Raw genomic sequence first — 72089 nt, forward strand, 5'->3', positions numbered from 1 at the left:
ACTCAGTACTATGTGAAATGAGTGGGGAATAGTGGAAGGATTTCTTTCCCTGAAGGAGAAAATAGTGCCAAGAAACATGGGGAGACAGAGAAGACAAAGAAAGAGGGAGACAGACAGAAAGAGACAGTAGGAGAGAGGGAATTAGAGAGAAGAGGGGAGGGAGAGAGAGAGAGAAAGAGAGAGAGAGAGACAGAGACAGAGAGACAGAGACAGAGACAGAGAGAGACAGAGACACAGAAAGAGAGGAAGGGAGAGAGGAAAAACAGAGACAGACAGAGACAAAGACACAGAGACAGAGAGAGAGAGAGAGATAGAGTCCTAGATAGGGAAAAAAATAGAAAGAAAAGGATATCTATCTATCTATCTATCTATCTATCTATCTATAGAGAGACAGAGAAAGAGGGAGAGAGGGAGAGAGGAAAGAAAGAAAGAACAGAGAGAAAGAGAGAGAGAGGGGGGGGAGAGGGAGAGAAAGACAGAGATAAAGAGGGACAGAGACAGTGTCCTAGATAGAGAAAAATAGAGACAGAGAAAAGAATATATGTCTCTCTCTAGAGAGAGAGAGAGAGAGAGGGAGGGAGAGAGAAGGAAAGAGAACAGAGAGAGGTGGGGGGGAGAGACAGAGATAGAGTTGAAGAAGGAAAGAAGGAAGAAAAAAAGGAAAGGAAAGAAGGAAATTTTTTTCTCTTTTCTTTCTCGCCCTATTTTATCCAGGAAAAGGAGTACTCTACTCACCTCAGAAATAAAAAAAGAAAGTATTTAGATGATTGAAAACTAAAGAAAAAGATCTGTTGTAAGTGAAAAGTACTTTCAACACAGTATATAATTTCATATTATTGTTTGTGGTTAAAAGAAAGAGGTTGGACTTGATGTTCATTAAGATCTTAATCTATCATCCTATGAAAATAAAATTGAGAGGCAGAAGACCTAAGTCAGAATAATGGCCCCATCACTTTCCATCCGTCATTAACCTTTCTGTACTTCGCCACATGGTTGAACAGTATTTGAGGGCTAATAGTATTTGAAGAACCTCCTTAAAAGTTGTAAGGATTAAACTAGCTAATCAATGTAAAATTGTCTTGTAAATTATAAAAAGTAACCTAGTAGGGAGAGAGCTGACTTTGGATTTAGGAAGGTCAAAGTTTAAGTCCAGTCTTTGAGTTGTGATAATTGTCATTCTGGAAATATATTGTTTGATGTTTTAATTACAAGTGACAAGACTCCAATATGGAGTCATTTAGGCTAAGAGATCCTAATGACTATAAACATATAAGCAATGGCAGACAGCTTGTACTTTTCCACTGTCCTGACTCTTTCTGATGCCATGTTGAATATATAAACAAATGTGGCTCCTAGATGACTGCAATAACTGTGTGCTGACACCCAGTTCTGGTATCTCCAGTTATAGATTGAGACCCTCACCCAATTTTTGGTCCAGTGTAGGAAACTCCCTCACCCAAGTATAGTGTTAATGAGTGATCCTTTCCTTCATATCTATCATCTACAGCCATCTTTAAGGTATAAAACTTTCTGGCTCAGAAATCCAGCCTTAGACATTATTAGCTAGCTGTGTGACCTTCTGTTTGCCTCAGTTCCCTCATCTTTAAAATGAAGTAATAATAGCACCTACTTTCCAGGATTGTTGTCAGGAGCAATTGAGATAATAATTGTAAAATTCATTACAAGTGCCTGGCTGTCAAATGTTAGCTATTATTATAAGTGACCATGGTCCTGTGTGACCAAATCTCTGTTTGTGTTGCCTTATGGGATGTGTACATTTGTTTTTGCCTGCTTGCTGCCTCTGTGCCAGTTTTCCAAGTTTTAGTTTTTTGTAAGTTTTCAAACCCAGATCTTTGCTCCATCTGGAATTGTGAGGCCAAATAGAGCAGCAACTTTTTAAGATTCTTAATTGCAGAGAGATGCTGCCCTACATTGGGAGAGGGAGTTTCCTCATCTGGGAGTTCTTTTTAAAAATTATTTATTTTTAATTTATGTAATAAAACAAGAATTTCTATAACATAGTAACTTTAAAAAAGATGATTGCACATGAAAGCAAATCTATTATTTATAAGTTGCTACTCCTATTAAATATAATAAAATTATCATATATATATTTTTTGCTTTCTTTCCCCTTCTCCCCAGAGATCTCCTCAGAGATCAAATAAGTATAAATATGAAAAATTATTCTCTACATACTTCAATTCTTTTTCTGGATGCAGATAGACATTTTTCTTCATATGCCTTTCATTGTTCATTTGGATTTTTATAATATTCAAAATGACTTAATCGTTCAAAGTCATTCTTAAACCAATATTGCTATTACTGTATACAATGTTCTAATGGCTCTGTTTATTTTGTTCTTCATTATTTTATGCAAGTTTTTTCATGTTTTTCTAAGATCAATGAACTCATCATTTCTTATAGAACAGTAGTATTCCATTACAATCATTTGCCACAACTTGTTCAACCATTCCCCAAGTGATGGGCTTCCCTGGAGATTTTTATTTGAGTAAAATCACTGGTCCTATCCTTATCCCTACATATAAATATTATGTTCTTACTTCTCTCACTGCTTAAGAGAGAATGCATGCCAAGTGATTTCCAGCAAGTCCTAAGAGATTGTTCAAGGTCTTTGGTTGTATTGAACTTTTGGGTATGTTGCATATTGTTCTGAAATAGCTAAGACATCAATTAGAATTTAAAAATCTTTACATTATATGGAAATCTTTTGGTAAAAATATTTACCTCCTTAAGAAATCACTCTCTTTCTACTTTCCAGGTGTAAATATTCCTCATCTTTGAAAAGAAAAAAAAAACTGTTTCCATTGTGCCATACACTGTATATATGTTAGCTGAAAGTTTCAAATAAAGGACTGGAAAAGGAAGACTACATATGTGTGTTGGAAACTGCTCTTTGTTAAAAGGTGCTGACCATTTTATGAAAAAACTTCTATTTATTCATTTATTTTAAGGCAATGGGAGGATGTATTAAATGATTTGTCTAGGGTCACTCAGCTAGTAAATATCTGAGATTGGATTTGAACTCAGGTTTTTCTGCTTTCAAGGCTGGTGCTCTATCCATTTTGATCCTTAGCTGCCCACTCAAAGGCTTCTATTTAAAAACAGTTGTTGGCAGAGCCAAGATAATGGAGAGTAGACAGGTTTTTGTCTGAGCTCTTCTTGGCTTCCCTCAGATCAAACCAGATCAAGCCTCTGAATGGGTTTTGGAGTGACAAACCCCACAAATATTTGGAGTGTAACAAATTTCCACCAGAAGATATTTTGGAAGAATTTCAGAAAATTTCAATGGTGGGGGGTGGGGAGGGGGGGGGGGGGGGTGGGGGAGTGGGGGGGGGAAGGGAGAGGAGTTTGCAGCCCAGTACAGGTGCAGTGCAGGAAAACCCAATGCTTATGCACACTGGGAGATTCTAGTAGGAGCCACTATACAGTACCCAAAATACAGCAGCATTTGCTACTCTGTTCTGGTTCAAAAGCCAGTACATCAACAGACTGTCTGTGAGACTTCCAATACAACTACAGAAGGCAAATAGTGAGCCCTTGAACCCAAGTATAACAAGTAGGTCTTAACCACATCTATCCAGTATGGGAAGGAAGCCAGCAGCACTGGCCTCAGGGCAGCATGAAGCCACCTGTAGAGGAAATTTGGGACAATCTCTTCCTTGTCCCAAGAGTAGAGCCCAATCTTTAAAAATGAGCAAAAAAGCAAAAAGAGCTCCATAGCTTTTATGGAGACAGAGAAGAACAGACCTCAAGCCCTGAGGAAACTAAAGTCAAAACATCTTCAGATGAAACCTCAAAGGGTGATATAAGTTGGTCTCCATCTCACAGAAGAATTCAAAAAAAGGATCTTAAAAGAATTAGAAGAAAAATGCAGAAAGGAAATGAAAGCCCTGGAAAAGGAAATACAGAAACTGTCTGAAGAAAATCACTCTTTAAAATATAGTTTTAGTGAAATGAAAAAAGAAATAATAGTTCTCTTTAATCTCTGAGCCTCACAAGTCCATAAGGAAGGTACTGCAAATCTTCTCCCATTTTATCTCCTTCCTGAGGAGACTAAAGATATAATGGTGCCTTTAGCTAGTAAATGTCAGTCAGTATCTAAACTCAGTTCTTCCTGACTTTAAGACCAAGTATTTGCTATATTACTTCTCAAGGAGTTTCTTTTGAACACTTTGGATTCATAGAATTAGTTGTTGTGGACCTTGGGGGGGGTGGGGCTACCTAATTTTAAAATGATGAAGAAGATGAAGAAACTGAGTTTTGTGGGTTAAATAACTTGTCACAATTATATAGCCCCTTTCAAATTCAGCTTTCTTTGCTTTATCATGTTGTCTGCCGACCTCCTTCAATTTGCATCAGAAAAAAGCAGCAAACAGGTAAAATTGTTGAAAAAACTTAGAAAAATAAAAGTAACCTGTTCAAGGCCACAGAGCAAGCTTGTGTTGCCATTTTCCTAATTTCTAATCCAGTTGTTTTTATAGGAAACATTCTGGCTCTCTACTTTCTGTCCAAACAGTCACCTAGTTCCCTTTATCCTTCCAAAAATACCCAACTTCAAAGAGCAGCAAGCAGTATCTCAAGGGACTTTGCTTTGTGGCCAAGTCCTTATTTGCCAAACCTTCCACACAGACCTGAGAGAATGGTTGACTGATTTTTTCTGGGTCTGGCAGGACGGAACTAGTTGTGATTTATTGTGGGATGACATCAGAAAAAAAAAAAAAAACAACTCATTGTCCTCCAGTTCCCAACTGTTTGTTGTGTAAGCCTGGGAACAACCAGACTTTGTCCTTGTAACATGACCCATAAGAGTGGCCAGTTAATATGGGTGTCCCTGAGAAATGAAGGTATTACATAGTTACCATATATTTAGCATAGGGAGGAGGACTTGGATTATTAAGAAGAAGGTTTAACAACAACATCCAATCACTGATACTTTGTTAATAGATCACAAATTCAGAAGAGAGGCCCAGGAAGGTTAAGAACTAGTGAATGGTCACACATCAAAGATGAAATTTGAATAGAAGGTCTCCAGCTCAGAACCAGGGCCCTTTTAGCTCTATCCTACTGCCTACATTTTCATTTATTTATTAAGTTGAATTCCTGTCAAATATGATACCTTTCTAACCAGGGAAGCTCTTTCTCTTTCTCTTAATACAGTTTCCGCTGTATCTGGGGCCATCTCCACTGATCCTGATCTATATCTGGCCACTGGACCCAGATTGTTCTGGGAGAGAAAGTGAGGTTGGTGACTTTACACAGCTCTGCTTCACTTAAATCCAATTTATTTTTATGCCTTGACATTAACTCCCTGATGTCATGGTCCCCTTTCAGAATAAAGGCTATAAACAACAACCACCACCATCACTACCACCCTAGCTTTAGTCACTGAATGGTCTTGCCTCAGCCAAACTGAGACCTGTTAAAGATCTTAGCTGAAACAGGCTGAGGTCTTCCACTGCATCCAGGACCATCTCCAGTCATCCTAATCTATGTCTTGCCATTGGCTGTGGAGGAGAAAATGAGACAAGTGACCTTGCACAATCTTCCCTCACCTAAATCCAACTCACTTATACTTTCTTCATGCCATAGTCCTCTTTGAGAATGAAAGGACAAATAATAGCAATTGTTTCTTGTAAGGAAGTATACTCTTAGCCAGTTGAAGCAGATAGAGTGGTGGCTCTGGAGTCAAGAAGACTCAATTTCTTAAATTCAAATCTTCCCTCAGACACTTTTGAGCTGTGTGACCCTGAGCAAGTCACTTTACCCTGTTCACCTCAGTTTCCTCATCCGTAAAATGAGCTGGAGAAGACAATGGCAAATCAGTCTAGTATATTTGCTAAGAAAACCCCAAATAAGGTCACAAAAAGTCAGACACAGCTGAAAATGACTAAAACAACTGGCTTTTCCATGGCCCAACTCCCCCACAAGATCTGTTATACCAGATAGACTTTTCAATTCAAATAACATGTATTGTATACTGATGATATGCAAGACAGTAATAATCTTGTGGGATGTATAAGTAGTATTAATCATTATTATACAGACTTGGAAACTGAGACTCAGAAAAGTTAAATGATTATTCAAGGCTAAATAACTAGAAGTATTAGAGTCAGAAGTCAGATCCAACTTTTAAGCCAGTGTACTTCCTTCCTTTCATTGTCTCACAGATCAGTCAATCACCATGTGCCAGGTACTGTGCTAAGTCCTGGGACTGCAAAGAAATCTTGAAAACAAAACAAAACAACCCAAAATAAAGCCTTTTCTCAAAAAGCTCTAAGGAATTAACTTCTGCTTTCCTCCTACTGTAATGAGATAGCAAAGAAAACAGAAATATCCTACCCTGCTTTAGTTTCTTTGTTAAATGGGGGGAAAATTCCTACCTTCTTCTGACTTCCTAAGGATTCACCTTACTTAGTTGGTAATGGAGTTATCCAGAGTCAGTGGAAAAGGCACCGAGTTTGGAATGAAATGCCCTAAATCTAACTCTGAACTCCACCTCTTATTGCCTCTATAGTTCTGGCTAAATCACTTCCTGTTTTTCTTGGACTCAGGTTTCCTTATGTGTATAATGGGGGAATTGAATAAAATGATTTCTAAGGTCAGTTCTAGCTTTAAATCTTATGAAACATGAAAGGATGTGACCTCCTTCCAAGAAAAAGATTCACTTAAATTATCATCACCATTATTAATTGTGGCAGTCTTTCTGCTGGTCTCTGTTGGGCCCTGCAGCTATGCTTCAGCTCCTGTACGGTAAAGTCCTCTCAAATTCTGTTTAGATGCAGCAGTGTTTGTTCCCCTGAGGCAAAAGACAATAAACTTGGATTTCACAGAAACCATCATGAGGCCAAGCAATTTGTAGCTCTATGGGGTATCAATTATATTTGAAGTTATCAACCTCCATGCTGCTCTAAGTGGTGTGTTATTACTGGTCAGCTAGCATTTTAAAAGTTTTTATGGTGAACCTGATGATAAGAACTCAAGCCTTCAGCTATCTAACCTCTTTAAGTAGACAGGCATGACCTATTTATGTATTTATTAATTTTTTATTATTGCTTTGTGCTTTTATGTCACGTTTGTTCTTCCCTGCTCCAGCCCTCCTGCCTCACATTAACTGTCTCATGGAATTAAGAAACACATTTAAAAACATAAAGCTGACAGATCTCATAGTGTAGACCACATCTATCATGCTCCATCACTGCTGTGAGGAGGAGAGGTGTATTTCATCTTCTATTCACCATGATTGAAATAAGTCCTTAGCCATTATAACTATCAATCAATCAACCATCAACAAGCACTTATTAAACTCCTACTAGGTTCCAGGTTTTAGGTAGGTTCTCAGGATATTAGTAAAAAGAATAAAATAATCCCTCTAAGTAGGGAGCTTACTTTCTAATGTGGTAGAGTGAGAGGTGTAGATAAAAAGTTCCTGTGTAAATATATCCATCTTAAATATAAAAGGAATAAATCCAAATATATACACAGTAGCTAAATATAAGATTGTACTAACAGTGGAGGGGATTCAGGAAAAAGTTGATGCAGAATATGGTGCTTGAAATTTGTATTAAAGGAAGAGTTGAGGAAGTGATTGAGTTAAGATATGGTTAAGGACATGTCCTATGTGAGGAACAGAGAGAAAGCCAATTTGGTTGAACTTCAGAATTCTAGAGAAGAAATGTCTCAGGAAACTGGAAAGAAAGTTTGAGGCAAGGCTGGGAAGGGCTTTAAAGGAGGAATTATATGTGACTAGAAACAATAGGAGGCCACTGAAGTTGATTTGAGTTAGGGCAGTGACACAGATCAATATTTAAAGAACTTCTTTTGGACAGCTGTGTAGCATTTACTGGAGTGGGGAGAGATTTGAGGCCAGGAGATCAATTAAAAGGCTGTTGTCAGAATCTAGTTGAGATCATCAGAGCCCAAACTACTTTCTGAGAAAGAGTAGAGAAAAATTGGACTCAAGAGAACTTATAAAGATAAAAATGGATTTGGTGACTGAGTGGATGTGTGTAATGTGTGGGAGGGATGAGAATCTGAGGATAATGAGGATAATCAAAATATGACTGTCTTTTGGTGTTGCTTCCATTTTTAATATTTTAATCATGTATGCTGTTCTGCTTACTACATTCTATATTAGCTGGTCAATCAATCAACAAGCATTTATTAAGTGCCTGCTATGTACCAGGCACTAGGCTAAACTCTTCAGTTCCTCCAGGTCTTTCCAGGCTCTTCTAAATTCCTCATTTAATTGTTTCTTATGGTACAATAATATTCTATACAATTTTCAGTCATTCCCTAAATAGTATTCTCAAAATTTTTTATGTTTTTGCTAGGACAAAAAAGTTTTGCTCTGAATAATTTTGGTATACATGACGTCTTTTTGCTTCCTGGTCATATATGCTCAGTAGTGGGATTTCTGGGTCAAAAGGGTACAATTTAATAATTTATTTTTGCAAAATTTTAAATTGTTTGTAGAATGGTTGGACCAATGCACAGCTCTTCTAGTTGTATATTGAGTATGTTTTCCACAAACCCTCTGACATTATTTCCATATTTTATTTTCGTTGTCACTTTGAGGGGCATGTCTTATTTAACAGCCTTGTGTAAACCACAATCACATATCCTCCTCCCATCATAGATACTGTGATATGGAGCCTTAATGTTTTTCCTACCAGGCTATTCCATCTTTATGACTAGACTGTCACTCCACTAAGGCCATATAATTTGTAGCATTTAAAAAACTTGAGAGACATAATTTCTGGATAGTCATTTTTCATTTCACTAGATCTATTCTCTAGGTAGTCATTTTATTAATAATGCTAGCATTTTAATAAAAGAAGTCAGTGGCATTCTGAAAGCCAAGACAAACCTGGCAGCAGTGGATTCATGGTTTATATGCCTTTGGAAAAGCAGGTATTCCAGGCAGTAGCAATCAACCCTAATTGGTTAATAAGTAATGAGAGAAAATGAATATTACAATGAGGGGCTAAACTTATCCTAATGATATTTGATTGTTATTTACTTCAGAATTATCACCCGCTTTCTAATCTAATCTAATCAAATTTAATCAATCTAATCAAAGAATTTATCTCTACTCCAACCTGAGTAGAACTGAACTTTCAAATAAATCCAGGAATTTACCCTGAATTAGACTCTTGTAAGGTTGGGTAGGATCAGAAAGTTCAAACTTTGGTGACTGAACTTTTAAACTATTAAACCTTTAAAATGAGGACTTACGAAAAAATGAGGGAACTCTGGCTCTCCCTGAATCATTGGTTATTAATAATCATTTGTCTCAAGTAGCAATGATAGGATGAACGAACTCCAGCAAAAATTCATGTTCCTGGCAGCAACCCAAATATCTGAGTGGGGCCCAGTGAAAAGCAAACTGATCTTGTGGAGTTATCTTGAACAGATAGAGCTATCCTGTAATGATGCCCATTGATACCTTATACAATCTAGAGATCAAGCTATAGATATCAACTCCAGAAGACATCTTATATAAACAGGAGGACCATGACCATCAGTTGATTTACTGGTGCACACAATTAGCATAATTAGCACACACCTTTCTCTGGGTCCTCTTCCATAAAAGATCCCATTCTCCCCCTTGTTAAATATGAGTTTATTAGGTACTTTTTACCACCTTATGGCATTATAATAAAACTATCCTTTGACCCGGAGATAATTTGAGTCTGAATCCATTCCAGATGATTCCTTAATTTTCTGGACCTCATCGATAGGATCTCAGAGTTGGAGAGGATCTCAGAAACCAACTAATTCCACCTAAGCTATCTGTGGCCCTCTGCAGTTGTCCCTAAGAGTGATCTAGTAGTTTCTTGAACATGTCTAAGGATGAGACCATTTACTTTTTTGGTAGTAAGTAAAAAACAAGCCACAAATAAGTTTGTTTCCACCAGTGAGGGAATGACTGAAAAATTATGGCATGTCTGTAAGAGAATATTATTGAACTTAACATAGGTATATAATAATACTTAATAAATGCTTGTTGACTGACTTTCTGATGTTGACACCTAACATTAAACCTAATCATATTTCTTTGTGGCTTTCACATATTGCTTCAATTTTTCTCCTTTGGGATGAAATGAAACAAAATCCCTTTTCCACTGGTTAGTCCTTCAAACATTTGAATAATTACAAAATAAGAGAGAGCATTTATATAATTCTTTAAGTTTTCTAAAGCACTTTACTTATGTTATCCCATTTAATCCTCAAAATACTTGCGAAGTAGGTGGTATTATTATCTTGATTTGACAGATGAAACTGAAGCTGACTTGCCTATGGTCATTTAGTCAGTAAATGTATATAGCAGGATTACCCTTGGCTAACCATTCTTAATTGCTTCTCATATGGCTTGGGTTCTAGGTATTTTATCTCTTATTTATCCTCTGGACCTGTCACAGTTTGTTAATGTCTTCCCTAAAATATTCCCAGAAGTGAACACAGTATTTCAGTTTTGGGCTGTCCAGGCTGAATACAAGGTGACCATTACCTTTCTTATTCTGAACACTTCATAATAATTTCCCACCATTTATGGTTGATAAACAAAGACTGACTAAAAATTAATTGTCCAGATGTCATTTAGATGTCCACCCAAAATTGAATAGGCTATAGTAGGAATCATTGTACACTGAATAACTACTTTTAGAAAATTTCAAATGATATGCTATAATAGAATGCTATGTGGTATATATGTCTCTGTCTCTGTCTCTGTCTCTGTCTCTGTCTCTGTGTCTCTCTCTGTGTCTCTCTCTCTGTCTCTCTCTCTCTCTCTCTTTCTCTCTCTCTCTCTCTCTCTCTCTCCCCTCCCTTTATGTGACTTTTCTTATAAAGCCTTATAGATCCTTCATAGGATTTGTATGTGGAAGGGAGCTCAGATGGCATTTAATTCAAGGTCCTAGTTTTATAGAATAAGGAAACTTGTCCCAAAGATTAAGTAACTTGTTCATTGTCACATAAGAAGAAAATTGCAAGTGAATTTTGGAAATTGGGGGTGGTCAGAAACTAACAGATTTGGGGAAAAATAAACTGCTTAGTTATACCCTTAGTGGAAAATACTAATCCATGCCCCTATTTATTATGAAAATAAAACATTTCAATCATTTCTTTATTTCATAAAAACTTATATATACTTCCAAATACCTAAAATAGTCCCATATCCCAAGTCCCATAAAATAAAATACAAAAAGATGTAAAAGTTAGAAGAAAAGGTGTACATACACATCATACACACACACACACACACACACACACGTATATACACATACACACACACACCTACATATTTGGTTTTTGAAGTCCAGAAATGAAATAACTCAACATGGTTCATCTTTTTTCCAGTAGGTTTCTAAATTCTCTGAACAATATAGCAGAATCACAAAATTTTAGAGTTGGAAAGGTATTCAGAAGTCATTATAAGCCCTTCATGAGCAAGCATTCCCTCTGTTTTATTCCTTTTTGGAAGGTGGCAAGAAGTTTATTTAAGATACAGTCCCATACCCTAATAGAGTAGGGAGAGGTGACACATGCATAGAGATTTATGGTCTCCAATATAACATGAAAAATATGTTAAAGGATGCAAAGCAAAGTGATATGTGAAGTCCCTTTAGGAAACTCTGATGAATTGGGGGACAGGTGTGGATTAAGGAAGGCTTTGTGGAAGACATATCATCTTGGTTAGATTTTTAAAAGGCAGCTAAATGACAGTGGTTAGGATTCTGGATATAGAGACAGTGAGATCTGAGCTGAAGTCCTCTTATTAGCAGAATGATTCTGGAAAGTCATTTACCCCCATCTCAGTTTTCTTATTTGTAAAATGGGGATTATAATAGCACCCGATTTTCATAGTTGATGTGAGGATCAAATGAAATATTTATAAAGCACTTAACATAGTGCCTGGACACATAATAGGTGCTTAATAAATACTTATATAGTTCCTTTTTCCCCCAACTAATTAATTATGTAAAATATACAAAAAAGATGAGAAACTGAGGCAAACAGGGCTGAGTGACTTGACCAGGGTCACACACAGTATTTGAGGACAGATTTAAATTCATGAAGATGAATCTTCTTGATTTCAAGCCCAGTGCTCTATTTGCTATGCCACTTATATGCATATGAGTTGGCAGTAGGGAGCCACTGAGAACTTTTGACACGGTCAAATCCTTGGATAAAGAAACTTAATCTGGCATTGATATAAAAGGTGAATTAAAAGAGGGGAGAAAAATAGAGGGAAGAAGACTTGTTTGGAAATCATTGCAATAGTCCCAGAGGAACTTACCAAGGTAGTAGCAATGATATAGGATTTGGAAAGTGTAATGTTACAAAAACACATAACGTGTTTGGATAAAGTTTCAAACCAGACTCTTCTACTTACTAGTTGTTGTCCTTTGTGCTTGTGTGAAATGCTATGGGGATAAAGTTGGTAACTGATGGAGTGTGTGAGGAAAGAGAATGGAAGAATCAAATCAACACAAAGATTCCAAATACGTGAAGTACAACGTATGAGACATGTTGGTATCCTGTAGATAGAGACATGAATCTGAAACTCAGAGTGGATGTGAGTGGAGTGCTGGGAACAGAGTTTATCAGCCATAGGAGTAATGATATCACCAATGGGAAAAGTATAGACAGAGAAGAGGGACCCAGAATAGAACCCCAATGTGGGTATAACTACATTAAGAGATTGGGGAAAGGATATAGCTCCCCGGAGAGGGTAGAATTACAGAGGTAGGTACCAGGAGAAGGTATCGTTGGATCATAGATTTATTTTTGAAAGTAGTCATTTGATCTTTTTCATTTTACCGATGCCCAGAGGAGTTGAAAGAAAGAAGAGTTAGTCACACAGGTAGTGTGGACTGGTCCCCTGCCAGTATCTCTCATGTCATAAATCAATTTTAAAGTTCTTAAGAGAGACCTTGAGAGTGTTCTTGTATGCTTTTTTTGATCACCTTGAGAGGGCTTGCCCTGTGTGAGTTCTCCATAAAATGTGCACTCATTAGAGATGGTGCTGTGCTCTAAAAGCAAAGCAGAATTGAATTAGCCCAGAAGAAATACAAGATATGCAAAATTAGAGAATCTACCCCAAGTGTTCATATGGATTATATGTGCCATAACTGTGGCAGAGCATTCTGAGCTTATCTTGGTCTGATCATACAGCTTGACACACTGTAACTTGACTCCAACATACCCATGCCATTTTGGTCCTATTCAAGAACGAAGGACAACAACCAATAAATGGCAGAGTCTGGTTTGAATTTCTATCCAAACATGTTTTGTGTTTTTGTAACATAACATTTTCCAGATCTAGCACCATTTTCACTCTGCCATGGCTGAAGCCAAGCAAAGAGAATTCAGGGGAAGAAGTAGGTATCAAATGTTTTAGAGAAGTCCCATAGAGAAAGGTAGTGTGATACAGTGGAAAGGGAATTGCTTTGGAGTCAGACGAGCTGGACTAAAGAACCATGAAAGTAGTTGGCCTTAAAAAGCAATTTCAATTTTGTATATGTGTGTGTGTGTGTGTGTATGTGTGTGTGTGTGTGTGTGTGAGTGTGTGTGTGTGAGAGAGAGAAAGAGAGAGAAGAGAGAGAGAGAGAGAGAGAGAGAGAGAGAGAGAGAGAGAGAGAGAGAGGAGAAGAGAGCCAGCGCTAGCGCCAGAGCCAGAGCCAGAGCCAGAGCCAGAAAGAGAGGGAGGGAGAGAGGGAGGGAAGAAGAAAGGGGTAGGGTGTTGACATTACACGTGGGAAAAAAAAGTTTAGGACATGAGGTCATGAACATCACATATTTCACAATTTTCCCAAGTATTGGCTAATTGACAAAAGTTAGAACTTTATGTGAAAAGACAGAGCTGCCATAATGGAATTTCAGGTTTCTACCAAAGAAAGAACATATTTGTGGAGTGGAGCATGGCAATCTCTGGAAAGATACACAGCTGGCAGTCATTTGACAAATGGTGAATACCACTTCTGGACAAAGAATCACCAGATTTACTAGTTTATTTCTTTGTTTGAAGGCAAAGCTTCCTAGATTATTAGGAGTCATTGCTAGACTCCCTCAGTTTCCATGGTATCCAGTTCGTCCAAGCTTACATGAATAAGAATATCACCTATTTGCACAAGAAAAACTTTAACACAGAGAGATGCTGAGCAGCATTAGGTTTACAGCAGAGGACAGAGATGCATATAAAAATGAGAAAACCGGAGGAAAATCACATAGTCCTTAGGAGACAGAAAAGATCTTTTTAATGTATGTTTTATAGTTAGAATTATCTACTTTCTTTCCCCCCAAAAAGACTTTGAGGCAACTGGAAAAGAATGATGGTTTATTAGGTTATGAAAGAAATCTGATCATTTGTAGCATATGTTAAACGAAAACAAAAATCTTTATTCAATATATAGCACAAGAGTTTTTGGCTTGTAATAAATTTGATTTTAGGATTCTTGTATCTTCTTTATGTATACAAATTACGCAAATTTTCCTAAAAAAATTATTTGGAAGGGGAAATGGCCAGTAGTCTGGTGTGTAGGAAAAGGATTGTTGAGATATTATCAACCATTGTATCTGGCCTTGAACTTAAAAAACAACCCCAAAACAAACATTGAAACCAAAAAATACACAATTCCACTTTCCTAATGCCCTGATTTATAAATAAGAAATTGGTGTCATATTCTCTGTTGTAAGTGAAAATGAATAGGGGATTATGTTAGGATTTTTTTTATTGTATCAATTTATCTAGTTTATTCTTATAATTCACGGGGTACAATATTAAAAAAATTTAATTGGAAATAAAAAAATTAATTTTTAAAATTATCATTCTCTGCCTTTTCTCTCTATCTCTCCAGACTGGTTGGCCAAACATTGTCTTTTCCTATGTTGCCCTTCACAAATCTGCCAGTTTGAAGGAAATGAGAGTTTTCCAGTAGCAGAAGGACTGATTTCAGCTCATTTACTTTCTTCCTCAATAAATTAAAAATGCTATCAAATGAAAACATTTTAAATAGTCTGGATAAATTTGGACCAGAAATTTGTCCCTCCTGGCCATTCCTTCAATGACTTTCAAAGCTACCGGGGAATCATTTGGCACCAAGTAAGGCTTGGATGCGAGTGAGGTTGGCCATCAAAGTGATAATTCAGGAACAACCTTAATTTACACTCTGGCCAAATGGCTACTGCTATCATCCATGCCTTTTTTTTTACCTGGCTTGCCTGGATAGAAGAAGAAAAAGCCTAATTTCCAGTTCCAGAGATCTATTTGGCTATTTTACATAGCTTAATTTTACCATCTAGTGGGATTGTCAGATCCCTAGCACTGTGTGTGGAGTGAATTTTCTGTCTCTGCTACAGTCAGACTTACATTGTAACAGTCATACATTGTGGCAATGTGGAACATTCATTCACATGGTCTTCACATCTTGGCTCAAGAGGAAAAGAAGGTAAATGGTGCCAGAGTACATGGTTCTTTAGGAGATCAGTTTGCAGCTGAAATAGACGAACAGGGACTGAATGATGTCAATGAATAAATTGCTATAGACTGTCTGGGCAGAGCTTTTGGGAGTGATTAGCCATGGGGTTGATGCTGGAAAAGAAAGACCAAACATTAGGATCACTGCTAGGCTAGTACATGGAAGAACTATTGAAAGGGAAATAAATCAATATATCACATTTGATAGATCACACAATTTGAGTTTATCGTAAAAACATTCTGTATAAAATAAAGCGCTATAGTAATATAAACTAATGTGATATTATAGCTATAAAATTATTTTATAGATGTTATATTTACTATATTACACAATATAGTATGTATAATATATAATGTATATATTATATAATATATAAATAATTATTTGGAGCTTTATATATAAACTATATATAATGATACAACAATATAACACTATAATAATGTAAGCTATCTGAAAATAGTTAACTATTTTAATACTAACAACAATAATAATCAAGCAGGATTGTCAGGATTTTAGAGGGGAGAAATTATTGTAGTGAACTCTGGCTTCAGAATGTTAATTCTGATATTAATTCTACTTGGTTTTTATTATTAATGTTAATAACAATAGATGACATTTCCATGTTGCTTTATGATACATAAAGTGCTCTTACAAAAAGCCTATGAGGTAAGTAATATATTGATATCTCTATTCTTCAGATAAAGAAACTGAGGACAAAAAAAGATAGATGATTTATTCATCATCACATAGCTATCTATGATTCCAAGTTCAAGGCTACTTCTACTACATATATCATGTGTCTTTGTTTTAATATTGGAAGGGCTTGATGGCACCATAGATTTCTGTTCCCTGGATCTGAAATTAGGAAGCTGAGTTCAAATTAAGCTTTAGAAAGTTACGAGCTATGTGACCCTGGGCCAGTTATTTAACCTCTGTCTGCCTTAGTTTCTTTATCTATAAAATAGGGATGTAATAGGACCTACCTTCCAGAACTGTGAGGATAAAATGAAGTAATAGTTAAAAGTGTAAAAAAATGAGTAATAATTAAAAGCAAACTTTAAATTCTATTATTATTTTAATATTATAAATCTTTAAAAGGTATCAATATTATTTTTAATAGTAGAATTTTAGTTAAATGCACTATGCACAAGAATGACAATATTAATATTATTCAATTGTATTTAAATGCATTAATTATTTTTCTTCTTTGTTTTGGTAATTTTATTTTATTTCTTTTTAATAGCTTTTTATTTTTCCAAATATATGCAAAGCTAATCTTTCAGTATTTCAATTTTTGCAAAACCTTTTGTCCCAAATTTTTCTCCCTCTCTCTTCCCTCTCCTAGACAGGAAGCATTCCAATACAGGTTAAACATATGCAATTCTTCTAAACATATTTCCATATTTATCATGCTGTGCAAGAAAAATCAGATTAAAAGGAAAAAAAAACTAGAAAGAAAAATACACAAGCAAACAACAACAACAAACCCCCCAAAATACTATGCTTTAAGTCACATTCAATCTCCATAGAACTTTTTTTGAATATAGATGGCTCTTTCTATCACAAGTCTATTGGAATTGTCTTGAAATCACCTCAGTGATGAAAAAAACCAAGTCCATCAGAGTTGATCATCATAATTTTGTTGTTGTTGTGTACAATGTTCTTTTGTATTCACTTTGCTTACCTTTATGTAAGTCTCTTTAGGCTTTTCTGAAATCAGTCCACTTATCATTTCATATAGAACAATGATAGCCCATTACATTAATATGCCGTAATTTATTCAGTCATTCTTCAACTGGTGGGCATCCTCTCAATTTCCAGTTCCTTGCCACTACAGAAAGGGCTGCTTCAAACATTTTTGTATACGTGGGTTCTTTTTCCTTTTTTATGATCTCTTTAGGATACACATCCAGTAGAGATATACAGCTTTATAGTCCTTTGAGCATAGTGGCAAATTGCTCTCCAGAATGATTGAATCAGTTCACAATTCTACTAACAATGTATTGGTGTCCCAATTTTCCCACATACCTTCCAAATTTTATCATTATCTTTTTCTGTCATCTTAGCCAATTTGAAAGGTGTGAAATGGTACCTCAGAGAACAACATAATTTTTAATCACAGCATCAATATTATTTGTAATGCTATTTTCCTTCCTTCCAACTTGTTTCAAAGGGCTCAACAGCAATGAATGTAGGTCTAGGACTAAAGCTTGTTTACTATCAAAAGGCAAGAATCTAATAATATTAAGGATATCACACTTGTAGATTTCTTAGGATCAAGGATCCATACACAAGTATTAGGCAATCCCAAATACAGTGAACTGAATTATAATTTGATTCTCTATGCCTGGAACTTTGGAGTAATCAAGGTTTAATATGGCCTACATCTATGGGATAGCTTGACTCAGGTCTTGTTATATTCAGAACCTTCATTTAGGAGAAACAAGATAATGACCACTCCACAATATTTGTGTATTTTAACAGTTTGGGAACAGTTAGGTGGCACTATGGTGCACAGAATGCTAGACCTTCAGTCAGGAAGATTCATGGCTCAGCTACTTACTAAGTGTGTGACTGACCCATGACAGGTCAATTAAGCTCTGTTTGCCTCAGTTTCCTTATCTGTAGAATGAGCTGGAGAAGAAAGTGGAAAACCACTTTTGTATCTTTGCCAAGAAAACACGAAGAGTCTTTCATGGCTGAACAGCAACAAAGGGAATTTGGGTTTATGGAATAAGGAGAAGGAGGTCTGAGGTTTACTCAGGAACATGCCTTCTTTTGAGAAGGAGCATGATATACTTCTCAGCAACATAATCATCCAAGACAAGTGCAAATGACTCACAAAAGAAAATGCTATCCTTAACTAGATAAAGAACTGATGGACTCTGAATGCAGATCAGAGCATATTTTTTCACTTACTTTATTCTTTCTTATGTTTTTTTCTTTTTGATCTGTTTCTTTTTCCACAACTGTGACTAATATGGAAATATGTTTTATATGATAGCACATATATAAACTATATAAAACTCCCTACCATTTTAGAAGAAGGGAGAAGAGAAAAGGAAAAAAAAAATAGAACCCCAAATATTGTAAAAATGAATACTAAAAATCTTGATACCTAATTGGGAAAAAATAAAATATTATTAAAAATGAGTTTGACATCATTGCTCTAGGTCAGGACTTCTTAAACTTTTTCTACTTGTGACCCCTTTTTGCCAGAGAAATTTTTATGTGACCCTAGTTTTATAGATGTGTAAAGTATGTATACAAATCAAATGCTTAATGATGTCATAATTTTGTGACCTCCACATTTAGTTATGAAATCCTGCATGAAGTCTCAGACCACAGTTTAAGAAGCTGGACTCTAGGAAACTCTCCAAAATTTCAGTCTGACCTGCATTGTGTGTGTGTAGGGCTGTTCCTTCATTTGGGAAATTTAAATGTCAGTGGAATCCTAAACTAGTCCCTATGTTTTAGCTTTTTTTTTTTTTTCCCTCTGGATGTATACTGCAATGCTGTCACATTCTGATATTTTGTCACTTCCACTCTTGTCATGCTAGAATACCTTATTCAGCATTTCCTCATGACAACTGTTTTCTGGGTATCTCTTGGAGCAGGTGGGTTTGAGCAAGAACCAAAGTTTCCAATCTTCTTTACATTGAAGGATTTTGTTGACTTGCAACTCAAGAGGTAGTGACTAGGAACAAAACTATTTTCTTTCTTAGCCCTTTATACTCATGGAATTTACAGAAAAATAAGCTATACTTAAGAGGAAGGAAAACAGCAAGTGCCAAACCTTGCCAGCCAGAAAAACAACACTAAGAGAAGGAGCTTGTGAAATGTAATTGCATGTGGTTAAAGCCCTCCGGGAGTATTCTGGGTTGCATGATCTCTAACCACTTCTAAATTTGTTGTTGAAAATAGATTTTCCCTTTAACATGTTTTATGACAAGCGGTTGGCAGAACTACCGACTATTCACTTTGTTTTTCATTGTTAACTTTCAATCTTGTGCTGCTGGTTACCAAAGAGGAGAGTATGTTATTGGATCAGATCTAATCAGTTTCCTGTTTTTAAGTGAACTTCTTAGTTAAATATTTAATTGAAAAAATGACCTGCATGTTGTATTTGTGACACCTTTATAAGTATATGTTCTGAAAGAGGAAGAGACAACTTCCTAAGACACAAGAGACCAGGAAGGCTGCTTTAGAGCCCAGCTGTTTGGATGTGACTTAGAAGGAAAAACTCATTTTCCAAGCTAGAAGGGGGCCGAGGTTGTAAAGTAGGAATAATTGATACTTCTTCCTGAGGCCCCATAGGGATTCCAATTAGCCCTCCCTGTTAGAAATGGAACAGATGAAGTGAGGCATAATGGAAAGTGCTGGGACTTGGGACTCCTGGGTTGTATTCTGGCTCTGTCATTGCTACTCTGAATAATGTGGTGGGTAGTTTGCTTGTCTTTTGTGAGCCTTACTTTTCTTTTTTGTAAATGAGGGTGTTGGACTAGATGCTTTTGAAGATTCCTTCTAGCTCTTGCATTAAAAAAAAAATTCCCTCCATCTGCCCATGCCAAGCCCTCCAAACCCTAAACTAATCTCTGAAAGCAAGGATAGACTATGATTTCATAGGCATAGAGAATTCCCAGATGAGGTAACTCCTCCCACTACTGGTTATCACCTTTATTACAATTTATATTCTAAGAGATTTACCTAGAATTTTGGACAGATTAAGTGACTTTCCTCTGAGCCATTTCAACCGGTATATGTCAGAAGTAAGACCTGAGTTTTTCTGGCTTTGAGGTCTTTTTCCAATTCATCACACCAAGACACTCCAAAATAACTCACCTTTTCTGAACAGTTTGAATGAAGAGAAGGTGGCTCCATTGTTGAAATAGAAGGTAAAGGCTCTGTGGAAAGATAAACAACAGGAGATGGGGAGAAGCTAAATCTATTTCATATTTTTCTCTTTCATGGAGAAAGAGTTCATCTAAGCTATATGTACATCAGATAGAAGAACTGGGTATACAAAATAGCTATTGTTTGATTACATCCATAGAAAATGTGAATTGGGGACTGTCTTCCATTGGCATTGTAATCTGAAACAATCCTTCGAATGGCCTCTTTAGGGAAGGCTTCCCTGATGGCCCAAATTCACTTTGAAATCTCCCTTGTTTAATTATTTTTGCCTTCTTTCTATAGTAGAGCACCATTAGTTCCTTATTACATACCTTGTAGCTTTCTATTGTGTTTATTTACTTATTTAGTTTGTTTGTGAGACACAGTGAAGAAGGCAAAGCCTTTTATTTATTATGGCAATGTGAAATGTTGAGGTTCACCAGATGTCAAACATCAATGATAATTGGTGATATATCACAAATTGCTTCCCAGTTATGTCTTTTTTCTCCAACTAGACCATAAAATCCTTGTACTGTGTACAATTCTTTTTTTGATCCATAGTGCCTAGGAAAGTGATAAAAAATATACTAGTGCTCAATAACCACTTATTAGTTCTCTTTGATTCCTCTATTCCATGTGGCCTCCCCCTTACCTCCTACTACCCCATGTACCATTCATCTTCAATTAGTTTGAAAAATCAAACAAGCCCCACAAAATATTTGAATCCATATTTCAACACAAAAATGTTTGTCTTTTATTAATCTCTATTCATAGGAAAAATTCAATAATCCTTATTTATAACTACTTGTGAAATAAAGATGTTAAATTTAATGAGGTGGTATAGCAAGAGAATAGTTAATTTGAAAAAAAGTAGAAATCTAAATAATAGATAGCTTAATGACTCAATAGTATGATTATTGATGTTCAGTTATGTCCAACTGTTCATGATCCCATTTGAGGTTTTCTTGGTAGAGATATTGGAGTATTTTCTTCTCTAGCTCATCTTACAGATTAAGAAATTGAGGCTTACAGGGTTAAGTGTCATACCCAGGGTCATACAGCTAGTAAATATCTGAGGCCAGATTTGAACTTGGGAAGATGAATCTTCTGGACTCTAGGCCCAACACTCTATCCACTGCCATATAACTGCCCCAACAATATTATATAACAGTTTGAAAAATATTTTTTCAAAATTACTAATGAAAGTAGCAGAATAGGGTTTAGGAGTAGGACATAATTTTTCTGGAGAACTACATCTTGGTCAGATGACAGTAGAAGTGTTTTGTTCAGTTCTAGGTAGCACATTTTGGGAAGGAGATTGATAAGATGGAAAATGTAAGGAGGACAGCCACGGTAGTGAATAGCCTCAAGTTGACCAAAAAACTAGGAATACTTAATAGGGAGAAAAGACTTGTGGGTTGTGGTTGGGAGGACAAGAAAAGAGCAGGGAGTAGGTTCTCTGGCTAGAAGTTTTAAAACAAAAATTGACTACTTAGAGGTTGAAAAAAGGAAAGATATTTTATAGAGGGAATTCTTGTTCAGGTATGAAGTAGACTAGATGGCCTCTGAGGTTCCTGCTGTCTTTGAGCTGCTATAACCTCTAAAATGGCAGCTAGAGCAGTTAGGTCATATAGGAGATAGAGTGTTGGCCCTCGAGTCAGGAAAATTCATCTTCCTGCATTGAAATCTGGCCTCAGACACTAACTAGCTATATGACTCTGGGCAAGTTATTTAGCCCTGTTTGCCTCAGTTTCCTCATCTGTAAAATGAGCTGGAGAAGGAAATAGCAAACCATTCTGGTATCTCTGCTCAAAAAACCCTAAATGACGCTATTAAGAGATAGACATAATTGAAAAACAACTGAACAACAATCTCTAAAAACCTTGCCAGCTCTAAACCCAACCTAACTGAAGAAAGATTTTTCTAAACATCGACATTCTACAGCACCAGGGAAAAGACAGTATTTGTGGAAGGATATCTGAGTTATCAGGGATTTCTGAGAATTTGAGCTGCTTATTTGGAAAAGAGAAGCCAGTGGGAACTGACTGCTTTGCTTCTAGTTAGTTACAGCCTGAGCTTCCATTTCTAACTGGGGGTGTGGAAGCTTTAATGATCTGAAATGAAAGGAGATATGTTATCTTACCCAATTTTGTCTGGCTACTGAACCACGGTTGCAACCATCCTTTGACTGGCAGGTCAGTTTCACTTGAGATTCTGCTCCCCTGAATCATTCTGTTGACAATTCACTACCCCATGAAAATATCCAGCCCTCCCCTCAAAGGATCTAATTCAACCAACTAGCAGGAGTGCTTGGCTGTCTTCATTGTCCCATTGCTACTAGCAAATGTTTATCTGGCACCCATAGTGACACTGTAGTCAAATACTTTCATGGGGAAAAAGATAGACTCAGAACATGTGTGGGAAAACTTCCCTGCCAAAGAGTGATTCTAAGGAAGAAACTCAATAGCTGCCAGGAGACAGTGAGGAAGGAGAGAGAGTTAAGATGCCATGGCAGACCCCTGTTAGCCTTCAGGCAGGGATTGGCTCAAGCACTTTTGCTTGAGAGAATGTTACCTTTATCACAATGACATTAATTCCCAAACAGTTAAGAAATTAATATTTTCTTCTTCCATTATTGCACCTACTGATTTTCTCTTAAGATGTTATACTGAAAAATTAGACAACATGGTACAAAGAAAAGAGCACTGGCTTTGAAGTCAAAAACCCTTGGTTCAAATCCTGCTTCTTATTAATTGTGTGATTTTTATCATTTCAGGTCTCTTTTCCCCATCTGTAAAATGAAGGGGGCAGACTAGATAGGACCCTTTCTGCTTTTAAACTATTGCATATATATATTATCTATAATACTTACAAATATATGTGTATATACACATCTATACATATACATATATGTGTATGTTTATGAAAAAATATATGTGAAAAATATAAATATATATGAAAATATCTATGAACTACACAGAAGGATTGAGTCCACATGATGTCTCTAAATATCACTGTATATTACTCAGATCACAGTTGATTCCTGGGGTGCAAAAAAATGGATTTCCAGTCCAGGTCTATTCTGAATTGCCATTGGCTCTTATTGAAGAAAATCACACTCTTTTCTCTCTACTTTACTTTTTTGAAAACTTTCTCTACTCTACTTCCCTCACAGAAACCAAACAAAAATCCCTACCAAAAACCTAAACTGAAAGTCTTTATCTTACCGTATTTCAACTTCATTGATGTCTGAGTTATGAGGGGATGTCCAATTTGCCTGGAAGCTGGTTCTATTGAAATTCTTCACTTGGTAGAAGACAGAGTCATTGCACAGGTGATCAGGATTTTCCCAATGGCCAATTGACTTGTTGTACTTGTCCACAGCTTGCAGGATCACAGAATATAAGTTCTCATTCTGAGAAAAAGTCACTAGTAAGAAATGATTAAAACATATGTAAGCTTTTTATCTTTAAAGGAAAGTCACAGGAATTATGAAGACCTGAATGAATACAACTATGTCTTGCATCTGGAAAGACCAGCTATAACAATCCCAGGCTTTGTGATTAGCTGCCAGATGTGTGGCAGAGGATGTGTAAGGTCAGAGGACAGCCTTTGAACAGCTAGCCATGTTACCATACCCAGTGCCGCTCAGACTCTCCTTGTGCCACTTCCACTTCTCCACTAGCACAAAATCACCCAGCTTAGAAGCCAGGGTGGGATTTTGTCTAGTTCTACAGGTCTGGATGTATCCAAGGAAGGTGCTTGGGAATTATTTATGGATTTGATTTGGGGTGGAGGATATAAAGAAAATTTTGCAACTTATCTTTCTGACTCCTCTTTCCTTTCCTCCTAATTCTCTCTCCAATATAGGCAAAACATTGCTGAGTTGTTTAGTAAATTGACAGAGTGCCAGACTTAGGGTTAGAAAAATGGGCTTGAATCCTCAGGCACTAACTAGCTATATGACCTTGGTCAGGGTATTTAATTACATTCAGACACCTGCTTTATAGGATTTCTGTGAGGATCATCTCAATTGGGATAATATGTTTAAATTGTTCTGTAAACTTCATTAATGTTAGCTTTTATTAGTGATGATTTTTGTTGTTTAGCATTTCAGTGGTATTTGATTGGTCATAATGCCATTTGGGATTTTCTTGGCAAAGATACTATAGTGGTTTGCCATTTCTTTCTTCAACTCATTTTACAGATGAGGAAAAAGAATGGTTATGGTTGAAGAACCAGAAGCTGGTCAGGATAATTGACTTGTTCCTTGTCACACTGCTAATAAATGTCAGAAGCTGGATTTGAATTGAGGACTTCTGGCTTAAAAACCTGCACGTGATCCTATAAAATGCCATGCTGTCTCTTGCTGCCTGTGCTACCTTGAGGAAGGCACAGCTACTCTGACCTCAGTTCCATTCATCTGTAAAATGAAGGAATCACTTTCCTCATCTATTTAAAAAATGAAGCTACACTCAATCTTCTAATTCTCTTGTGGATCTAAGTCTATGAATCTTGGATCATAAGCTGAAATCTATTCCTTTGAGAAGAACTAGTTAGTTGGATGCTCTGTACATAACTGGTGCTTAATAAATGTTTGTCCTATAGGTAAACTACACAAAAAGAGCACTTGGGACTTAAGTATGAACTCCCAACCTCAAGCTTTTACTTCTCAGGGACCTTCTCAATCTTCTGATAATCCTTCACATTTCCCCCCACATAAAGGAGAGAAAATATTCATATTTAAATTCTAGTATTTTCTTAGAGAAAAAGTGGTAGCTTTTCTAGTCAAGTTTGGTTCTGATGCTTCCTCATAGCACAGTGGTGATCCTGGATTTCCAAAGATTGTGAGAACTTTCCAAACTGGGGCTGTTGCTACCAGGCTGGAAAGTCTTCCATTACAGGCTTGGTGAGAGTCAGTTTTGGTAAGGTGGAGAGTTTCCTCACCAGAATAGGATTATGATGATGATGATGATGATAATGATCATTATCAACGTTATTAAACTGCGCAGGTAGTGCAATGGATAGATTGCTGCCCTTGAGTTAGGAGAACCTTAGTTCAACTATGTCTTCAGATACTTGTTAATTGTATGACCTTGCATAAGTTACTTCACCTTGTTTTCCTCAGTTTTCTCATCTGTCAAATGAGCTGAAGAAGGAAATGGCAAACCATTCAAGTATCTTTGCCAAGAAAGCCTCAAATGGAGTCATGGAAAATCCTACACAACTAAAATGTCTAAATAAAAACAATCTTGTAAAATTATTGGGACAATTAGATTTTATTTCAGAGAAAATACTTTCATGGATGAAGTCAGATCTTTTGAAATAGGAAGTAAGAGGCCTTCATTCTTATACTGAGCTGACTCATTGAGGAAAATCCCCTTATCTGTCCTGTATCTGGATATCACAGCTGCTCTGGCAATGGGATGAGTGTTGGACTCATCTCTGATTCCTGTGACTCATCCCCCTTGCCTGATTAGTCACTCGGGCCAATTCTTCTATTTGAATGTCTTTAATCATGACACTCTCTTCACATCTGTGTCTCTTGACACTCCTTTCTCACTCATTCCCCTCATTATTATCTTTGCTCATATTGACTCCTCCTTGCTCATCCAAATCTGACCCATCCTTTCTCTTCCATGAAGCCTTCTTTGACACTTTCAGCTCTTTCTCATCTATTCTTTTTCTGAATTCTCACAGTATTTTATAGGCTATGCAACAACAATAATAACTCACATTCATATGGTGCTTCAAGGTTTACATATATTATCTCATTTGATTCTTAGAACAACTTTATGAGGCAGATACAATTATTATCCTCATTTTACAATTGAGGAAACAGAGGCTCACAGATTTGCCTAAAGACATCCAGTTGGTGTCTGAAATAGGATTTGAACCCAGTTTTTCCCGAGTCTAGCATTCTATTATACTTCAATGCTTTGTGCAATGTGTTTTGGTTTTGAATTATACACAGTTTTATAACATTTACCCTTCTTTCAGTCATTTTCATTTTGCAACCTCCTTAAAGGTAGGGACAATGCTTTTTACTTCTGAAGTTTTCAGTGCTGAGTGCTAAGGTTAGCTGATAAAGCTGTGTACCCAGCAGAGTGTAGAAGCTTAAGATTCCGTAGGGAATCTAGCCAAGTCAAGTTCTCCCGGCCTGTACAATAGAGAAACTAAAGCCAACATCCAGATAAATTTAACTCTACCAATATTGACTTGTTCTAAAGAGAATATTATTGGTGGGGTGATTCCTTCTTGTAATGAATCATTTTTAAATAGTTTTTAATTTTTCCAAATACATGCAAAGATAGTTTTCAACATTCACCTTTGCACCTTGTGTTCCATTTCCCCCCCTTCTCTTCTCCCCTCACCCAAGACAGCAAGCAATCCAATATAGGCAACATGTGCAATTCTTCTAAACATATTTTCCATATCCTTCATGCTGTGCAAGACAAACCAGATCAAAAGGAGAAAAAAACCACAAGAACAAAAAACCAAGCAAACAAACAACAACAAAAAGATAAAAATACTATGTTGTGATCCATACTCAGTCTCTATAGTCCTCTCTTGGATACAAATGGCTCTCTCCATCACAATTCTATTGGAATTAACTTGAATCACCTCATTATTGAAAAGAGCCAAGTCCAGATGAATCCATCTTGTAACTATTAAAGCCCAGGTATCATGACTATGTACATACCGAACCAAGAGAAAACTTGAAAACAAAAGATTTTACCCCACTCCTCAAACATTATTATCATCTTTCTTTTATCCCTTTCCTTCCCAATTCTAATCTGTTCCAAATTTCTTGCTCCCTGCTCATCTCTTAGTCTAGTCAATAAGCGTCCATCTCACTCAAAGAGAGATTGACCAGCACTATCCAGGAGTGTCCATCATGTTCCAGCTCTGGGATCAGAGGTCTTTCTGGCTCAGCCATTCATTGATTGCAACAAAGATTCAAATACAGGGGGAAAAAATAAAGACTTCTGTATAAGCCCAGAACTCCTAGAGAGTTCTAGGTCAGTCTTCCTTTGAGTAAGATGAATTATGTATGTCCTATTTATGTATGTGTTCTCTGTCTACGAGGGGCAACAGTAGTCTTTGTCTAGTCTTGGAGCCAGGAGAGACTGGAGTTCAAAGTCCCAGATTTAGCATTTAAGAGCTTTGTGACCCCCTGAGTCAATCATACCTTTTCTCTGAGACTTAGGCCCCTTGTGTTTAAAATGGAAACAATGATACTTGTACTGGCTTCCTCAGAGGTTTGTCATGAGTAAAGCATCGTGTAAACTGTAAGATGATATAACTGTAGGAGGATACAAATGTGAGTTGTTGTTACTGTAAAAATACAGCTGTATATAATGCTATGATTTAAAATAATGTCTTACTCTGTTTTCCCTTTCCTCTTGAGGGAACATAGTGAATAGCTAGAATACCAGGACCTTGAATTGAAGTCTGAACTCTACTTCAAACACTGATTAGTGGTGTGATATTGGGCAAATCACTTAACCTCTGTCTTGGTTTCCTCATCTGTAAAATGGAGATAATAATAGAACGTCGTGAAGAAGAAATAAATCTTTTTAAAGTACTTTGCGAACCTTAAAGCTCTTTATAAATGTTAATTATCTATAGATTGTTCCAAACATCTTAGAGAGGCTTTAAGCTATTAGAACTTAAAACTTGGTCTTTCCCTCTGTCTCCATCTCTCTTTCTGTCTCTATTCAGACAAGAGTATGTGGCTATCTATAACTCCTCCAAAATTCTCTGTAATTGCCTTTACATTCTCACACAAGGAATCTTGACATTTTCTCTTATTACCCTTTTTCAACTCCTTATTTCCCCCAATTTCATTTCTTCTTCTTTTTCACTCCACTTTATGATCTTTCTTAGTTCCTACCATAGAAACGTTTTTTACCGAATACTTGTAATATTGATGCTGGTTTCTCTCATTCCAGCTTCTTTCCTATTTGATGAGTTAACAATGCTGCTTCAAAAGTTAACTTCTTCATTCTTTGTACAAGTAATATTAGTTTCCTAGATCCCAAACAGGCTAATAAGAGTGCTGGAGTGGGAAGAAGGGGAGAGCCTATAGAATGTCTAAATTGGTCTAAAATGGAAATTTTGGTGGGGCAATTTCTCTGAAACCCCAAAGAAAATGCACACAAGGTACATGCTAATATTGCTTGTATTTTCACCTTCTAAAAGATAATTCTTGAAGTCTGAATTGCTTTTAGGATTACATATTTAGAGATAGAAGGGACCTCAGAAGTTATCTAGTACAGTCCCCTCATCTCACACAGGAGGAAACTTTAGTTCAGCAAAATAAAATAAATTGCCCAATGTCACTATTAAACATTTGGTACTATTTTATTTAATTGGTATACTATTAAACTAGTGGTACAGCCAGGCCTTTTACTCCAAATAATGTTCTATATACTGCAGCCTGTGGATCACTAGTGCATAAGCCTTGATTTCCTCCTTTTTGGCTTATTGGAAAGAGGACTGTTCTCAGAAAACTTGTGTTTGAGGCACAGCTTCCTTGCCTTGGCTAAGGAATGTTGATGCCGCTTCCCAAAAGTGTTATCATGAGAAAGTACTTGGTAAACTGTTAAGTACCATATTGATGCAAGATATTGTTGTTTTACCTAGAACATAGATATTAGCTAGAAGGGCATACAGTGAATAGAACACCAGGCTTGGCTATTTTTCTCAGTTCCTCATTTGTAAAATGAGGACATGCTGGAAAAGGAAATGGCACACTATTCCAGTATATTTGCCAAGAAAACCCCATGGACAAAATGCAGGGGGTCACACAGACATGACTGAATGACAGAGCAACTACCACCTAGAGAGATACTATCTGTAGGGCTTAGAAGCTGAAAGACCCCCAAGAGAGCAGGCAATGACCACCCCTATTTGTAGTTTCTGCTAGTTCAAGAAATTACTTGGATAATACAAGAAGAGACCCCTAAAGCTTCATCTATACTGAAGATAGCAAGGGAATTTCTGTTACTCATTTTATTGAGGTTTAATGACTCCTGTGGTTGTGATCTGCCTGGGGAAAGTACAGAAGACAATGGAAAAAAAGTTATTATTATTATTATTGCATTTTAGAGATAAGAGACCTCAGAGATCACCTTCTTTATTTCAGAGATGAGAGAATTTAATTTCAGAGAAATAGAGTGATCTATGCCAGCTCCCACTGCTATTATGCCGGAGACAAGATTAGAATTCACTTCTGCTGACATCCTATCTAGGGCGTTTCCCATTATACTATGGTTGCCTTTTAGTGAAAGGGAGATTCTCCCTGACCTTTTCTTCTGTCTCCTAAACATAATTTCAATTACTGCACTAGTAGCACTTGTGACAAGAGTGAGATATAGAGCTCTGCATGTTTTGTCCCCACAAAACTATAAAATGCTAGCCATCTTTCTCTTCATGTCTCTCTGTATCTGTCTTTATCTCTGTCTGTCTGTCTGTCTGTCTTTCTCTCTGACTTTCTTTGTCTCTCTCTCTGACTCTGTCTCTCTCTTACTCCCTCTGACTTTGTCTGTCTCTCTCTGATTGTCTCTCTTACTCCCTCTGACTCTCTCTGTCTCTTTGAGACTCTCTCTGATTCTCTCTGTCTCTGTCTCTCTCTGTCTGTCAGTCTCTGTGACAAAGGCCACGGCTGAAGAGCCAATTGATCTTACTCACCTGTGTAAGTTTTATTGGTTTTGTAAATGTTGGAATCTGCCTTGACGGAGAGGTTGATGGTTGTGTTCGTCTTTTCAGGAAAGGTGCAGTCATCAGGGGCACTTACAACCAAGCCTGAAAAAAGTATCACCTGGAGGCCCAGCAGCTGCAATAGCAGCAGATGTTTCAGGACAGAGCTGAGGGCTGCCATTGTCTCTACTTGTGGGAGAGAAACACTTGCACCTACCTGCAAGCAGAGGGAACTGTCCCTTATGCATCACCCTCCTCCTGTTTATACACTCCTGGGCAGGATGACGTCAGGTAATTGCAATTTTTAAATTCCCACCCTTTTCCAAAAGGAGAAGCAATTTCCTTGTGAGTGCTGGTGTCTTAAAAATTTTTTTTTTTTAATGAATGCTGGCCCAGACTGAGAAGAAACTATAGTCTAATTTCTTTAGTATTTTACTTCTAAGCTCTGTTACAGTAAGTATTATTTGAAATGGAATCAGAGCAAGTGCCTACCTTTCAGCTCTACCTGGCTCCTTAGACATTTCCCCATGGCAGCTTCTTCAAACTGCTTCCAATCCTCTTCAGTTGCAATTGCCCACATCACTGTCGATCTCCCTCTAAACAGATAACTTCTTTAGGGAGAAGCATGAAGCTCTTTGCATACATTCCTTTGATTCTCCTCCTTTCCTGTTCATTTTTCCTCCATATTTCAGCCATTCATCTCCTTCTTTCCAAAAGGCAAGGTAAAGTTTAGAATTTTTTAATTTTTAATTTTAAATTTTATTTATTTATTTAATATTTCCCCAGTTACATTTAAGATAATTTTTTACATTTTAAAGAATTTTTTTGAGTTCCAGATTTTTCTCTTTATTATTCATACCACAGACCCCATTAAGAAACCTCATGTAAAGTTATGCAAAAGAAGTCATGTTGTGGAAGAAAGCATATATCTCCCACTCTAATAAAAACCCCTCAAGAATAATAAAGTTGAGAGAGAGAAAGACAGAGAGAGAGAGAGAGAGAGAGAGAAAGACAAAAAGAGAGAGACAAAAACACACACATATACACAGAGAGAGAGAGAGAGAGAGACAGAGAAGAGACAGAGAGAGACACAGAGATACAGGGTCAGATAGACAAGATATGGAGAGAAAGAGATAGCGAAACAGACAAAGAAAGGGAGGGAGAGAAGAAAGAAAGAGAGAAAGAGAAACATACAGAGAAATGCGCGTGCACACACACACAGAGACAGATAGAGAGACAAGAGAGCTAAGGAGAGAAAAAGACGCAGAGAAAGAGACAGAGCCAGAGAGATAGAGAGAAATTTCATTTGTCTATTTGGTCTCTGATGTCTTACTGTAGCTTCATGTTATAAGGAAGGTACTAAAAATTTGGAGAGGGATTTTATGTTTTTATTCTAATTCTTAATGATATATTCTTAGCAGGATAGTTGGGAGAAGGAAATATGTTTTCAACAAAATAGAAAAATGGTATTCTACTTGGAGCAGTTCAGGATAGTGGAATGGATTCTGGATTTGCAGTCAGAAAACTTGGATTCAAATCCTGGATGCTGAGATAGATTAGAATGTATGACTGTAAGTGAGTTACATTATCTCTCAATTCATTCATCAGTAACATGAAGTTGATAATACTTGTACTCCCTATCTACCTCATAGGTCTGAAGCAAGGAAAATGCTCTGTAAGGCTTTTATTATATTGTGATATAATTGTAAGTTATTATTTGTGAGTAGTATGAAAAATTAGTTTCTTCCTCTTTTTGAAATTCAGGACATTTGTTCATTTCCTTTCTTCTTTATTAGTATCTCTCTACCTTCTTTCCTATTTTCCTTCTTTCTTCCCATTTTTCCTCTTTTTCTTCTTTCTTTCTCTTTTTTCCTCTCTTCCCTTTCCTTTCTTCTCCATCCTTCCTTCTCCTCCCTCCTTCTCTCTCTTCTTTCATTCCTCCTCTCTCTTTTCTTCCTTCCTTTCTTCCTCCCTCCCTCCCTTCCTTCTTTCTTTCCTTCCTTCCTTCCTTCCTTCCATATACATCCTTACTTTGTTTATGGGGGGAAGAGAGAGGAAAAAGACACACACACACACACACACACACACACACAGAAACAGAGACAAGAGAGATAGAGACAAAGAAAGAAAATGAGAGAGGGAGAAGAGCAAATGAGAGAGACAAAGAGACTGCGACACAGAGACACAGAGAGACATATCCTTTCCTTTCATATCCATCATGTATAAACACCATGCTAGGCACTGGAAATGGCATATGAAAATTTAAGACCTAATTATAGTTTTCTTTACATTTTCTTTTGCCATATAGGAAGAGGATATATTTATATACCCAAGTAACTATAGTGCAAAATAAAATAACAGATGAATAGGAAAGGTATAAGCAAAATACTTTGTGAGGTAGGTATGTGTGTTTTATTTTTCTAAATACATATGAAGGTAGTTTTCAACATTCATTTTTGTTAAACTTTGTGTTCTAAAATTTTTTCCCCTGCTACATTTCCCCTCCCCAAGATAGCAAGCAATCTGATATAGCTTAAATATATGCAATCCTTTTAAACATATGTCCATATTTGTCATGTTGTATGAGAAAAAATAGACCAAAAGGGGAAAAAAAACACAAGAAAGAAAAAAAATAAGCCAAAGTACTTTTTCAATCCACATTTGGTCTCCATGTTTTCCTATATGGATGCAATTGGTATTTCCATCCCAAGTCTATGGGAATTGAGAAGGGAAGAATGTTGATGAAGTCACAAAGATAGTGAAATAAATTGAAGAGTCTTGAATGCTGGGATAAGCATTTTGAACTTGGAAATTGTTGAATAGTATTGAGCAGATAAAGTTACATCATCAGATTTATGCATAAGGAAGGTTAGTTCATTTAAATATGAAGGCATTAGAGATGGGGAGAGTTTAGGAGGTAGGATGGTCTAGTATGGGGATATTACAATAGTTTATGTATGTCATAATCAAGCCTTGAACTAAGGTGGTTTTAGAGGTAACAAGAGGAATGCCTAGAGAATATAATGGTTCTACACAGATGCAAAATAGCAGAGATAGAGTCAATAGGGTCAGATAAGTTAATAGTCAATAGAAGGTGAAAAAGACTAAGAGTCAAATATTAAGATTTCAAATGTGGGAGAGTCACTGAATGTTCATCCCTTTGGATGGTGACAGAATCAAGTCAGAATAAGAAGCAGGTTCAGGTGGAAAGACACTTAGCTTGACTCTGGATAAGCCTGACTTCCTGATGAATAATCCAAATAGAGATGGATCATAGGTAGTTGGAGATGCTTGTCTGGAGCTTGGAAGATACATTAAGGCTATATTGTAGATTTGGGAATCATCTACACAGAGATAATTTTTGAAGCCATGAGTGTGAATGGAGAGAGTCTGAAGTCACAAAAAAGGCCAATATTTTTGGAAGGGGATGTATTCAGAAATAGTGTGTAGTAAATCATATTAAATGCTATAGTATTGCTAGCAATAATTCATCTTTATATAGTGCTTTAGAGAATGAAAGAAGGAAACAAATATTTATCACTTCCCTTTTTTGTCATTTTAGCCAATCTGATAGGTGTGAGGTGGTATCTCAGACTTGTTTTAATTTGCATTTCTTTAACTAAAAGTGATTGAGAGCACTTCTTCATTTGCTTATAGATAGTTTTATTTTTTTTTATCTGAAAACTGCCTGTTCATGTCATTTGACCATTTATCAATTGGAGAATGGCTTGTATTCTTATAAATCTGACTCTGTTCTCTATATATTTGAGTAATGAAGCCTTTATCAGACACATTGCTGTTAAGATTGTTTCCTAGCTTTCTGCTTTCATGCTAATCTTGGTTACACTGGTTTCCTTTCTATAAAAACCTTTTAATTTAATAAAATATGCTTTATTTAAAATAAATAAATGAATAAATTAAAAAAAATGTATGAAAGAAGCAGTGGAGGACTTGCGAGACTCCAGTAGGAAGCAAATATTGGGGAATGATTGTTTCTTTCCTCAGTCACAACTTCCTGTCATGTCATAATTACTCTTTCTTGAAGATATGGAGTGGGAGCTAGTGCAGAATCTATAGAGGACAGGGTACATTTCAGCCCAGCAAAGACCCTTTGAGTCAGAGATTACTTTGTTGAGTTGCAAGAAGAAAGGTGCCTCCTCAGTGCCTCACTAGCATTAAGATTTTTATACAGAGTCCCTATTCACATAGATGCTTTCTAAGTTATGGAATGATGCCTTTATACTTTGGGCAGTGGGTGCTATATCAAAAGTGCCTCTACCTGGATATTTTAGCTGATTGACCTACTGAGTTGATGTCAAGGTTGGGAGCTGCATCCCTGTGTGGACCAGTTAACTTTTCTATATTCCATAGCCATACATGATGGAACTTGGGAGGAGGGAAGAAAGAGATCATTGATTCCTATCTGAAGGGAACCTCAGAGGTTAATCTAATTCATTTCTCTTGTTTTACATGTGAGGAAACTGTGGCCCAGGAAGATGACCTTTTATAAGGTCATATAGGTAGTGTTAGAAGCAAGGTATAAACTCAGATATGTTAGATCCAGAATCAGTGATCTTTCTGCTGTAGTGAGAAGATGGAGAAATAACATGGCAAAGAGAAGTAGTGGCATTAGAGAAGCATCTAAATAATAAACAATATGAGATTTTAAAATTTTGAAGCAATGGGTGAAAGGTCCAAAATACAATGTTAAATTCACCTTCCTAACAAATAGATCCATTCAGGAGGGTAAGTTGCTCATCCAGATAGTAAGTTCTGTCATTAAAGGTTCATTTTTCTATTCTTTGAATGTTATACTTTGATCATTCAGCATGGAATAGAATCATAGGAAAGCCATTGAAGCACATCATCATTATCATCATCATTGTCCCATCATGATCACCATGGTCATTGTCATTATTATGGTTAATATTTATATGATTCTGTAAAGTAATTTATATATTTTATCTCACAGAATGTTAGAGCTGATGAGACTTGGAAGTCTTATTTACAAAAGAGGAAATGGACTTAGAGGGTTCTAGTGACACAATCAGTGGCAGAGCCAAAACTGGAGTCTAGGTTTTTTGACTCAATTTCCAGTGTTCCTTCTACTTCATCATAATGCTTCCTTTTAACCAATCAACCCAACCAACTTTTATAATCCCCTTCATTCAATCATTATCATATACCTTCTACAGGGAAAAGGGCTGTCTTTGATGCTATGGGAGATTGAAAGATATAGCTCTCAAACCACATGGAACTTATAATCTACTGACTATTTACAAAAATGAGTATCTTCCTTCTTCACAGTAGTCACTTAGAGATTCTGTATATTTACTTCAATACTGCTGAAAACATTTTTGAGACCTTTTTTTGGAATGGTTTTCAGAGTCTCTTCTGTTGGTCAGGAATGCAACTAATCATACCATTCTCCATATGAGAAAATACAATACTACTTCAGCACATCTACGTTACAGTGTGATTTATAGGAATGCAATACTCTGGGAATCTGAAACTTTGTTTAAGCAAAGTCTGGATATCCTTCTGTTGGAGAAATTATGGGAAAGTGGGAAATTAAATGAGGTGTCTTCAAAGATCCCTTTTAATTAAAAAAAATTCTTATGACTAGTAAGCTCCTGGATAGTTAACTTTTTTTCAAGAGTGAGAGACTGCAATTTAGAGGAAAAAGCTGGGAATGTGTAGTCTGGAGAAAAGATTTAAGGTTGGCTTCAAGCATTTGGAAGGACTATAATATGGCAGAAAGATTTGATTTATTCTGTTTAGTTCCACAACAGGATTAGAAGCTAAGGTTGGAAATTTCAACTCCCTATGTTGTAGAAAAAAAGTTTATGCAGCTGGAGGTCACAGCACGTGCATGCATGCATTTCTGCACACACACACACACACACACACACACATGCACACGCACACACACACAAAACGTAACAAAAAGCAGTATGATGTCAGGAAGAGGATGAAAAGCTCTAGAGGCAGGATACTTAAGTCCTGAGGCCCAGCCTGATCCTTTCTCTCTGGGTAACCCTGGACAAGGTGTTGTTTCTTTCTGAGCTTTAGGGACCTTGGGAGCTTGTTCTAGCAGGGGAGCGCAGCTACTCGTATACCCTTGACCGAAGAACGGTACGCCTCTATCGGGGAAGGTCGTCCTCTTTGACCGAGCGCGCAGCTTCGGGAGGGACGCACATGGAGCGGTGAGGGAGGAAGGGGACACCCGCCTAGCCAGCCAGATCAGCCGAATCAACCCTGGCGATCAATGGGGTGACAGATGTCACAGCCAGATCGCCCTCACATCCTTCTTTCTGAGCTTTAGTTTCTTAATCTGTAAAATGAGGATCTTAATACTTAGCACACATCTCAGGATTATTGTGATAAAAGCACTTGATAAACCTTAAAGAAAGTGTACAAATCAGTGTGAACCATTATTCTTTGTCTTCTTTGGAGAATCTAGCAATTATCTAGGGAAAAATATTACTTCCTTATGTTCAACTGGAGAATTTATTAATGAAGATGTCCTGGGCCAAGATAGTCAACAGGGGAAGAAATAATAGGAATACTAGTAATACTTTGGTTATTGTTTCATTACTCGGAAAATTCCAGTTTGGCCACACATAAAGGCAGTGACAGAGATTCTTGGCCACAGAAGGAGGTATCCTCCAAACCAATTTACCTTGAGAATATATGCATGAGAAATTGTGCAGTAGTGGCTGGAGAACTGATCTTGGATTTAGGAAGACGTGTTCCAGATCTGCTTTTGATGGACAAATCCCAATCTCTCAAGGTCTAAGACATCTATTCCATGCTATAAGCTGCAGAAAAGTACTTCTCTGTGGTCTTAAAAGAAGTAATATAAGGAATTCCTTATTTTAGTGAAACCATAAGTATAGTCTTGTTCCATGTATCTTGAAAATATTCTTCATTATAACATGGCTCTTAAAAACTAGATTCATTCCTGGTGATGTCCTTAGCTTACATAGGCAATTGGCACTCACTGTTAATTTAATCTCTCAAGTGCTATTGGTTTCTGTCATTAATTATGACTAACAGGGCTTAGAGACACTATTATGCAGTGAGTGCTGGAAGCTTTTACCCTTTCCCCTTTTTTTCCTGTGTGAGTGATTGAGAATCCACCATAATGAATGAGACTGATAACCAAGCAGGAAGGCTGGAGGAGGAAAAAGAAAGAAAGACCCGGAGTGAAGTGATGGCAACAGAGGAGGTTTTTGCCTTTATCTTTCAGGAACCTGTGCAAAGAATGTTCAAAACTTGTAGTTACCTTTTTCTGAGAACCTGGTGGGTGGTTTTGCTATGAAGCTCTAGGAGAATAACCAGGAAATTAGAGAGGAAGAAAATTCTGTCACACAGGTAATAAGATCTAGGTTCAACTTATTCATCAATAAGTATTTACTAAGCACCTACTATGTGACAGGTCTTAGGTTAGGTTCTGTTGTTTATTAAAAGATTAGATGAATCACTTAGCCATATTAGGCACTGAATTAATTGTTAAACTGAGTTGAAATTAAATCTGAGTTTTTTTGATCTATAAAATGGAGGATAAAAATACTCTACCTTATAGTGTTGCTTGGGAGAATCAAATAGATGATGAATATAAAACTCTTTGGAAAAAAAAAGTTATATCTCTATATAGCAGTGTAAATACCAATTTGTAAGTCTTTATATAAATACACAATACATGTATACACACATAAATGGGTATATGTGTATATATATGCATATATATGCTTATATGTATATATTATTATATATATATGCTTATATGTATATGTTATTTTTACCCTGGAAAGGAAAGATATGTTTGTGAATTTTTATTAATCATAAACAAATGAAAATGTGAAGAACAAATGAACTTTCCTTTATGAAAAAAGATAAGATTTGGCTTTTTGATCTAGACCTGTGATTTCGTCAGTAGAGTACCTAAATAATAAATTTCTTTAAGTCAGTACAAATTGGAAATCAGTCTTCCATTTTTAACTTTAGAGGATTGCCAGGGGTACTGAAGATAAATGTATTGCACAGGGTCTCACAGCCAGGATATGTTAAAGCTGGCTTGAATCCAAGGCACCCTGACTCTAAGACCAGATAGCCATCTACTGTGACATGCTGCTTCTCATTCTTTGTTTATGATATCCTAAATAAGTTGAGCTGTTAGAGAGACTTGTGTGTGTGTGTGTGTGTGTGTGTGTGTGTGTGTGTGTGTGTGTGTAAATGATGACTGTTCAGACTGGGGGGAAGGTCCTTATTTAGGTTCTAAATAAGTTGAGCTGTTAGAGAGACTTGTATGTGTGTGTGTGTGTGTGTGTGTAAATGATGACTGTTCAGACTGGAGGGAAGGTCCTTATTTAGGTTCTAAATAAGTTGAGCTGTTAGAGAGACTTGTGTGTGTGTGTGTGTGTGTGTGTGTGTGTGTGTGTGTGTGTAAATGATGACTGTTCAGACTGGAGGGAAGGTCCTTATTTAGGTCATATGCTTCCTCTATGACTTTGAGAACTTCAGTAGAGAAATTTTGTTCTAACTCCCTGGAATATAATCTATGGGACTTATCTATATGGGTAGAAACAAAATGGAGGTTTAGACATAGCATAATCAAGATCATGAGTTATGATTCTTAGAATTTGCAGCTAGAAGGAACCTTGGAAAACATCTTCATTTTGAAAACTAAGAAACAGGCTCAGAGTTGAAATTGAGCCTAAGTCACATGGGTTTTAGGTGCTATTCACCTCAAATGTAGACTAGGTCTCCCTCTCTTTGCTCCTTAAATATTGGCTATTTTTTATTACTACTACAGGTCCTTTTCAATCTTGCCTGTGTGTATTTACTTTTCCCTTAACCTTTTGTATTTTTAAATAGAGCAAAATAATTAAATTTGACAAAAGGATTTATTAGAGGTACATCCTTTAGTCTTGGGAGGAGGTAATTTTATCAGCAAATGCTCTGAAGTTTTTAACTTTTTTCCTGAATTCTTCAAATATGGTCCCAGATCCTTCAATGTCTTATCTTTCACTTTTCCAGGATGAAGTCACCACTTTCTTCTAATCAGATAAAAGGCCCAAACAGATTTGTTATGTGATGTGGTTATTATTCATTGGTTGTAGATTTAGAACTAGAAATAAATTCAGAGATGAGCTAGTCTAATTCCTTCATTTTCTTTTTTTTTAGATGAGGAGACTAAGGCTACACATGGTCAGACAGGTAGTAAGGAGCAGAGCCAACATTTGAATCCAGGTCCCTTGGTTCCACATACAGAGCTCTTTCCACAATTCTGTGTTGACTGTCTCCCCATCTATGTCCCTATTGTGCTACATAGGGAGAGATGCAAATGCCATCTTTGCTCCCTCAGTTGCAGGATCCCTGAAAGTGACACCATGTTTCCTGCATGTTTTGAGGTAAGATCCATTCAAAACAATTGGTCACTAGATCTTGATAAGGCTCTTTTCATCAATCCAATTAAAGGACTCCTATTTTAAAGGGGAAGATGTTTAATTATATAAGATACAAAATTAAATAACAAGGAGCCTCTACCCCTGCCATGCACAAGGATACATTATTTCACAAATTCCCACAACAATATACTTCCCTACTTACCAATGATGAGCTTGCTCCTTGTTCTTCTTTCCTCTCCCACAGTGCAAAAAGAGGACCCAGGTGGCTTACAGGTAGTTGCACTGGCTCCCAAAGAGCCTTTGGTCTCCTCAAAACAGTGAGGGGGTAGTTGCTTGGTAGGAGAAGTTGCTTCAGTACTTGAAGTATGCTAGAAATCTCATCACCAACATACCAAGCTTTGATTACAGCAATACGGTATCTGCATGAGAAGGATGGGGAAGGTTTTATGTTGCTGATTTTACCACAGATGCACTGCATTTACATGGTCTAGTCCAAGAATCTCTTAACCTTGCTTGGAAATATTTTTGGCAGCCTGGTTAAGCCTATGGACCCTTTCTCAAAATAATTCTTCTAAATGTATAAAATAAAATAGAGTTACATAAGAAACCAGTTATATTGAAACACAGTTATCAAACTTAAAAAAACCCTAACAAAATCACAGATCCCAAGGGTCAAGAATTTCTGGTCTACATAAGCTCAATTAGTCTTGTCACCATGATGCTTGTTTTTTTGGTCCAGATCTGGGATTTCATCAGGACAGAATATTCTGGATAAGGAAAGTCCTTTAACCAATGTACTTTGACAACTTGTAGGCAATTTATAATTTTAGATTTCCTAAGAGTACTGAGAAGGTACCTGCCTTGCCAAGGGTCATATAGCTAATATGTTTTCATGTATATGTGTTTTTAAGTGTCTACTATGTGCCAGGTTTTGTGGTAAGCACTGGGGATATAAGGAAAGGCAAATAGCTAGGAGAAAGTTTCTCAGAGAGGAACACTAATCCAATATATTTCTTTCTTGTAACTTGCTGTTTCTGTCACTTGCACTAGTCCTAAAGAGCATTAGATGTGGAGGCCATGATCTTCTCTTCCTGATTCTTCTTTGTATAGAATCTCCCACATTCAGAGAAATGTCCCTGTGCTATGTTCTTCATGTACAATCCTCTGGAAGGTGATGTCTCTGAATTCTCTCCCAGTGAGTGTAGTCCTTTGTCCCAAAGTCTTGTGAAGGGCATAATTCAGAGTTTGGATCTATTCCTATGAAGTGAATAAATATGTATCAGGCAATGTGGGAAGTGTCTTTTAAATATTACTTTATTTGATTCTTATAACAACAGCCCTGTAAGATAGGTAGCTATCATTATTATCCCAATTTGACAGTTGAGGAAACTGAGGTAAATAGAAGTTAAGTGGCTTACCCAGGGTCACATAGCTAGTAAGTGATGGGGACTAGATTTGAGTTCATGTGTTCCTGACTTTTATCCCAGTGTTCTATCCAAGACTATTTTCTTTTCCTCTAGCAAAACATGATCTAGGAGTGTGTGATTCACACTCCTAGATAAGCAGATTCAAAGAATCCTGAAATCTCAGAGTTGGATGGGACCTTGGAGATCATCATATCCAATCTATACTCAGTTAGCAATCTACTCTTCTATCTGCAATAGTCTCACTTCCTGGAAAAGGGATCTCATTCTTTCCAAAATCAGCACATTCTATTTTTGAATAGTATTAATTTTAGGATGTTTTTCCTTGCGCCCTTTTATAACTTTTACCTTTTGTCCCTAGTTCTGTTCTATGGAGACAGGGAAAAAAACTCCAGAAAGGAATGTCCCAAGTTTAATGAGTTGGTATGCACAGCTTCTTTTATTGAGTATACCTGGAGAATTTAAGTTCATTTTATCCTCAAGGTGAACATTTATTGAATAGCTAAGAATAGCTAATACTGTCAATCCTCTACTTTTGTGAGAGTAACTTTTCTAGAAAAGTGTAAAAGTCAAAAATTTGAATATTGATATATTAAACATTATGGACATTCATAACCACCCAAAACTAAAGTTTTGCCAGATATTATTGAAAATAGAGTTTTCTGAATGCAATTATTTTTTAATAAAACATTAATTCTGATAATATCCACTTTTCCAACACAATAACGATAAACTAACCCATAAGAGACAACATAGGAGGAAATGAGAATGGACAGGGTCAACTCTGTTTGCTTCAATTTCCTCATCTGTACAAAATAGGGATAATAATAGCACCTATCTCCCATGGTTGTTGTGAAGATCAAATAAGTTAATAATTATAAATTACTTTAATACAGTGCCTGGCACTTAGTAGGTCCAAAATATTTTTATTATTGTTGTTATTGAATTCCACAAAAAATCTTTTTCGTTTGGGCTACTATCTGGTCATGTATCCATCTTCTTGTATGCGTGTATCTTTATTTTGTGCATGAGTGTAGAACTTTGCATTTGTAATTTGCATGATTAGATTTAGCACATTGTTTTATTCTATTGAGATAATGTGAATTCTCATTCTATACTTAAATGAAGTCACTCCCACATAAAATATAATTATAATACCAAATTGGACTACTTGGTGACAAATGATGATGCTAGGCTTTGATTCCACTTTCTCACGTTTAAAATGGATGCTCTTATTTATTTTAGCCTCAGAATACTGTTGTGATCATAAAAGAAGAAGCTAATTTAAGATGGGTTAGGAAATCAAAAAGAAATACTTTCAATTCTTTTTACAAAAGTAAATGGATTACAGAAGCAAATGGATTGGAGGCATAGTAGCTTGCAGTCTATTACTGGACTCAAATAATATTAGTTTGATCATACTTTGGCCTTGTCAGACCACATATAGAGTATTCTGTTTAATTCTGGGTCACCACATTTTAAGGATATTATTCACCACCGGAACATCCAGATGAAAGGTGATGGAAGACCATGAAGTTCAGCTGAAAGAAGTGAGGACATTTTGTTTGGAAAGAGAAAACAGAAGGGGGAAACTTTAGGGGTCTCCAAGTATTTGACAAGGTATCAGAAGATACAACTGTAAGTAATACCTAATTAGATATTGCAGGAGGACTAGCTTTGGCTTGATAAAAGGAAAATTTTCTTGACAATTAGAACTATTAAAAATGGAATGAGTTTTTTCTAGAGGGTGTGAGTACTTTTTCTTTGGAATTCTTATGGCAGAACCTAGATGATCACTTATAGGATTTATATTTAGGTGTGGGTTCAGTTAGTTGAATTCTGAGGTTCCTCAGAATTTCCTTTCAGCTACATACTCAATCTTCTTTTTGGGGAGAGGCAGTTAGGTGACTTGCCCAGGGTCACATAGCTAGTGTCTGAGGCTGGGTTTAAATTCAGGTCCTCCTGACTTCAGAGTTGATACTCTATCCTTTGCACTACCTAATTATCCCAACAAAATATTTAATCAATCACCAAGTTATTATTTTAATAATCAATAACCAATAATTATTAATAATCATTAATAATAAAGTCACAATTAATAAATGACAAATTTGGGACCAGAAGCAATATCATTTGACTTCAAATCCCTTATTCTTCTTACTGTACTGCTTTACCTTCCCTCCCTTTCTCCTTTTTTTTTTTTTTTTCTTTTTTGCTGAGGCAGTTGGGGTTAAGTGACTTGCCCAGGGTCACACAGCCAGGAAGTGTTAAGTGTCTGAAACTAGATTTGAACTCAGGTCCTCTTAACTTCAGGGCTGGTGCTATATCCACTGCACCACCTAGCTATTCCTCTCCCATTTTTTGAAGTGATTTTTGTCTGGATCTGAGATTTCAAATCCATTAATGAGATTTCCCTACCTTTGTTTTCTGTTTGTTCAGGTTTTTTTTTTTTTTTTTTTGTTTGTTTGTTTGTTCCAATCATGGCCCCATTTAGAGTTTTCTTTGCAAAAATACTGGAGTAGCTTGCCATTTCCTTCTCCAGCTCATTTAATAAATGAGGAAACTGAGGCAAAGAGATAAATTTTTCTGACTTCACTCTATCCACTGAGCCATCTAGCTGTCCTGTCCTTACCTTTAAGGTTCTTATATTTATGTAAGACTCTCCTATTAACCTGTGGATAGCAGCAGAGGGTGAAGCACATACAATGCCCAGTCCTATCCTTGTGTACAATAGAAAAATAGCCTATTTTTTGGATTTGTAAAGGTTATTCCAAGCTTAGCCAGTTCAGGCTCCCCCACAGAGCTTCAAAAATTGTTTGGTTCAACTTCTTGACCGTAAGTGGAACTTTCCTTTGTCTATCATGGGACTATTTCCATAAAGAAGAATGCAGGTTAGGGAAAAGGAAGGAGAAATTATTGACTTAGTCCTGCCCTGGGTCCCTATTATTATCATCAGAAGATAATTGGATGCTATACATCCAGAGACCTTGTATTAGGACTTTGCTTGGCCTGGGAATTAATAGAGAAGATCAGGGAAGCTGATCTTTTCCCTTTCTTAGTTGTACCCTCCCTTTCTTTCCCTTTGTTTTATAAACATGGGGCATTATTTTTAGATGCCTTTTGCCAGCACCAGCCAAAACCTTTTGTCCTTGTGGGATCATTCAGAAGGAAAAAATGTCCTTCCTTTTTCAGAACCCTACTTTAAGGTATATAGGACATATGATTGGGGATTGGGGATTTTTGATGTTTCCTACCCAAAGTGGGAATAACCCCTAAGATTCTCTTGTTTTGTGTACTCTAGCAAGCTTCTGAGCAGGGTAACACTGGAAAGCCCATTAGTGGTCATCTAGTTTACTCCCCTCTAACTCCTCATCTTCTATAAAAAAGGGAAATGAAGCTTGAGAATTGAGGAGACTTATTCAAGGTTGCTAATTGTTGTTAAGTCATTTTTTGGTCATGTATGACTCTTCCTGATCCCTTTTAGGGTTTTCTTGAAAAAGATACTGGAGTGGTTTTGCCATTTCCTCCTCCAGTTCATTTTACAGATGAGGAAAAAACTGAGGCAAACAGAGTGAAGTGATTTGTTCAGAGTCATACAGCTAGGAAGTGTCTGAGATCGGATTTGAATTCAGGAAGAGGAATCTTAATCCATTGCACCACCTGGATAATCTAATGACAATAATAACTAGCACTTAAATAGTGAGTTTTAAGGTCTGCAAACACTCTACATATGTTACCTCATTTGAGCTTTATGGTGATACCCCCATTTTGCTGATGAGGAAACTGAGGTTGAGAGAGGTTGGTTAATGTTTGTCTTACTCTCTCTTCCAGTCACTGAAGTCAAGTGGCAAGCCAAAAGACAAGATGGCACGCAGTGGCCCAGGATGCAGTGGATGATGTTGGTGACTTCAGTGTCTGAATACACTTTAAGCATCCCAGAGTTCCTGCTTCAGTTACCTTCATGATGGTTGACACAAATTGTTCTCATTCTGCTGGGGGAAGTCTTCATGTGCTTGAGTTATCCCCCTGATGTTTTTCAGGCTGTCAGTCACCCTCCCCTTGATTTAACCCATCTGAAAAGACAATTTTACCTGGATGTGGCTGCTGCACATGCTACAGCTTCTTGGAGCCATAGGTGAGACACCAAAGATGGATGAGCAGCCCTGAAAAAGGGCTCAGCAGCCCTCACACCATGGGGCTAGCCCTCTCTGCATCCCTATATAACCCAAGGGTTATAAAACCAAATTATGTCCAGAGACAGACTCGAACCTGAGTTTTTCTGATTTGTTATCTGTTATACCATAGTACCTCTCTTCTGTATTGCTGGTGGTATTTAGGTTATGAGGATCATAGGATCATTTGGATTTGAAGCCAAAAGGAACCTTCAAAGCTATTTTCCAGATGAGCAACCAAAGCTGAGAGATTAAATTACATACCTGAGATCACAGATAACAAGTTTAGGATTCATGGTCTCTTCTCCAAATCTTTCTTTTCATAGTTCTTTCTCTGGTACTATGTTCTTTACCATTTTAACCAACCTTGTCAATGTGGATTGTGGCATTTAGACTAATGAAAAGGGAAGAGAGAAGGCAGGAGAGTCACTTTTAAAGTCAGACATTTTATAGAAGTCAATATTTATTTTTCCTTTGATCATTTGAACAGAAAAATGTTCTTTAAAACCCTCATGTCTTAATCTCTACCAGGAACTTCCCCCAAGGCTTGTGCTGGAACAGGGTGATATATTTGCTTATTCAGGGAGAACAAACTGTGTAAATGCAAAATCTTGATCATGGTCCTGGGCAGGATGGGGTGGTGGTAATAATTGGTGTCCATTGCACTAGAATATTGACTATCGATAGAAGTCTTTATTATGCCAAAATTTTCTATCAAAACTTTACATCTTATTATTCCTTACTCTCCTTATTCCCACTTGAAGTCATGAAAACCCAGTTCATACTCCTCTGTCTGGTTTTTTAATTTTTTTTTTTTTGTGTGTGTGGTGATTTATCCTTTTTGGCTTGTATGTTGGTAATTTTGTTTTCTTCTTTCTTTTCTAAAAAATCTAATTTACCAAAAGTTTATCTATTTTATTATTTTCCCTCCAATAAAATAATCTTTTAGTTTTATTTATTAGTTCAATAATTTTATTAGTTTTAAATTTATTAATCTCTCTTTTGATTTTCAGAATTTCGAATCTGACATTTAATTGAATATTTTTAATTTGTTCTTTTCCTAGCTTTTTTAGTTGCATGTCCAATTCATAATCTTTTTAATTTATTTTATTCAAATAAACATTTAAAGATATAAAATTTCCCCTAAGTATTGGCTTGGTTGCATCACTATAAATTTTGATAGCTTGTCTCATTATTGTCTACTCATTCTTCAGGATTATATTACTTAGTTTCTAATTAATTTTAATTTAAAAATATTCAATACTATTTTTTTTCTAAATACATGTAAAGATAGTTTTCAACATTTGTTTTTGTAAGATTTTGCATTCCAATTTTTCCCCTCCCTTCCATACCTCTCCCCTCCCCAAGACAGCAAGTAATTTAACACAGAACAAAAGGGAAAAACCTATGAGAAAGAAAAAAGCAAACAAACAAGAAATTGAAAATTATATGTTTCGATCCATATTCGATCTCCATAGTTCTCTCTCTGGATTAAGATGGCATTTTCCAACCCACCTCTATTGGAATTACCTTGAATCACCACATTGTTAAGAAGAGCCAAGTCCATCACAGGTGATCATCAAATAATCTTGTTACTTTGTACAATGGTCTCTTGATTCTGCTTACTTCACTAAGCATCAGTTTGTATAAGTCTTTCCAGACTTTTCTGAAATGCCTGTTATTATTTCTTATAGAACAATGATATTCCATTATATTTCATTCATATACCAGAACTTATTCTGCCATTCCCAACTGATGGGCATCCATTCACTTTCTAGTTTCTTGCCACTACAAAAAGGGCTGTCATAGATATTTTTGTATGTGTGGATCTTTCCTTTTATGATCATTTTGGGATATAGATCTAGTAATGAGACCGTTGTATTAAAGGATATGCAAAGTTTTATAACTTTTTGGGCATAGTTCCAAAATGTACTCCAGAATGGTTGGATCAGTTCACAATTATACCAGTTTTCCCATATCCCCTCCAACATTTATTATCATCTTTTCCTGTCATCCTAGTCAGTCTGAGAGGTATGAATCAGTACCTCAGAGTTGTCTTAATTTGCATTTAGACAGTGTTTTAGAGTATTTTTTTCCCATATGACTAGAAATCTCTGCCTGGCTTTTAAGGCCCTCAAGAATCTGCCCATAGCCTACCTAGCCTATCTTATCTCCTGGAAAGTACATTTTGGTGGGATCTAAGTGCCGTTCTTATTGTGTTTATTTCTATCTCTTTGGTTGCTCATACATATTCCAATCTCCTTCTGCCTATGCTGTACTCTCTTTCCCTCTCAGTTTATCTAGATCTTTGCATTCCTCAAAGTCAACTCAATTCAATTAAATTTAACAAGCGTTTAATAAGTGCCATTCACCTTGCTAAGCACTGGGGATCCAAAAAAAAAAAAAAAAAAAAAGATAGTCCATATAGATTCTAGCCTCTGTATGATGTATTTTTTTTTTTTTGAGCAAAAACTAAATATATTCAATATTGTAAACATTGATAAATTTAAGCACATAAATAAAAAACTATTTTGGAAGGTAGGTCTACAATAATTTTTAAGAGTATATGGCACAGCTAAATGGCACAGTGGATGGAGAACTGGGCCTGAAGTCAGGAGAACTTGAGTTCAAGTCTAGCCTCAGATACTTAACACTTCCTAGCCACGTGTTCTTGGGCAAGTCACTTAATTCCGATTGCCATGCCAAAATAAAAGGGTATTTGGGGATCTGTGTCAATTTGAGAATCACTGTTTTGAATGGTAGCCCTCCAGATATTCGATGACTGATCATGTCACTGGGAGACAATGGAAAGAATACACTGACTGATAACCCAGCTTCAATTCATTCCTCAGATTGCTATTTGTTTGACTGTGGGCAAACAATTTAACTTTTGAACCTCAGTTTCCTTATCTGTAAAATAAGGGGATTGAACTAGATGGCTCCCTATGGTCCCTATGATTCTATAACCTTTCTTCTTCAGAATAAGTATCCTGGGTTCCTTCAACTCTCCTTGACTTGATTTAATGGTTTCACCAAACTGGTCTCCCTCCTACAGATGCATTCCAACTTGTTTGTGTCACTCCTGGAATATGGTGTCTGAACTGAAACCACAAAGTACAGAGGGAATTATCGGCTTTAGACTTATTTTATGGCTATTGAAGTTTGAATTAGCTGTTGTTTTAAAATTTTTTCTTTGTTTCTCAGTTACATTATATTGTTGGCTTCTAATGAGATCTTAATTAAAATCTTGAGGTCTTTCTCATAGTAACTACTGTCTAATCACATCTCCTTCCTTTACATTTACACTTGATTTTTTGAAATACAAAGTATGAATCGAATTTAGAGCTAGAAAGAATCTTAGGGAATATCTGGTCCAATCAGAGCATAACAGAAGCCTGTTCTGTGGTTCACCCTGTTACCTGAAAGAGAATCTTTTGTACACTATACTTGACAAAGAGGTTTCCTTTGTTGCTCAGTCATTTTAGTCACAGCTGACTCTTTGTGACCCCATCTGAGATTTTCTTGGCAAAGATACTGGAGTGGTTTGCCATTTACTTCTCTACCTCATTTTACAGAGGAGGAAACTGAGGCACACAGGCTTAAGTGACATGCTCAGAGTCATACAGCTAACAAGTGTCTGAAGTCAGATTCGGAATGAGTTTTCTTGACTCTAAGCCTACAGCTCTATTTACTACACTATTTAGCTGCCTGAAAAGAAGTTATCTGGTCTTTTGTTTGTTTGTTTGTTTTTATAGTGAGGAGTCATTCTACATTTGGATACCTCCAATTATCTGAAAGTATTCATTCACATCAAGCCTAAATCTGTCTTTTTAACAGTTTCCACAAGTTCTCCCCTCTAGGGCTAACCAGAATAAGTCTAATCTATTTTATCTTTGACAACTCTTCAAACACAGCTATATGTATGGCTTTCAGAACATAAACTCCTTGAAAGCAGGAACCTTCTTGTTTTTCTATTTTATCCCAAGCATTTACGCACAGTACTTTGTATGTAGTAAGCACTCAATACATGTCTTTTCCTTCCTTCTTTCATTCTTTCTTCTTGTCTCTCTTAATCCTTTTATTCTCTAAAGCAGTGGTATCAAGTTTAAATAGAAACAGGGTATTAAGCTATACATAAGGATACTCTGTGGGCTGCATGTTGAATTAGAAAACCATAAATTATCCATCTTTTGTTGCATTTAATGTATTTTGTTAAGTATTTTCCAATTATATCTTAATTTGGTGATCTACATCCTATATTTGCCACTTCTATTCTAGACTCAATATCTCTAAATCTTCTTGTTTATCCTCACAAGACAAGATTTCATGATAGCTCATCATCCTGACCACCTTGACCATCTTGAATGTGAGTCCCTGAGCTATTAAATAACTTGTCTAAGACTCAATAAATAGTAACTGGCAAGGCTATGATTCAAATCCAGATCTTTGGAGCCAAGAGGAGTATTCTCTTCACATTCTAACCATGCAGTTTGTTTTTTGTACTAATCCTGCGTAGGGAATTCCTAGTAAAGAAATTTCCTCTGCATACCTATATATTTATTCATGTGAAATTTCATCTTGTTGGAGTTTCCAAATTTGTGTTAAAATAAAATATTAAAACCTGTGATTCTGACTGTGAGATTTTCATATTTGTTTTTATTTGCACATGGGGACATAACTCTCATACCCTCTTGCTGCTGGATCTTCATTATCTGGAGAAGTAGTCCAAGGAAATGGAATTGCCTCACATCTAGCCAAGTCTTAGCCTTTCTACTAAGTCTTGGGAGGTGTCTATTCAAGCCTGGCAGGCTGTGGATGCTAGTTGCCATTCTCTCAGCTCTGACTCACCATCTTTGCGCAAGAAGGGAGGAAGATTTATGAATGTATTTCCCTTGGAGAAGGGCTACTACCATGGTTTATCTCATCCACTTCAAATTACCTCTTTCCCTTTTTTTCAGACATATAAGCCATATAGTCTAGTACTTACATATTTTCTGTGTGTATCTCTTTTTGATATCAGGGACCATAGTACACATTTTTCTTCTATCTTCCATCTTTATGATGGTGCTGGGTAAATAGTAGGTGTGTAGTAATTGCTTCTCCTTTAGGAAAGTATGGATAGATATAGAGTATAAACTCCCTGAGAGCAGGTAGTGTTTCATTTCTTTTTATCCTTGGAGCTTAGCCCAATAATGATTTAACAATCAATCAAAAATCATTTATTAAGTTTCTATCCTGAACCAATAATTTGCCAGACATTGAAGGTACAAAGACAAAATGAAACAGTGATTTAGATTGTACAGGGCTTTGAATACCAAACAGAGAAGTCTGTGTTTTGTACTTGAGATAAATGGAGGTCATTGGAACTTCCTGAGCAGGAAAGTAACATGGTCAGAACTTTAGGAATATTACTTTGTCAGCTGTGTGGAGGATGAAGTAGAGGGGAGAAACTGGATGGAGTGAGAATAATTAGGAGACTATTACTACAGTCAAGGTGGGAAATAACGACAGCCTAAAGTAAGGTGACAGCTTTTTAAGTGGAGAAAAGATGATGGACGTGAGATATCTTGTGGAGGCAAAATTGATTTTGATTGGCAAGTGATTGAATGTGAGGGAATAGAAAAAGAGAGGACTCAAATCACTGTGAGGTTGTCAGCTTAGGTGAGTGCTTTATAGGGTCAACAACAGAAGGAAAGTAGTTAGGAAGAGGATAGATAATGAGTTCTATTTTGAATGTATTGAGTTTGAGAGAGTTATGGGGCATATGGTTGCAAATGTCCAATAGGCAGTTGGTGCTGTAGGAAACGGTCTAGGGTGGGATGTGGGCTATTTAGATTTGTGGAGGAGAGGGAGATCATCTACATAGAGAGGACAGTTTAATCCATGGTAGGTGTAAGAGATCATTAAGAGAGTGGGGCAGAGACAGAGATAGAGATAGATAGATGATAGAGACAGAGAGAAGGGGGCAGAGAGAGAGGAAATATAATTAATAATGGTTGAAAAGAGAATAAATAGGATGAAGATTATTTGTTAATTAAGAGCTCATTTGTAACTTAGAAAGAGCAATTTCAGTTTAGTGATGAGGTCCAAAGCCAGATAGCAAAGGATAGAGAAGTGATTGGGAGGAGAAACAAAAGTGGTGAGTGCAGCTTTTTATAGGAGATTGGCTATGAAAGTGGTGAGATAGCTTGAAGATATAGTAGCTCACATAAAAATTTTTTTGTTTTGTTTTTTAGGATAGAAGAGATTTATTCATCTTCTTAGTCCTTCTGTTCATTCCACATTTCCAATATTACTCCAGAACATATGTCCTGAATATAGCAGGTGTTCAATAAATACTATTTATTTGAGTGATTTGGTAAGTCTTACTGGGGACTTACTATATTATTCTACTCTAGAACACTGTTCTATGCAGTGGTGGGATATTAAGCTATTTGACATGATCCATGGTCTCAGGGAATTTAAGCCCTATTTAGGGAAATCAGACGTATATATGTGAAGCAGTGGAATAACAAGGTCAAGGCAGGGAAGTCTCTGCAGTTTGATTTGTAGAGTAGTACATTCACTCCTTATCTCTTTCTTGAGCTCCAGTCTTGCATCACAGAGTGATTGTTGGACATTTCCAAGTGAGTGTCCAATGGTATATCTATTTCAACATGTCACTCCTGCCTCCAGCCCCCTCATTACCTTCTCCCCTAAACCTGCCTCTGCTCTAGATATTTCTATTTTTGTTAAAGGCCCCACTATCCTTCTGGACAGTCAGGTTCACAGCCTTGGAATTGTCTTCAAATCTTCCTCATCTCTCTTTTATATCTAATCAATTGTTAAGACTCATCTCACCATTTCTCCATCTCTCCCTTTCTTTCAACTTTCAGGATCAACATCCAACTTTAGTCCCTCATCATCTGTCACTCAAATGATTGTAATTGACTCTTGATGAGTGTTTCTTGCTTCTGGACTTTACCCTCTCCAATCTATGATCCCTAATCTATGATTATCCTTTTGCTGTGGTCAAGAAACTTCAGAAGCTCTCATTTACTTCTAGATTAAAATATAAACTCTTCTACTAGGATTTAAAGAGATTTTCAGTGTTCTAGGCTATATCTAACCTACTTTTCCAATCATTTGGCATTAATTCCTTTTCCTCCTAACTGGCCCACTTTTATTCCATTTCCCATCTCCATACCTTTGCCTTTAGTATTCCCTGGGCCTGGAATGCTTTCTCTTCTCACTTCCACCTGTTAGCATCTCTAGCTTCCTTCAAAGACCAGCCAAAGTGCGACACCCTTCATGAGATCAGTCCTGCTCCCCTTTGTTGTTAATGCTCTACTGAAATTACTTTCTGTGTATATTACAAACAAATGTATGCTTCTTGAGAGTAAGGGCTGTTTTTTTGTGAACACAGTCTTTCTGACTACCAAAATTTGCTTCTCTTCAGCACCTCTCTGAGGGGAGAAATCATCACGAATAAAGGGCCCAGCTTTTTGACCACCGGCAGCAAGGACTGCTGACCAGCTGTCAAGGCAGAAGCAAGGGCCTTGGGAGTGGAAACCTAACAGTCATTATCCAGGAATGTGGAGAGGGACCCAGCCAATCCCACACCTTGCCAACCAACTGCCATTCCTAGGGCAGACTAGTCAGCCTAGATGATACAGATAGCATGCTCCAGGCAAGTCAAAGTGCCACCTTGACCGTCTTCTTCTCTCAGATGCCCTTGGAGAAAGCCCAGGATGCTGAACCCAAGAGCCTTGCTAATAGCAATGTCCATATTTATCATGCTGGGAATCAACCCCCTGTGGAAGGGCAACTGTTTTGCTGGTGTTGCAGACACATCTATTGAAGATTTGGGACAGAAATCCTTGGCATTGTAAAATGTCAATATCAGGAACTGATATGATTTTATCAGGGGAAATGATGTAAAAAGAGGAATTAACATCTCTGCCTCTGTACTCTGTGGACCATAGAACTTTTCCATCTGTCTTGCAACTAAAAGTTTCCATATGTGTTATCTCCCCCATTGGAATGTAAGGGCCTTGAGAGCAATAACTGTCTGACTTTTCTATTTGTATCCCCAGTGCTTAGCACATAAAAACCCTTAATACTTTACTCATTCAAATGCATGTTGGGAGGCAGTTCGATGCCATGGAAAGAACGCAGAAGCTGGAGCCAGAAGCTCTGGATGGAATCCCATCATGGTCCTTTCTCTTACTCCATGTGTGATGTTGGGCAAACTACTTGCTTCTCTGGGCCTTGTGTCCTAATCTCTAAAATAAAGACCTCAAAGAACCTGTTTAGCTTTAGATCCATGATCTTATGAATTGCATTGACAATATGATTAGGTGTTAGAATGAATAAAGAGCTTTCAAATGACAGTCAGGGCCCAGAAGAACTGCTTTCCCCTCCATTTCTGTTTCACCCTTCTCTTGGTGTTCCTCTAAAAATGTTTGATGTACATAAGCAGAAACTAAGAAATGAAAATATAAAACTTCCTGAAATACTGGTTTTCCAGGGCAGCTGAGCTCCTGGTCTTTGATCTTTTAGAGCCAGGTCCTGTCTGTACTTGGGAGAGAGCCCATATGTGAGTTGTTGACCCCAATTAATTGACTGCATTAATATTAAAGCTCTTGGGGAGAGAAAGAAATAGAACACATGTGGTATCATTTCCCAGTCTATTATGATGGAGCTGGACAAGGAGCTGCTGTTACCCTGATCTTATCAAATCCCAAGCACACATGGTGTTCTGGGCATCTGGCACAGACTCTCCAGAAACATGAAAAGGGAATTATGCTGCTATGGCAACAACAGGGGACAGCTCCCTGATGGCCTCAACAACAGGAACCTGACAGAGGCTGGGGCTGGTGTGGAAGGAAGGCCAACTGGAATTTCAGGGAGCTCAAGGTGAGACATTGCTCATCCTGGGGGATGAGTGATCCAGCACTTCCCATAAGACCAAGCAAACACAAGCTCAGGTGTGATGCTGTGTGATACCCATCCCTCAGTTACACACCTCAGCCTTGGGCCTCCTCATGTGTCAGGATGAGCTAAAGACAACTAGAAATGGCAAGTCTTCAGCAGCAGCAAAATTCAGTTACCTGGATGGAGTCATGGGCCCCGGGGGTGTTTAATCACTGCTTCCTGTTGCTGATTAATAATAACAACTCACATTCAAGCATCATTTTTTTGGTTTGCAAAATACTTTCCTCACAACAATCTCATGAGGCAGGTGGAACTAATAGGATCATCCTCATTTTTATAGATAAGGACATTGAGGTTTAGGGAGTGAAATTACTTGCCTATAATCAAACAGCTTCTATAGAATTAAAAGTGAGATTCACCCTTGGGATTCACTCTTGCCTATTGTAGGGCAGGCACTTTACTAGGCATTGGACATACAAATATTAAAAACAATACATTCTTTGTCCTCAAGAATCTTAATAACTGTGGAGTAGAGTGGGGCAGTGGGGTCTTATCATTATGTTTAATACAAAGTTCACTGGTTTTTTTTTTTTTTAACAGCTGTGCTGACTCTTTGTGATCCCATTTGGGGTTTTTGGGCAGAGATAATGCAATGATTTACCATTTCCTTCTCCAGCTCATTTTGCAGATAAAAGGTGAATTGCCCAGGGTCACACAGCATGTGTTGGAAGCCAAATTTGAACTTAAAATGAGTTTTCTGAATCCAGGGCCAGGACTCACTCCACTGTGTCACCTAACTTCCCCTAATAATACAAGGTAGAGATTGGTAAGGATGAAAGAGAGATTTAGATTACACATTATAGGAAAATTGGAGGCAGAAAACAACACTTTTAATGGAGGGAATCTGGGAAGGTTTTAAGGAAGAATTAGTACCTGAGATGAGTCTCAAAGGAAGAGAATTTTAAAAGGTGTTTATAAGGAGGGAGTATATTTGAAGTTTAGGGGAAAGTCCTTAGACAGGAATCAGAACAAGCAGGGATTAGAGAATTTCTGGTAGTCCAATTTGAAACTCAGATGTCACCTCCTATGGGAGGTCTTGGCTAATATTGCTAATATTCTTTCTCCAAATTATTGGCTGATGCAGGTTCCTGTTGGAGCATCAGCTGTGTAAGTGGAAAGAAGGAGGACATATAAAAGATTTCTGTCTCTATGGAGTCACTTTTCTTTACTCACTGTCATCATCATAATGCACCTTTCATTTAGTCTGAATTTATGATTTCATCAACGTGGGGAACTTCTGGTGTGAAAGTAGCTTCCATTGATGCAAATCATTTTTTCTTCTGTGATTTATAGCCTTAGAGAGTTGTCTGGGAGGCTGGGAGCACTGAGACCATGTGTGATTTGTTCAGATTTATTCATCTCTAGTATGTGCCAGTCAGGACTTAAACCTGTATGCTTCTGATGCTAAGCTAGCCCTCTACTGTTATGTTAATGCTGACTCTCATGGTGGTTTATTCTTAGAAAAATTCTCTCCCCCCTTCCTCTTCCCATCATCATCTGGGCTCAGACACTTACTAGTTGTATGACTGGGCAAATCTGTTTGCCTCAAGTTCCTCATGTCTAAAATCAGCAGGAGAAGGAAATGGTGAGTTACTCCAGTATCTTTGTCAAGAAAACCCAAAAGGGGGTTATGAAGGCTCAGACATAACTGAAATGACTGAAATATAATGAAACTTATTACATAAAAATCAAAGTATGGGAAGATAATACAGCTAAGGAGAGAGACCAGGTGATTAGGAGATTTCATGGATGAAGCAGTATTTTAATTGGGTTTTAAAAGATGGGTAGGAATTCAGCAGGTAAAGAATTTGGAGGAGGGCATTTCAGACAAAGGAAACAGTGTGAACAAAGACATGGAGAATAGAGTGGTCTGTATCTGGAACATAGAGAACTGGGAAGGGACTGATACAAGACGAGACTGGAAAAAGCGAGGAGGTGCTAGGTTGTGATGCTACCTCATTATCTCTGTGGAAAGAGCAGGTGGAAGAGGGACTATTTGGTACTCTACCTTAATTCTCCTCTTCTGATCTCCCTTATTAAGCTTGTAATGGATGCTGACTGAGGAAATACTGGCCTCTTGTGGTCACAAAGATACATTTCAATATATTTGCCTCCCTCTCAAGGTCTATCTTGCTCCACCCAAGTATTCTTTTCATCTAAATCCTGAAAAGAGAGAACCTCCTGGAACTGTGTTGTCATATACTTCTACCATGGGGAGGCCATGGGACCCCCAGCTGCTCTTCTAGCCAAGAGAGAGCACCCTGATTCTGAAGGGACTCTTGGTCAGGGAAAAATGCTTGTTTTCCTTTTCAAATTATTTTTCTGCTTTCCGGTATCCTCACCCTAGAACAGCCATGCCCCAAGAATTATAGAATTTCAGTAATTTCCTAGACTAGCTCTAACGATCATGTACCTGCATATCGATCCATCCTCTACATCATCCAATTATCTTTTTTAATGGAAATTCTTGTTTTATTCCAGAAATTAAAAAAAATTAAAACTCCTATAGAAATGGGAAAAAAGAATGTTAAATTATACATAAGAATCCCCACAGGCTGAATATTGACTTAGAAAATCACATATTAACATTGTCTATGTTTTATTGCATTTTTATTTATTTTGCTTTTTTATTAAATCTTTTTATTTTCAAAACATATGCATGGATGATTTTTCAACATTGATTCTTGAAAAATCTTGTGTTCCAATTTTCCCCTTCTCCTCCTTACTCCCACCCCTAGATGGCAAGTAATCCAATATATGTTAAACACAACATCCAATTATCCATCCTGATATACACAATTTTTTGTTGTTGTTTGTCCTTCGTTCTCAAAGAGTTCCATGACATTAGATACTCAACGTGGACACCTGTAGTAAAGGAGGCCCCCCTGAAACAGCCCATTGTGCTTTGGCAGAGCACTCCTTGGCAGGATATTCTTTGCTTCCAGTAAATAGAAATGTGCCTTTGCTACTTTATCTTGTTATTCTTAGTTCTTCTCTTTGGGCCCTAGCAAACAAATCTAATCTCTTTTACACATGACAGCCTTTCAAATATAGGAGACAGGAGGCTATCTTGTCTCTTATAAAATCTCTTCTTCTCCAGCTTAAACAGCCCCAGTTCTTCCCAATCAATCCTTGAAAGGTAGAACCTATAGGTCTTTTATCATTCTATATTCTCCTGGACCAAATGCCTTTCCCAAAATGAGTATAAGACTCTCCAGATAGGGGCTGAGCAGTCACTGTTAGTCACTCAAGATTGAGGACAAAACTCAGGCCATTCTGTGACCAACTTTTTCCTAGGTAGACATCAAATCATTAATCAGCTCTTTGTTCTGTTTCTTTACGAAGTAGTTTGCCTTTGAAGTATATTTATTAGTCCGTTTCAGAATATCCATACACTATGAGCCAGAACTCTTTGTTGGTGGTCCAAGGATCTATTTTCCGCTGAGGTAGAATGGAAAATTCAAGGGAATCGAAATGATTATTTTTCATGAGCTCTTATGACCTCACAAAAAGGGAATGGCGTAAGATAAAGCTGGACAAGTAAGGTAGCAAAAGTTATGATACTAGCTCAGACGGGATCACATCCTTCTAACTTCATTTCCATGCTCAGTTAAAGAAAGGGACCACAGTTTCTAAAAACTTCTATAAAGACCCTAAAAGATCTTGGTTTGTTGACTGGGAAAGAATATGCCATGGAATACTGAATAGAGTGGAATAATTTCAATGGGGGATCATAGGATCATAAATTTACAGCTGAAAGGTCAAGTACTCCAGCCATTACATTTTACACAACTGAGGCCTTCAGAGATTAGGGGACCTGCCCAAGATCACAAGATAGGAAGCTATAGAACAAAAATTTGAACCCAAGTTCTTGGGTCCAAATTCAGCATGCTTTCCATTATACCATATGAGTTTAGGGATGGATTAAGGAGGGGTATGTCCTCTCTGTTCCTGTTAGGTTGTGAGGTCTGAAATTATAGCATCTTAAGGTCAGAAAAGACCTTAGAAGTCAACTGGTCCAATGGCAACCTTGAAGATCTTTCCTTTTATACCCCTTTGCAGCTCTGCTGGCTTGAGTCATAATTGGAGAAACATGGGAAGAATCTTTTCTTTCCCTCTTGTCAGACCCTTCCATCCATTTTAAAAGACAGGGCACTGGGAGTTGTGGGGACCTTGTCAAGTTTTGGGAAGGGCCAGGGAGAGTTAAACAGACATGTGGAGAAGGGAAAGGAATCCAGTTAATTGACTCTTAGTTTCTATTAGTTACCTTGGTTTCGGTGAAGTCCTTTTTCCCATTTGCTTCACAGCTCAGTTAATCTCACATCTTAGTCCTGGTGCTTAAGTAAAGGGGAGCAGAGGCTGCTGCAATAATCACACAGACTGTGACTCCCTAATCAAGTGCCAGTTGCCCTTCTTCACGTAGAGGGGCTGGGAAGCCAGCTCCTATCCCTTGGCTCTGTGACTACAGACAAATGGAAAGCTGACTTGTCAACACCACTTTTATTTCGTGCTCATTTCATGTCAAATGAACCTATCTGGTTGCCAGGTGCTAGGGAAGTGAGCAGTTTTTAAACCTCAGAGCCCCTTGACAGAAAAACACTGACAGGATATTCTGCAATCCTATAGCCAGGACTATGGAATGTTTTTCTTTTGAGCTCTCATAACCCAGAGAAAGATTATTTTATTTAATCCCCGGGAGAAGAGACTATTTCTTCTGTGTCTTTGGTTCCCCAGGACCTCAACCAGTGCTTAGCACTAAGTAAGTACTTTTATTTTTTATTTTTTGCTGAGGCAATTGGGGTTAAGTGACTTGCTCAGGGTCACACAGCTAGGAAGTGTTATGTGTCCGAGTTCACATTTGAACTCAGGCTCTCCTGACTTCAGGGCTGGTGCTCTATCCTTTGTGCCACCCAGCTGCCCTAAGTAAGTACTTTTTAGATTGGTTGATTAATTGATGCTCAGCTCAGTACATTTTCCTTAATCCTTCAGGTCTTTAAGAATCTGCAAATCACAACATAGCTCTGACATAGTCAATGGTCTTTTAGAAATTGCTGTGGAAAGAAAATTTACCTTCCCCCTCCTCATCTAACAGACGTACAGTATCATGGAACTGATCCAATGAGAGAAATGATTATTTCTCTCTTATATTAATAATCAATTATTCAATTAGGACTCAGATTTTTTCAGAACCTGTAGATTACTCGGTTTCTGAAGGACATTGCTGATGGATGAGATGGCCCAAATCCCCAGGGTACATGCCTTTCCATCGTGGGTGGGAGATCCCATCCAACTTGAGAAGTTTACAAAGAATTAAATCTAATCTGCATGAAATATGGCTTATTGTCTTCTAGTCAGACAGGTCTGAGTGAACAAAGTCACATCCCCCAGACCCTCATTAGATTGGTTCTATCTCTCATTATAATGTTCATTCTTGTCATTAATTGTTAACAATTCAAAGTTGATTGTCATCCTCAGGAACACCCATTCTTCCAAGGGCATATAAGCATGGAATGGGTTCCCTGAGGGATCTTTGGCATTCAGAAGTGTCACTAACCCCTTTACTAATTATCTGCTAGCATGATTAATAAAATGATTAATTACACAGAAACTATGTCTCTTGAGCTGTTTATATGTCACACCACGTAGCCTTTCAAGCCCAGGAGGACTAGCTAGAGTTTGTGGTCTATTGACCTATGACTTTAAAAATGCAGGGCCATCTCCATCATAAAATGAAGGAATGGAAGAGAACTTAACCAACAGCTTTCACTTTTATAATGACATATTACAAGTAGAATGGTATATTGGATAGAGAGCTGGTCTTTGAAGTAGGAAGCCCTGGGTTCAAATCTTGTCTAGTCAGTTTGTAAACATTTATTAAGTACGTAGTATGTGCCAGGCTGTGCTGAGGTCTGGTGATACAAAGAAAACCAAATGATGGTCCTTGCTTTCAAGGATCTCATAGTCAAATGGGGAAGACAGCATGCAAATAATTATGTAGAAGCAAGCTATATTTAGGATAAATTGGAAATAATCAACTCCTTGAAGGGAATAGAATTAAGGGGGATTGAGAAAGTCTTCTTGTGGGAGGTGAGATGTTCATTGGGGCTTGAAGGAAGCCAGGAAAGGCAGAATTTGTAGATAATGTTGGGAGAGTTCCAGGATAGGGTCAACTTATGAAAAGGCTTAGAATCAGAAGATGGGATGTCTTGTTTGAGGGAACAACAAGTAGACCTATATCAGGGGCATGAGATATTGGGGAGAAAAGTGGAATAAAATTGGAAAGGTGTATACATAGGAGAGGGAGGGCAGGTTTTCCAAACAAAAGATTTTGTATTTGATCTGGAAACTATAGGTACACAACATAATCAGACCTGCGCTATAGGAAGATCACTTTGGTAACTGAATGGAAGATGGACTGAAATGGGAGAGATTTGTAGCAGGGAGATTGAGCAAACTATTGCAATAGTCCAGGTATGAGATGATTAGGGCATGCACTAGTGGAGTGGCTGTGTCAGAGGAAAGAAAGAGGCATATATGAAAGCTATTATAAAGATAAAATCAGCCTATCTTGGTAAGATATTAGAAACGGAGAGTGAGGAGTCAAGGATAATGCCTGGGTTGGGGGCTGAGATCAGTGGAAGGATGGTAGTGCTCTCAACCATAACAGGAAGTTTGGAAGAGGGGAAGACTCAATAGAAAAGATAATGAATTCAGATTTGGGCATGATGAGTTTAAGATATCTACAAGACATTCAGTTCAAGTTTAATAGGAATTTGGAGATGCAAGGACACAGGTCAGGAGAGAAATTATAGCTGGCTGACTGGATTTGCAAATTATTAGCATAGAGATGATAATTGAATCCATGAGAGAGGGTGAAATCACCAAGTAAAATCATATAGAAGGGGGAAAAAGGTCCTTATGGGACACCCATAGTTATCTGATATGACCAATGAGGATCCAGAAAAGGGGACTGAGAAAGAGTGGTCATATAGGTAGGAGAGAGCAGAATCAGGGAAACCTAGAGAAAAGAGAATATTAAACAGAAAAAAGTATTCAATAGTGTCAGACAGCAGAGAGGTCAAAAAAGTAATTAAGACATCATTAGTAACTTTGGAAAGAGCAGTTTCAGCTTAATGATGAGTTTAGAAGCCAGATTATAGAGAGTTAAAAAGATAGTAAAAGGAAAGTGGATGCAGGTATTGTAAAATAAAACCACAAAAAGCAGCAGAAATTTAGGATAATAGTGAGGATGGATGGATCAAATGAGAGTTTTTTGAGGATAAGAGAAACACAGGCAGTAGGGAAATAGCTAGTAGATATGGAGAGATTGAAGATAACTGAGAGGGGGGATGATAGATAAAGCAATCTCTTGAAGATGGGATGGAATAGAATCACTTATGTTTGTTAAAGTTTAACCTTGGCAAGGAGAAGGGCCACAGTTTCTTTCTGTGAGATATGTTGAGTAAATCAACTACTCTCTCAGTATTCTGAGTCAGAAAGCTTTTATAAATGAATTTTTATCTTACTTTGTTTAGAATCAGGTTCTACCCATTTCCTAGCAATCTTTATATCATGCTACCTCTCCCTCTAGTTCTTCCTTTTCCATGTATTGTCTTCCCTCCCTCCTTCTCTCTCTCTCTCTCTCTCTCTCTCTCTCTCTCTCTCTTTCTCTCTCTCTCTGTCTGTCTGTCTGTCTTTCTGTCTCTGTCTGTCTTTCTTTCACACACACCCCCATTTATCTATGCATCTATCTATTTCACAATAATTCTTGTAAGAAAGCCAATGATTTGTTGCTTATAGGTATGCATAAAAAAGCAAGAATTTAGAATACGGAATCAAAGATCAAAGCCAACAACCATGCCCAAGTCACCTAGTTATTTTGTTCTCAATCTCAGATGGTTTTGCATATCAAGAGCATTTTGGATCCAAGGGGAGTCTTTTCTATTCATCCCTTAAACAGCTCCTTTGCTGGAATTGTCTAACTTTAAGTCAGATAGCTGTCAGTGACCAGAGTGAGAAAGAAAAGTAGCTTGACATATACTTCATCTTAACTTGAGTACAACTGTTAGTTGTAGACCTGGTATTGGTCAGACCTGAGATATAGTCGTCCTAAAAAAGCTTTACCATTCCCTTTTTTTTTTTTTAAGAAGAGGCTAATCAGCTTTAGTACCAGGAGATGGTAGCTGACATTGATGGCCCCGAAGCAGATGGCAGCAGACCATCTTAAATATCACTATAGTGGGTCCCTAGAGGAGGAAGTGAAACACATAGGGAGAGCAAAGATAGGATACTCAGGAGCTATGTGATGCCCAATAGCTAAGGTTTTGAATTAGATGCTTAGTGAACAAGTGCTTCAGATCTGGGTTGCTTTATGCTAGGATGTTGAATGCCACAATTTTGGGGGTCTCCAGCAAAGTTAAGGAGATGATCTTTGTGTTTTTGACTGATACTCTCTTGTTTCGACTCAAAGTAGTCCTAAAAAATTATTGGACTTGGAGTTAGAAAATTCCTTTTAATTCCTATCAAATGCCAAGCTTTCAGGGAGTAATCTCTTAGCCTATTTTAGAAACCCACCCAACAGAACCATAAAGGAGCCTTATAGAACTGAAATCACAAGGCTCCTGATAACCCCCAAATATTCTTGTCAATCAATCTGGGGTAAGATCAAAAGAGTTGGGTGAATCTGGCAGCTCTATAACTGCTCCCTTTTATTCATCAAAAATTCCTGCCTTCATTATGCATATTTCTCAGAAATCCTAACCTCCCTACAACATCAAAACATTCTTTTCAAAGTAATAAAAGCCCCAGGGGACAAGGACTCCCCTTGGCTGGAGCAGTGATCTGTTGCATAAGGAACAGGTGAAACCAATTTGAAAGCCAAAAGTGTTTCTGGAGCTGTTCTTGATCTCTGCCCTGAACTGTGCAAAGGAACTAAACCTAACCTTTTGGGGGAATGTTTAGTTTTGCCATTATGTACTTAGCAGATTCCTTATTGGATTGTCTCTTTGTCCTGGAAAGACTGAGAAGGGGAGACAAAAAGGAAGGACAAGAGAGTGGGGAAAAGTCTACAAAAAGAAAAGAAAAGGAAAAACCTAAGAAAGACAGGTCTTTCCTATCATTCTAATCTAGACAACATTGTTGGAGAAGCAACTGGAGAAAAGCCATTAATTCTGAATTCAGTCAGGAGCACTATGGTCTCCTGGTTATTATAAGTCAATCCTGCCTGGAAGCCTTCATTAAGTCTTTCAGTTTCTAATGGAAACATCTAGTTTGTCCATTCATGAGTGATTAATAATGCTTCCACTTCCTTACCACCCAATCTCTCTTCAAGTCCTTGCAATCTGTCTGGATATAGCATTTATTAATTAATGTGCTGGGCACTGTGCTAAACTCTGTGGATATAAACATTATCAAACAAGACAGTCCTTGCTTTCAAGAAGCTTACATTCTAGAGGTGGGAAAGACTGGACTTTTCCTCTGAATGAGCAGTGGACCAGGTTGTGGAGTATATGGCTTGGGGACCATGTGAAATAGTAGTTAGGGTTCAGAAGAGAAGGTGAAAGCATTTCTATTGTGCTATTGGAAAGGAAAAATGGGTCCTAGTTGTGAAAGGCTTTCAGTATCAGACAAAGGAATTTAGATTTGATCCTAGAGGAAGTAGAAAGGGAGTGGAATTTTAGTAAAGCCGGGATGTGGTCAGAGCTGTGCTTAAGGAAAATCATTTTGGTAGCTCTGTGGTGGGGAAAGTCATTGGGAGAAACTTGAGGAAGAAAGCCCAAACAGGATAATATTGAGAAAGTCCTGGTAAGAGGGGATGAAGGCTTAGATTAGGGTGGTGGTTGTATGAGTGGAGAGAAGGGGGTAGTATGAAAGATATTATGATGATAGAAATGACAAGATTTGAAAACTGATTAAATATGGAGTAGTAGGTGAGAGTGAGGAATTTGTTATGATGAGATTGAAAACCTGGGAGACTGGAAGGAGGATGATGTGCTGAATAGCAATAGGGCAGTCTAGAGAGAGGAGTGGTTTTTCTTTTATTTTTGTTTTTAGGGAAAGATAATGAATTCTGTTTTGAACCTCTTGAGTTTGAGATAGCTAGAGAACAATCTGTTCAAAATGTCCATAGGCAGTTGGAAATGCAAGACTGAATCTCAGAAGAGAGACTAGGGCTGGGTACACAACTGGGGAAATCATTTGCTGAGAGCCTCTCACTCTTCAACACAAATGACACAACTTTACCAAAGTCACATAGATAGTTTGTGGAAGAGCTAGGTTCAAAACTTGTCTTTTATTTCTCATTTTAGTGTTCTTTCACTATATCATACTGTTGCTGAATAATGCAATAGAAAAAAAATGAATTTGGTGTTAAAGGATCTAGATTCAAATTTCATCTCTGTGATTTGGAAGGTCATTTCTACCATTTAGAACTCCGTTCTATAATAAAATTGCTTTTTTTGATTCATCCGATTTTGCTTCTCACTCCTTCCTCTTAAGGAATACAATAAAATAAATAAAAATGCACTGTCTTCCCTCCTTCCTTCTCTCTCTACAATAAAAAAGATAACAATAACTACAATCACATTTATATAGCATTTACTCTGTGTCAGGTACTGTGATAAGTGTTTCACAGATATTATCTTGAAACAACCTGGAAAGGAGGTGCTATTATTTAACCCCATGTTACAGATGAGAAAACTGAGGCAAACAGCATTTAAATGACTTGCCCAGGGTCGCAGTGTGAGTAAATTTCTGAGCTTGGATTCGAACACAGACCTTTCTGACTGCAGGCACAGCATTCCTTCCACTATGTTACCTAAATTAAGAGGGTTGGGCTAAATGACTTTTAAGTTTCCTTCTAGCTTGGAGTAACTTCATTGGTAATTGAATATTGATTTAATGAATGGATTTTGTAAAATTCTTAGGGTGGAGTCTGGGATAACCATCAGGTATCAAATATTTGGACTTTCAAACTTAGCTTTGCTATTGTGACTCATTTTTCGGTTATGATTAGGCCTAAAAGTCTCTTGATTTATCTGTGATCTTTCTCCTGAAATTCCTTGCCCTCCTTGTATGTGGTATGAACAGCAAACATATTTGGGCATTATCAGAGGCTACATACTGTGAGACTGTCTGCTGTCTGTGGCAAAGGGCCATGTGTCATTATCAGGGTCTTCAAGGTTAAGAGGCAGCTAGTCTGTAAGTAAAGCCCTACAAAAACTCTTGCTTCCCTCCCCAGGCTCACACAAACATCCTTTCCACAGGGTCATGCCATTTTCCTGATCTGCCACACGTACCTATTTCAGATTTCTCTGCTTAGGATGGCCCTGCCTTCTAGCCCTCTGCCCTTCACGGATTGCCAGAGCACATCTTACTTTCATTCTTTCCCTCTCTGTTTTTAATTCTCCCCATTTTCTCCCTAGAGGAACTCCTTGCTAAATTATTATTTTTTTCTCTTTCTTTCTTCCATTCACTCTGGTATGACCCTTGAGCACTAGAGAAACCATTTCCTTTCAATTTCTTTCAATTTCTAGGCTGTCAACCTGGGCTGGACTTTTTCATCTGAGTTTATATTCTTTCAAGGTCGTGCCTCAAAGAAACTGCCACATCTCTATAGACAAGGCCTGTGGGTCCGTTTGTATTTCCCTTGCGCTTTTTCTCTTTCTTTCTATTAAGAGCACAAAACAAGCTCCAGATCACCTGATTGGAGGTGGTACTCTGTTATTTTAAGAGGAAGGAGTGAGAAGCAAAATCAGATGAATCAAAAAAAGCAAATCATCAAACTTCTCGAAGGTTTCTCAGGGAAGGCATTATAAACTTTGTATTCATGAGCTGTATCCTTTGTACTTCCAAATTGCTAAATTTTGCTGCCGAGGTTCATGTTAATTGCTTTTCTGGCACCAGCTGTAAATGGGCTTCTGCACCAAAGGAAGCTGCGCGTGGTTCTGCATGTCACTATAGAGTGGGCACAGCTGCTCAACAATGGCATCCCATACCCCAGTCTGAATCCTGCCCAATTTCTACTCGCTCCCTATTTGGTGCTTGGAGAGCAAACATCCCACCTGGCAAGGTGACTTTCATCATCATCCATCCCTGGATGGTGGAGGTTTTAACCAACAGGACCTTCTTCAGGATCTCCTGCTCCTCCAATTCCAGTGATTCAGAATGCTCATCACCACCTGCCATTGCTACCTATGCTTTTCCTTTTCTCCTCATCTACCCTCTACCTCACATGCCCCAACTTCCTCTGGTTTCCCTTTCTATCATGTTCTCTAGATATCTCGAACTGATCTTAATAAATGTTCTCATCACTAGGGATTTGTTCTTCTCATCCTCGGCTAACTCTACTTCATCAGTGCATCCTATTGATCATTGTTGCTTTTCTCTTCTCCCTGTGTACTGGCTTCTTTCCTGTTGCCTTAAAAATATGGACAGATCTTACCCAACCCTTAAAAAACACAAACAAAAAATGAACAACTCCTGCATTTGACCCTGCTATCCTTTTAACCTGCTATTTTTTAATCTCTCCTCCCTTTCACAGCCAAACTGTTAGAAAGAGCCATTTATATTTCGTGCCTTTACTTCTTCACTACCCACTCATTTCTCAACTTTTTGCAGTCCCGGTTTCTGAGACTGACCCTTTGCTGATAGTGTTCTTTTAAAGGTTAACAATGATCTCTCATTTGCTAATCCCAACAGAACACCCTGCAAAATGTCAGCATGCTATTGTCTGACTTACCACTAGATCTATTTACAATGTTCCCCTGATCTGCCACATTAGTTACCCTGTTTAAAAAAAAGGAAAGGGGTTAATGAGGTATATTTTTTTTTTCTGGAGAAGAGTGAGAGATGGGAAAGGATAAGTGATAGTTACTTAAACTTCCAGATTTCCCTTCCTACATGAGCCAAAAGATAAAAAGAAAGGAATTTCAATTCACACTTTAACTCTAATGGGAGAGATCATAGGAGCCAAAAGAACTTTAAAAATCATTTAGCCTAACCTCCAACTCTATAGTGACTTCCTCTTGCTTTAAAGATAAAATACAAACTCCTTTGGCACTTAAAGCCTTTTACAAATCAGGCCCCAGACTATCTTTCCATATTATTGCCCATTACTCCCTTTCATGCCTTCTATATTTCAGCCAAATTGGCTTGCTTGTGGTTCCCCACAGACAACACTCTATCTCCTACCTCCATGTCTTTGTATAGGCTATTTTTCCATGGCAAGAAGATATTTCTCACCACACCTCTTTGAATCCCTAAGATATAGCTCAGATGCATTACCTTGTAGGCTTTCTTGATTCTCCCTACCATTTTCTCAGAGAAATGTGTTTGTATTTACTTTGTGGATATTTATGTGTGTTCCTGTTGTATTTTTCTTCATTCTTGAATGTTAGCTATTTGAGGGCAGGTACTATTTTGCTCTTGTTTTTTGTATCCCAAACATATAACAGGGTAGGCATTATACTGGGAAAAGAACATATTAACTTAAGATGAACAACTCCATTTTGTTTTAAGCTGCCATTTTGTGATTAAGTCATTATGTAAGCTGTTTTTCTATAAAAATGAGTTAAGTGGTATAGTTTCTTAATGATATGTGTGTATACTAAATCTGGTCAGGACTACTAATTATATGTCCCCCTAGTTTTGGTAAAAATCTGCTAATAATGTATGTCTCCCAAATCTGGTCAGTTACTGATAAACATCTGTAATGGATGTTAGGAAATTGAAGCTTTGATTGATAACTTCATTTTCATCATATGCTTATATAGTTATCAATTAGAACTGAATTATAACTTGTAAATATTCTAGCCAGAATCATACAACTCCACCAGAAGCTCCTGCTTCTGGGCCAACAGTTGGACAGACTCCTGAATTCTCTGCGTATGTGATAAACCTGTGCTCTCTTCAGAGAATTGCTGATTGATGAAGATTTACCTGAATGCTACCTTGGAGGGAGATACAGGAGATGTAGCTGGATAGAGAAGGAACCTTATTGCTTATCTTTAGAAATTAGGATTTTTTTTTTTTTTTGCTAGAGAGGTTAATGTTTATATTGTTGAATAGTCAATAAAGTTTGATTGTATGCAATGATGAATATAAATATTACCAATATATTGTCAGCCTTGATAAATATACATAACCACAAATTGGTTTTATGTTCATGCCATGTATTACAGGTACCTAATAAAATGATTGATGAATGAATGAAAAAATAAAACATACTTTATTGGCTTTTTAATTATATTTTTAATTCTGGAATTTAACTTAATTCTAGAATTTCTCCAGGGATCAATTATAGAGTTAATAGACTCTATTTCTACTTTTTTCCCTTAAATCAAGACATTATTTCCTTTTCTCTAGTCTTGTCATACTTCTTCTATTCCTTGTTAAAATTCAAAAATGACCCAGAGTATAGAGGGCCAGAGATAGTGGAGGAATTCTGGGTAAGGTATAAGACCCAAAAGATGGAGTCCTTATTTCAAGTCCTCTCAGCCCTTAAATACCTCAGTATGATGACATCATTACAGCACACTGAGCATGTGCCAACTAGAGAACCATTATCTCATCAATCATACTGCATATAACTATAAGCATCCTGCTATTGCTATGTAAATACCTCTCTTTACTGTAAATATCCCTTGCTTCAAGTAGAACATTGGTGGTCACACCCTCCTTGACTTCTCAGGAAGGGTGAGAGCCCTTAGGGGAGATGGGGAGCTAAATCAGACATTGTCAGCAGGTTCCTTCTGGGCTGAGGAGTCTTATACCTTACCTAGAGTTACCCCACTATCTTTGGCCCTCTACACCAGATGTTCAGCAATTATGTCTGTTGTTCTTTTAAAAAGGGAGATGTGATAGCTGTCTTCAAGTATTTGAAGTGATGTCACATGGAAGAGGGATTAGATTTATTCTACTGAATTCCAGAGGACAAAAGTAGGAGAAATCCAAGGAAAAAATATTCTAATTATTGAAAATGAGTTGTCTTGAGAGATAATGGATTGTTCCTCACTGCATGTCTTAGAACAAGAGTTTTTTGAACCTTTGTTGGAAACATATCTGAGAATCATATTCAGGTAACATTTTGATTAGAAGCCTCTGAAGTTACTTCCAGCTCTCAGTTCTATGATTTCTTTGGTAACCTGGGTCTGATGGCATGATCTTATTAAAGACCGTTATCTCTTACTATCTCCCTATTTATCTTAGGTATGAGCTCTCTATTAGTTAATTTTTATCTGACCTTTCTCGACCAAAGATAATTTTCTTTGACAGAATAAACAAGAACATTCTGAATTAAATGGCTCTCTTCTTCTGTCATCTATTATCATCATATTTTTTATACTAATCAGCAATTCTATCCTTTCTTCGATCCTCCTTTTCCTCCAATGAGCTAAAAATAAAAACAAATAATAAAACCCTCCCAATAACTCAAGACCCTTTTTACTGCCCCCAGTAGAATACAAATTCCTTGGAAGCAGAGACTCATTTGTTTTTATTTCTGTAATCCAGCCTAGCATGGTGTTTTGTCAAATTGAATTAAATTGAATATGGAGGGTGATGTTAACAAAGGCTAGGAGGCTGTCACAATGACCAGATCAACTCTGAAGAGATGCATAGCATGCCTGAAGCCTTTTTCTAAGGTCCAGAATAGATCAATTCAGCCTAAAAGTTGCTAGGAGTTTTTAGAATTTTAAGGTTGAAAGGAATCTTATACAAAAACCATCTCATTTAATTGTCTCGTTTTTAGAGAGAAGAAGCTGAGACCAAAAAAGGTTAAAGTGAGTTATTCAATATCACTTAACTAAAAAGTGGTAGAACTTGGACCAGAATGCAGATATTCTTGAAGGATGTGCATATTTAGGATATGACCTATTCCATTCAATTCATATGGCATGCCTTCTCTGAACCAGACACTGTACAAGGCATAGGTAAAAATGTAACAATCCTTGTTCTCAGTCAATAAACATATATTAAGCACCTATTTTATTTTAGGTACTGGGCTAAAAAAGTAGAGCATTATAATTTTCTTTTTTGAACCCTTCAGCCCGTGACACTTTTGATCACCTTTTTGCAGGATACTCTCTCCACCACTTTGCTTTCTCTTGGTTCTTTTCCAACCTGTCTGACCACTCTTCAATGTCGGGGGATCTTCAGATATGCTTTATTGTCATATGCTTTAACTATGGGCACCCCCAATTCTCTATCTTCAATTTTCTTTTTTTATCTCTCATATTAATTCACTTACTATTCAGAGTGTGGCTTTGGTGGAGGGGAGGCTAGACTTGGAGAAACTAATTGCAAGCTGTTGCAATAGGGTAGATGAGAGGTGATGAAGGTCTGATGTAGAGTGTTGGTCATGTAAATGGGAATAAAAGGATTTTAAGTCCTTCTTTTTTTTTTATATCCAGACAACCACACCCACAGATTCATAGTTACATGCTTTTTCTCAGAGTTACATTTTTCTCAGAGTTACAGTGGCAGGATATGTTCATAAACTAATAGCAATTCATTCTTGAAATCTCTCCTTTTCTACTTTGACTACTTACCTCCCTGGTTTCCTTTAGATTCCAACTAAAATCTTACTTCCTTTCCCAAGGAAAGATTTTCCCAATCCTGCTTTTTTCCAGTGCCTGCCCTCTGCTAATATTTCCTATTTATCCTATATTTAGTTTGTTTTGCAAATTTTGTGTGTTATTTCCCCAGTTCAGTTGTAAGCTCTTGAGGTTAAGGACTGCCTTTTGCTTTTTTTTTTTTTTTGATTCCTACTGCTTAGCACAGTGCTTGGAACATAGTAGGTACTTAACATAGTTTTTTTTTTTTTTTTTTTTTTTTTTTTTTTAATGAGTGAATGAGTGACTTGTAAGGTCTCTCAAGAATCCAGTTAAATTTTCAGTATGAACATTTACAGATCAATAAACAGTACAAACCAGCCCTTGATTCATTGTTTTGTTAATTCTTTAGCCCTAAGAAAGTTGAAGAAATTGTTAATGATGCAGATTAAATTAAAAGTTTGTTATTGTTTGCATATATTTCCCTCTCCTCCCAAAGCTGGTTGTTAAATTTTTGCCAGCATATTCCGAACCTGACTCATTCAGTTTAGTACTTGTTTAATCTCATTATTATTCTCTGTTTCAGTTCCCCCTTGCCTGGTATTATAGTACTGAGCAAATAGGATGTACTGAGTGAAGTTGTTGTTTAATTGTTTTTTCAGTCATGCTCTATTCTTTGCGACCCCATTTGGGGTTTTCTTGGCAGAGATACTGGAGTGGTTTGCCATTTCCTACTCCTGATCACTTCACAAATGAGGAAACTGAGACACACAAGGTTAAATACTCACAGAGTCACACAGCTAGTGAGAATTTGAGTTTAACTCTTCCTGATTCCAAGTTTGGGGCTCTATCTACTGAGCCACCTAGGGAATACCCATTGGATGATTGATTGAAAAATTACTCATTTTAACTATATCTTTTATCTTGCCCACTTCATTTTTCCAAGCAGGTGTCAAAATCATCCACGAGAATACGACAGAATAAATGATTCAATGGAAGTCAGAGACAGCAGTGTACCAGAGATTTAAGGAGATAGGTTCTGGTTGATCATGGCCATAGAAGGCAGTTCAGTTGAGACCTTCTTTCCTGGATGGTAACATCTTAACCTGTTCTTGCCTCAGGGACTCCTGAGTCCTGTGAGGATTTGTTTACCTGCTTTCTGTTGACATGGTGACCATGGTGGATTCCATAAAGTTACCCACCACGCTTCATTTCATAGAACCAAAGAATCATAGAATTTCAGAGTTGGAACAGATTGCTCCCTCAGCTCCTCTGGCCTCTGCTTTTCTTGGCAGATAACAGTGTCCACAGGGGACACTTCAGGCAGATGACTCTTTTCATCTGTAAAGAAACAGGGCTGTTTTATTATGCTTTTGAGGTGGTGAGAAAATTATTTCCATGTTTATCATTTACTCCTTTGCTTTCCAAGGCTTAGATATGAGGGGGGATTACTTAG

At 37.3% G+C, this 72089-nt stretch overlaps 1 protein-coding gene across 1 annotated transcript; it reads right to left on the minus strand.

Moving 5' to 3' along the window:
• Positions 1-14342: 14342 nt before the first annotated feature.
• Positions 14343-30338, minus strand: PLET1 (placenta expressed transcript 1). Its single transcript, XM_051986975.1, has 4 exons — positions 30090-30338; positions 23621-23822; positions 20343-20404; positions 14343-15613 (listed from the first exon to the last, which is right to left on the minus strand). The coding sequence occupies exons 1-4, from the start codon at positions 30277-30279 to the stop codon at positions 15498-15500; spliced, it is 570 nt and encodes a 189-aa protein (XP_051842935.1). The 5' UTR covers positions 30280-30338; the 3' UTR covers positions 14343-15497.
• Positions 30339-72089: the final 41751 nt, after the last annotated feature.

This window comes from Antechinus flavipes, chromosome 3 (genome assembly GCF_016432865.1).
Source record: "Antechinus flavipes isolate AdamAnt ecotype Samford, QLD, Australia chromosome 3, AdamAnt_v2, whole genome shotgun sequence".
In the NCBI taxonomy this organism is placed as follows: domain Eukaryota; kingdom Metazoa; phylum Chordata; class Mammalia; order Dasyuromorphia; family Dasyuridae; genus Antechinus; species Antechinus flavipes.

Coding starts and splice junctions, on each gene's coding strand:
- PLET1 (XM_051986975.1), bottom strand. CDS start 30,279: ATGGCAGCCCTCAGCTCTGTCCTGAAACATCTGCTGCTATTGCAGCTG. Junction 23,823..30,089: donor AACCAATAAAACTTACACAG/GTGAGTAAGATC, acceptor ATTTCTTACTAG/TGACTTTTTCTCAGAATGAG. Junction 15,614..20,342: donor ATTCAAACTGTTCAGAAAAG/GTGAGTTATTTT, acceptor TTTCTTTTCCAG/CATCAACCCCATGGCTAATC.